Source organism: Neolamprologus multifasciatus, chromosome 5 (genome assembly GCF_963576455.1).
Source record: "Neolamprologus multifasciatus chromosome 5, fNeoMul1.2, whole genome shotgun sequence".
In the NCBI taxonomy this organism is placed as follows: domain Eukaryota; kingdom Metazoa; phylum Chordata; class Actinopteri; order Cichliformes; family Cichlidae; genus Neolamprologus; species Neolamprologus multifasciatus.
Genome location: NC_140443.1, coordinates 14,044,512 through 14,115,656, shown reverse-complemented (window position 1 = coordinate 14,115,656; position 71,145 = coordinate 14,044,512). Strand labels below are relative to the sequence as shown.

Here is a 71,145-nt window from a genome sequence, read left to right as displayed (position 1 = left end):
AGGGCTGGACTGTTCGAGGCATTTGGAACAGTTCCAGATGTTTTTGACTGCTTTTTGAATTGTATTTATATATGAATGAAATATTACATATGGGTGCTGTCTTCCTTAAGCTCCTGTTGTCTTGCAGAGGCCAAGGAGTTGCGCAGTATCTTAGCTGTCACCAGGGACTACACTCTTCTAGACAGAAACTTCAGACGTTGTGTCTGGAATCTGCTGGAGCCAGTCGCCTAGTTTGAGGGTTACAGCTCCTAATGCTGTACCACTGGGACCACTTTGGACTTCCACATCTGCTCCAGTTGTTCCTTCAACCACTTACTTCTCAGTTTTCTCATTCTCTTTCTTTCTGATATTGCTGTCAACTGGGATCTCCACATCTATCAGTACTGCTCTTGTCTGCTTCTTGTCAAACACCGACATTTGCAGTTGGTTCGCCAGCAGCTGCTTATGTCTCTGGAACTGAAACTCTCAGAGGATATTAGCTCTTGTTCTCGGCCACTTTAGGAGGTGTATGCCATCGGGACTTACAAACTTCTCATCCATAAGCAGCACAGATGTGCCAGACTCTCGGGGGAATCTTTGCACAGACAGCACTTTGGGTCCTGCCATTTTCAAGTTCTTAGTCTTAGTCTATGTGTGTCTTGTTCCAGCAGCCCACCTCATATTATGTATTTCCTGGTCCTCGACATCTGACCCAGACCTTGGTTATGGCAAAAGGGATGGTTTCAAAATTAAATTCCTTTGGCATCCAGGGATTTATTTTAATATACTTTTTTTTGAATGAGTCGCCCAGTTTTGGAGAAATGCAAGCCTACTGTAAAATATAATGGATCAACGTGGCACTTTCTGTGTGGTGCTCAATAAGCCAAGAAATGCATCTGAAAAAAAAAGATATTAGAAAATATCTTGCAGAAATGATCATGGGCTTTTTTTTTCTAAATTACACTCAGTAACTGTGGCACTGTGTCACACTGTGGAAACAAACATCCAGCTGCTTACAACGCAAGTGTATTCAAACACTCAGCTGACCTGTAATGTTAGCTGCAGGCTTCTACGTCAAACTGCAACCAAAAAAGATTTTTTGTAGTAACTGAGTCATGATTTCTGGAAAGAGACGCTGCCGATGAGTTTTTAAAATGCATTTTTTGGCACTTCCACTACTGTCAGTAGAATGCAGACTCTTTTATAGTCAATGTCTCTAAAACGGGGTGCGCCACAGTAATCTAGATGGATAAGGAGCACTAAAGGCCAGAGGAAAAATGCTCAAATTAACTCCTTTTAACTTTTCATAGAAATTTTATTCAGTGGCAGCACTTGTTTGGGGCTTAACCAACATGTAACCAAAAGCACACCATGTTCCCTAGCCTTAATCAAACTCGTTGAACTTAGGATTGGTCTGTGTCTCCTGTTATGTGTTCTGACCTTTCCTTCTTAAGGTCTCAGTATGTTTAAGTTCAGTTTTCACGGAGTACTTTGTTAAGTTGTTGAACGCGATTTTTATTTGATTCCGTGGTATTTATTGCAGGAAGCCTCACAGGCTGTACACTCAAGCAGTCGGTCCTTCAGAGCTCTTTAAACACACACACAGACACACACAGTCAGTGCAGAGTCAGGCTGACACAGCTGACGTGGCGTCCACACAGCACGTGGAGTAATGTGTGGAGGGAGGTTAAGAAAAAAAAAAGGGCTGAGAGTTTTCAGTTGAAAGGATCTAAAGGGGGAGGGCCACATTTAAACCGCTCTTTCTCACTGGCACACATTTTGAGCCCTTACACAGGCAAAAGCACTACAACCTAAAGCTCGTGTGACGACCCTGCGTTTGTATTTTTGAACTCTTATGTGAGTGACTGAATAGGTGGCTGCAGAAAGCTGATTGGCCAGCATGACAGCTGTGGTGTCAACAGCCAGCTTGTGGGATTTTCTCTTTTTCAAACCTGCCCCCATCATGTAAGCAACACCTTTTGTGCAGCATACTATGTGCTTACTATGTGCATCATAGTAAACATGGTAAGCAAAGTGCATGAATTCAACACAGTAAGTTGTGCTTTTATAAGTTTTCAACTTGGAGACAAAAATGTAACTTCTTGTGTTTTTAGCATCTCCTTTTAGGGGTCACCACAGCAGATCATCTGTCTCCATCTTTTCCTAGAATCTTCTTCTATTGATGATCCGCGTGTTTGATTCAGCAAAGACTTTACACTAGATGCTCACCTGATTCAACCCTCATCATTTTTCTGAGTTTTGGTCTGGAACTAGGAGCACACTGGCTTGTGGCCCCATGTGGGTGGATTGTTTAACATCTATAGACACCAAACAAAAAATCTCCACCACACTAGTGACCTATTATTAGTATCAAACCTGAAGATGCATTGCCACCATCTTCCTACAAGCTCCAAATTGTTTGGAGGGGCGTGTTGCGGTCCAGTCTGACCACACTCCCACATTTTTAAACATGCGTACAACAAATCAGCCTGGCTCTTCTCTTTTGGTGTGTGGTAGGTGTATAGCTTTAAATAGTCAACTAATCATTATGAGTACCTCATCTGGGTACTTGTAGCGTAGAACATGTAGCTATACTTGTTAACATGAACATGTAGGTACTCGAGTATGCAGTATGAGGCAATTCTAAATACCCTCATGGAAGTAGTCAGAGCTGCATATGGAATGTGTAGCATTTTGTTATCTCTTTCTCTTGTTTTTGTATGTCAGGCTCTGTGGTTTTAAGGAGGTATTTTAACATAGACTGATTAAGCCACATTCCCATAAATCTCACAAATTCTGCTGGAAAAAAGACAAGTAATAAATACTTGCATTAGCTTTTAAAAGTTATGAAAAATGGAGTTTCACTTCCATATTGTGTAAAATGGACAAATGATTCAAAATGAAAATATGAAATGAAGTTGCAAAGTTTTGTCGTTGCTCAGGAGGCTCATGTTCCTCACACCCACAACCAGGACTACATTTACATACCATATGCATTTATGACATCACAACATTCGGAGGTGTAAAGTGGAAGAGAAAAACAATATTCATGGTCAGAGCCTGTACATTCCTATTGGGTTAAAGTAGCAAATAAAACATAATCTGCTTCACCATACAAATCAGTGAAAGCTGCTGGATAAGGTCTAATTTGCTCATGATACCTATGCGCTGGTTGGAGTGCTTTCACAGCATGAATCTGCCCCCTGAGAAGAAGCTGCTGGAGCCACCATGTCTGCAGCTTGCACAGGACAACAGGAGCAACATGTCAGGATCAAACTGCATGACAGGAGTCTCATAATGGCTTAGTCCAACAGACAGCGTGTCAGAAGCATGAGCGAGCATAGACCATGACATTTATCCTCTGGAGACAAAGCTTGATGAAGATTAAAGCACTTCCTTTTTCTTTTTCACTACTCTCCCTAGTCAGAGTGTAGCGTACTCGATCAAACTCAGATTGCAAAAAGCAGTTTGTAACAGCTAAAAAGTTATATTATGTCACAATATGTTTTTATGAATACATAGAAATCAAACTTTTTTGTGCATGCCTACACCCATCATACTCATCACTAGATTTGAAGGTGGTAAAGCGTGATGACATCTCCAGTCTGACATTCTTAAGCCAACCTGTGGAGCTCTGACTTTAATTGGAGGGGGAAACTGCCTGTAGGTCCCATAACGTCTGTTTGACCACTGAAAAACAAGCATAAGAGGGTGATTTTAAGGTCAACTTGGAGCTTTTTTTCACCTCCTGTAACCTGATCTTATTGTGAAACACTTTGTGATTTTTATCTGTGAAATGTGCTATATAAATAAATTTTACTTACTTACTTACCTGCAAAGTGTCACTGCTGAATGGCAGGTTTTATTCCACTGCTTAAACCCTGACTAACTGCTTTGCCTCTCCCCATCTTTGTGCTAAACTGAGATAGCTACTTGCTGAAGAAGTGTCAAATTTAGGGTCATGACAGTGGCACTGGTATTCATATTTCTTGTGAAATAGTAAAATGATATTGAATGGTAGGGTCACATGGTGTGTAAGAGGGAGAAAAAAAACTACAGGCTGGTTTTCTGTGGTTGCCAGTTTGTTTGTAATTGGTAAACCATTTGTTTTTGTAGCTTGTACTATTATCATTCAGGTCCACCCACTTTCATCTGTCCTGCAGCTCTTTGTGCGTTTCTTGATCACACGAGTCCAGACTCGCCGGTTCACCTGTTCTCTGTAAAAATGTCTGAAATGTTTCAGTAGTCTTGTCATGTTACTATGATCCCAGATCCTCAAGTGTGTTTAAAAACAGAAAGAAAAAGTAAATCAATGTCAGAATTTTAATATTACATGTAAGACTATCTTAACATAAACTTGGCTTTTGCAGTGTATGGATGTTGCAGCACACACCTCTAGTTATGGCTGTGGCATATCTTTAAATTATAAGTTGTTAGTTTTTTTTGTTTTTTTTTTTATAGCTGACATTAACTGTGGGGAATTTTTAAGGCTCAAGGGTTCTTTAAAGTCATGAAACTCCTGCACAACCTCAGTTGCATTATTTCAAAGACATTTGATCTATTATTGCATTTTTTCCATCCATTTACACACGGTTTTATTGCACTAAAATATTTTCCAGTTGCTATTGGGAAAAATGTTTCCCCTCCTATGACTCTATCTGCAACAAACAAGTCCTCTTTGTTCTGTTTCAGCTTAGCAGCAACACCATTCAGCAGACCATGACGTTCTTAACTAACTACACCAGGAGTTTGTTATCTTAGCTGGCATACATTTCTCCAGACATGTCTTTGATTAAATAGTTGTATTTTTCAGTCATTCTCCAAGCTAGCACTAAAGGTTCTTCTTCATTACAGACACCAGCACACTTGCACTCTGACCCAGGTTGTTTTTTCATCGTGAAAAGAACAGCCCTTTCGTATGCTGTAGCTGGAAGATGGGCATCTGCAGCATGCCCCTTTAATCAGGCTAGCGCAGCGTGCATAAACAGTAGTAAAACTTTAGAACTTATAATTTGTACAACCACTCTTTGTTTGCATTTGTTACTCCCTAAGTAAGGTTTATGCAGAGCACCGACCAGGATCTACTCATGCAAAAAAGAATCTTATGCTGTACTCCAGGTATTGTTAGCAATACCAATGGCTAGGAAGCAACACACTGACAACCTAGCAAGACATTTTCAACCTACTGATTCTGGAATATGGTCATAAGTGGGACATCATTCCCAGCCTTAACACTCAAGATGTAGCATAAAGGTTCCCCTCTTTGGCTGTTTGCTTCACCTGGCATATTTAAATGGATTTGAGCAGAGGCAAAATAAGGTTTTCTGAACATAGACAAGACTTATGACCCTAAACTTAATAGGGTGTTGTATGTATGTAAAGTGCAGTGCTGGACGATGGGTGGCACGGTGGTCAGCACTGTTGATTCACAGTAGAAAACTATGAAACTCTGAGGCCTTCTCTGTGGGAGTCTCTATGTGTCTCTCCCTGTGGCTGTGTGGGTTTAGTTCCTCAGTCCAAAGACATGCACCTTAGGTTGCATAGCTATTCCAAATTGGCCGTGGGTACAAGTTAGATGTAGTGCATAGAATAACTAAATGTATTGGTAAATTCCAGTCCATTTCCATAAAGTCAAGTTTATTTTTGATGGAATGTTTTAGAGCAGGAACCCGCTGTTTACTTTACATGGAACTTCGTGCATTTTTTGGTGCCCATATTATCAGGTTAGGGAAGCCACAAGGTCTGCATGACTGGGTCTCACCATAAATATAAAGTAAAACACCTGGTAAGTTATTTAACCATGCATGTTATTAGATCAGAATCAGGACAGTTTAAAGGGTACAAACCCTGCTTATAAGGTTTCACATTTTCTGAAAGTTTAAAAGACCGCACCTCCCAGTGCAGCATCTTTGAGTTCAGCAGATTCTGTAGTTCTGCTGGCTTCATCATACTGTGACCTTCAGCTTTTTCATTTGAATATCCCAGTCTGTAGTCTGAGCTGTGGTGGGAACATTTTGCTGATTTGAATCACTTAATTCAGTTTAAAGCTCTGTAGCTGTTGTGTCTCATTGTAATGGATTAGCCTATACAATGTGCACAAAGGTAATTGCTCTCATACTGACTTTTTTAATAGGCTTTTAATAAGTAAATAAAGCACAGTGACTCACGGATGAAAATGGTCCTATAAGTCACCATTGAGGGAAGCTCACTGGTGATTCATTTCAGTCAGCTGAACAAAGACAAAAGACACAAATCCATCCACAAATGCACAAATGCAGTCCAGATGCAGTGGAGTGTTTTTAACAAACACATGTTTGGAAATGTAAAAAACAAATAAACCAGCGAGGATTGTGATGAGGTAATGGAGATCAGGTGTGGTGAATCACATTAACTGATTCCCCTCCTGTTTGGAGGAGGTGGGCAGACTGAGGGAATCCAGAAAGGCAGGGAATGTAGGAAAAACAGGGAGGGACCCTGATGCATTAGCATTTTAACAATTTTGGGAAGATGGTGCGTGATATAAGGTGGCGCACCAATACGGTTTCAGGTGCAATTCATAACAGAATGTTGTAATGAAAAGATGATTGTCCTAGGAGTAAAATACGTCATTTACTGAGTACTTTAGAGCTGTGCTCATCACTTTCAAGTAGCACCAACAGGAAACCTACACCCCCACCTTCAAGACAAGTGGGAATTTCATATCCCACTTGTCTTGGTGCCTGTGCTGTGAGGGAAGCTCAGTACAGCCAGGATATCATTTCCTTATTTGGTTTTTCTTACATCACCTTATCAACTCAATAAATCAACTCGTGGTCTCCCAGTGCATGCTCTTTCCCAGTGCACGTTTGCGCAGAAAATCCAAAGAGGTTTCACAGTGCAAATGAATAATACTGGATTAAAGTTGGTGAGCTTTAGACACTGTGGTCAGTAGGACTGGAAAGATAGCAAAATGTCAGCTATAAAAGTGTAGAGCTAGGGATGTCCTGTTGAATTATATTACTATTTAAGGCCTAACATGGCTTTAGAGTTGCCGTAAGACTGTATGTTGTATGCTATCAGCACACGCTTGATTTTGGACATGTTTACTGATGCCACGTTAGTATAACAAACCCAAAGTATTAACAAGAACAACTAATTAATTGTAAAGTGTTTTATCCTAATGTCATTTCATCCAAAATTATGAAATTACAAGAAAGGGCCTCAAAATCTGACTTTTTGCTGGGTTGACTGCATGGAATATTAGCTTAATATTACATTACGGCATGTAGTTGTCTGGCCTGTTTAAGCAATGTTATCCACTGTGAGTGTTAGCTAGTATGATAAAATGACTAAATTAACAACAATCAGAGAAATAGCTATTTTTTTGTGATATATGACTATAAATATAGAGTCAGAGAGCATATCTATGTTTTTGGGCTTTTCTGTTGAATGTTAGCCTCTGTATTATGTCACAGGTCAGCTGATGGCCAAAGCAGACGGGAGATGGAGGACTCAAATGAGACTGAAACCATGCAAGTTTAAAATACGCAACCAACTCTGAATGTGTGCTATCATACTGATCATGTATTACTATAGTAGAATATAATGATTGCACAAATTCATAGTCACTAATGACACTCGTCACTAGTGCTGGGAGATGCTGCAAATTTTGGTATAGCTCTGATACCAAGTAAATTAAGAACAGTATTGGCGATACCAATACTGATACTTTTAACCTAAGGGAGCTTGTGTAGAGGAGACCAGTCTGTCTTGATTTATTCTGTCATTTAAATCTGCCATAAGCTATAAAGAATTAACGTGATGATATTTTTTCATTAAAAAAAAAAAAAGATAAAAATGTATTTAACACAGTTCAGTGGGATACAGTGGGGTTAGGTTAATTGGGGATTCTAAATTGTCTGTGGATGTGAATGTGAGTGTAACTGACTGGCTGTCTCTCTGTGTTAGACCTGCCACAGACTGGCGACCTGTCATCGTGGAATTGCAAAAGAGAATGATGGACAGTGGGATACATACTGGACTTTGAGGATAGAAACAAAGTATCGATCCACTTGCGGTAGTATTGATCTGATACTGATACCAGTGTTGGTATCGATACAAGTGATATTTGGATTGATCTGCCCACCTCTACTCATCACGTTTTGTTTAACAACAACAACAACAACTAATAATAATTTCCATAATTTAAGTTGAATAATAAAAAAAACTGTAAATGCATTATGAGATAATGCATTTACAGGTGCCTACACAGGTGTGTCCAACATTTTCTGCCTTTTCTCTCTCCTAACACTTCTTAACACCACAGGATCCACAGGAGGATTTAGTGGAGGCTGAAGACTGTCTACAGTAAGACAGTATGCTGACCTTGGGTTTTTCAAGTATCACCCGCTTATTATTTGTGTTGTTTCACACAAATGTGAATGTGTGAATATTTCATGTCTAAAGTATTACTAGAGAAATGTATTTCCTTTTGAAACGCACTTATCCTCATACTAGTCCGCTTAATTATTATGCTGCCAGTTGGCATCCCTGATTGTCACCTCTGTCTCCTTCTGACCTATCAGAAAGTCTTACGTTTAAAAGTTAATTTAATTTCTCAATTACAAAATTAATCTCACACATCCTGTACATCACCTACTCTGGAGCAGGTTAGTTTTGCAGCAGAAGTTGCCCTTGTAGTGTACAGTCTACTCTGGTAAGCACCAAATCCATTTGTTAAGTGAGAAAACCCAGTGTTAAACCTGAAGTAACCCCTCTAAGCCCCTAATCCTGCTTCGAAGTACAAAACTCTGTTTTGGCCGCTTACACTAATATTTCTCAAAGAGCTGAAATGTGACCTGGAAACATCCCAGTGTGTAACAGAGGGTGTGTAACTGATTTAACAATAACAGTTTTGTCAGCAGTCTGACCACAGCCAGCCAGACATGTGCAGACTGAATCCATGCTATTTAAAGAACACTGAATGTAGAACTTCGTAATTATGATTATTATTGTTTGAAACATGTATGTTTTGGAAAAACCCGAAGTTCCTCCTCAGAATAGTTGATGGTAGACTGACTCATTAGACAGCTGTCTGTTGCCTTCAGTTCCTCCTTAACAAAAGAAAAAAATAAATAAATAAAAAAGAGGGATATTAAGAGTCAGGACTGACTCCTAATTCCTCAAGTTTATATATAAAACAGCTTGTTAGGATATCATGAAGTGAAACTCAGACAAAGCAGTCTGAGATATGTTTCACTTGGGGGTTTTTTCTCATCAGAGAATTAAGCAAACCAGCAAAAAATAATAATACTTTGGTTTTAATTAAATAACACCAGTTCTCAACAGCAGTCACCTCAAATGTGTTATATTGTAAGTTTATACCACACAATATTAGTATCAGAACCCTACTGACTACATGATCCTCTATGAGCAAAATCCTGGCAAAGGTGGGGAGAAAAAACTCCTTTTAAACAGGAAGAGATCAGCAGCATACCCAGGCTCAGACAGGGGCAGCCATCTGCTGTGACTGGTTGGAGCTTGAAAGACTATGAACAACATCCAAGTCAAGATCCAAACTACGAGAGCAGAAATAAGAGGTGCATGCAAAAAGTCTTGGGAAAATGCATGGGGTGAGACAAGGAGGGAATTGAGAAGAAGTGTTAAGGGCTTCATGGGAAGACCCTCTGCAGTCAGAGCACATATCTGATTATGGATGCGACAGTTTTGACAACAGGAACTCAAACTCAGAAAAGGAGCTGGTTTAAAAGGAGACGGGCCTGAAAACTAAAGGCTCCATCTCCCATTGTGCTTATAGAAACCAGAACTGTATGTATGGAAAATGATTTTCAGCTCAATTCTGGATTTGACAGGGAGCCACTGAGGAGCAGTTAATATAGGGGAAATGTTCACGTCTTTCTGGTTCTTGTTAGTGCTCTCTGTTTTTTGGATCTACTGAAGGTTTTCCAAGGAGAACAACAAAAAATGACAGTACTGTAGACATATGTCTGTGAAGGTTCTCAGTCATCTAGGTCATCGTAGTCAAAGGAGCTTGCAAAGAAAAGCGTCTGGATTTCTTTAAGTTACTTGAAGATGTTTCACCTCTCATCCGAGAAGCTTCTTCAGTTCTAAGGTTCTAACTTAAAGAAGTCCAGACGCTTTTCTTTGCCAGCTCCTTTGAGTACTGTAGACAGTATCATTTGTCAGTAACAACATACTAATCATTTTAACAATACATCAAAGACTAAGTCTAAGATAATTGTTTAATGTGTGAGTTAAAGGACGTATCCTGATCAACACACTGACTCCAAGGTTCCTCACAATAGTGCTGGAGGCCAGTTCAATGCCTATTAAAGTATATTTCTGAGATTTTGAGGGCAAATGCAATGACTTAATTTTGCTTTGTCTAAGTCTAAGCTTTGCTATGCCATCATCTTGAACCAAGTGTTGCAGATTAAGCACTATATTATAATAACTTCACAAACTATAGAAACAGATATAATGTTTAACTTGTCTTAAACCAAATATCCTCTTATACAACTCACAGGAGAAACACTGTTAATTCAGGACTATTATGGTGGTCAGGATATAGCACTAAAATGAAAGCACAGTACATAAATGATAGTCTAAACAATGGTACAGAAGGGATTGGTAGATATGTTGTAGAAATGAACAGCACATTTTATATTTACAGCACATTTTATAGATTGTTTGGCTCCACTGGATATTTGACTGGTGCTCTTTTAATATCACCATGTAGCATCTTTGTCCTAAGCAATGTTTAGAAAGCAGAAACCAGGAAATTATCAATTTTTTTTACATTTTATTTAACAATATCATGACATTTTCATTACTGTATAGCGGGATTGGGGGTGAGTTATCCATATGAGTCAACATGTTAACTTACACACCACTTTCCTGCACTTAATTCTTTATCAATACCTAGTTGACCAATAACCAAATTCATACAGTAGTTTATAAAAATCAACAATGTGAAAAGTGACTTGCTATAAACAGTTTGAAAAGCTATAACACTGAACATTTATTTGGTATTTACTCATGTTAAAGTAATTACTTTTTTTTAACTACCCACAGGAATGTTGGAAATCAGCATAAACGCTTGTGCTAAATGCTAAAATGTGCTAAACAACTATTTGTCAAACCACCATTTTTGGTCCAGTAACATTCATCACTGTGTGTTTTTCTCTGGATGATTTTTTTCCATAAGCTGAAAAGCCCAGAACAACCTCAGCGTGAGTCATTACAGATCAGAGGCACAGTAATGCCTGAAAAATCAAGAATAAAATGATGGTCAGCTTTTTTTTGGTGCTATTTGGTGCATGTTTGATATTTTCCTTTTCGTTGTGGGGAGAAATGAACCAGCTTCGTACGACAACCATGAGTCAATAAAGCTGTCTGTTCATCAAGGGAAGTATGGTCATTTTTAAAACTGTCTGCATCTAGCTGGCAGAGGAAATCGGTAAAGGAAGTTCATCAGTCATCCTGTCCAAAATCCCTTTGGTCCACTTTGTAGCCTGTTACCCTGTGTGATTGCTGGTGAGACTGGACAAAAATGACAGGATACCCAAAGGTCCTCCTGTCCATCTAACGTTCACACCAATTACCCATTGCAACTTTTGTTTGGCTGCGTTAGATGCATATCGTGTTTTTTTTTTATCTAGAACATTGTTTTTTATGAACACTGGCAAGAGGACTTTCCTGAACTTTCAGGAAAGGGGAAGTTTGTGTACAATAATTTTGTTTCTTATTCACTAAAACAAACAAATAGCCAGTAGAAAGTGAAAGAAAGCTAAACAATAAAACACAGAAAACCCCAACAATCAGACGACCCTCTGTTAGCAAGTACTTGGTAACAATATAATGGAAAACTCCCTTTTAACAGAAAAAAAACCTCCAGCAGAACCAACATCAGGGAGGGGCAGCCAAGACACACTGTGGGAGAGAGCCAGAGATTAATAGTAACTAATAATAATTAAATGCAAAATGGTTTCTAAACACAAGTATGTAAATAAAAAATGCATCACTGGAAGCTTCCAGCAGTCTGGACTATTGCAGCGTATGGTTCAGCTGATCCAGCCCAAACTATTTGGTTTATCAAAAAGGAAAGTTTTAAGCCTAAAGGTTCCACAGAAGAGAGGACTCAAAGATGAAGGCTCTGCGTCCTAATCTACAACTATTCATTCATATCTCATGTTGTTGAGCTAATTAGCCAAATTACAGGAGACCACATTATGACAATCCAGAGGACCACAGAAGTAAGTTCACTATGCAACACCATTGCTTTGTACTTGGAAGTTACTTTTGACATTGCAATCTTGCATCTACATTTACTGTAAACAGAAGGAAAGATTCATGCCAGATTACAGTCAAATACAGACTCACATCCTTATTGAGGATCACATCTTTTAATAGCCAGCATAAATGAGAGTAATTAACAGGGCTGGAATAATCCAGAGAATATTCCACCTTTAGTTAATAAATAATTAGGTCCAATAAGTATTTTAATGCAAAACAGCCTGCTGTCAAGAAAAATACATTTTCATGGGCTCCAGCCTGGCAGTCCTCATAGCTGATGCCACACAGGCAGTTAATGGTTCAGCCAAATAAAACAAATACCAAATATACCAAATATAACAACTAATATAACAAAAAAAAAAAAAAGGTACAGATGCTGTAAAACAGATAAAACTATAGTTTTTATTACATTTTTATTTAAAAACGTACATCTGTATGACGTTTTAGTACTTTATCTAAGTAAGTTATCTGGTTATGCATCTCACAAAAAAATAGAAGATGTTTATATTGTCCAGGTTATACAGAAAAGTAAATGCAGTTAAAACTGGCCAGTTTTACTGTGGTGCACAGTTTACAGTGATGGGCGTTGCACTGTGGTGATGTTTGGGGGTAATTTTCTGATCTTTTTAGCTTCATTTAGCACATTTAGCACATCAGCAGGTAGTTTTATTTCAGTAAACAACAATCCTGTAACAGTATGAGTGCTTTTTGCATTCTGGGAAGTTAATAGAAAGCCAAACTTAAAGCTTGTTGTGTTCTACAATGAAAGGAGGTTTTTAAATGCTCTGACTGTTGTTCAACAACATTAAATGACTGTATTTAAATTGTTAGGTGTATCCTAGACATGCTAAGAAATATTCAATTTGCAGCTCAGTTTTAGCCTTAATGTCTAGACATTTGTGAATCACCAAATCAGTGCTTTGCACTGAGGGAATTCACCACCTGCTGAAGCAAGTAGATGCGGTTTAGATTGAATGTGTAGTAACTTGGCAATTGTGTAATAAGAGATAATCCCACCTGTTATAGATTATTGGTAATTCATCAGAGTTTTCTTTTCTGTGTAACAAACTGAGCTCTTCTCTGTCCATTTTCATTCCTGGTTTCCAGACAGAACATCTGGTCCCCAGAACAACTGACTACGCCTTTCATTTTTCTACCAACAAACCACTGTGAGAGGTTTTTCCTGTGTGTGTGTGTGTGTGTGTGTGTGTGTGTGTGTGTGTGTGTGTGTGTGTGTGTGTGTGTGTGTGTGTCCCAAATCCCAAAGCTAACATCCGAAGCTAGTAGATCCCAGCTGATAGTTCAGTGGCTCGCTCTGATGGCATCATAATCCAGAGACAGGAAGTCGGTGGATGAGTATGTGGAAACACACAAACACACACAGCTGACAAAGAGAGAAAGTATGGACTTGATGTGCTTTTAAACCTCAAAGAACCACTGGTGTTCACCAGTGTTGATGGTTTTATGTCATTCAAAGCTTTATACTAAAACACAGACACAAGAAAAAAAAAAGACCCTTACAGCCCTGCTGTTGTATTTAATCTAAGAGTACAAGCTGTACCGTAGTAACAAAAATATAACCATAAGGAATTGTACCAATTTAACAGCTCTACTCCGCTTTTGGCATGTTTGGCTTTTCATAACCTACAATTACTAGCTGACCTGCACATGGGAGGACTTTGCTCTCAGGGCTTTCTGCCTGTCAGACTTAAGAGATTTTTAATAGTGCTGAATGTGTCCCTTCAAACTCAAACCAAGATATTTTTTCTGAATCAAATCAAGTAGTTTTGATGCCTAACCCTAACTGTGACGGAAAACTTTATTCTTCTAATAGCAATAAAGGTTGCTATTGATTTCACTGAAGCTTGCTGCCCAGAGATTGAATTCTGGAAACTATTGCAATTCCTTGAATATTCCTTTAATGCCATCATTGGGTCAAAATTAAAAATTATTAGCTTTTATGACCAAATACCTATTAAAATGATTAAAATCAGATGTATTTTTTAGTGTTTAGCTCAAACTAGAAGGAGATTGCATATTATGTAAGATAATACAGCACTTGAACAGTTTGTTTAGCATTTTGTAATTTGTTTTATTTCCTTGATCCCAGTAAAATGAGCTTTCCATACATTACCCAGCACAAAAAAATAATTTAAAACTACTGTCATATTCAGGTGCGCTGCACTGTGCAAATGTTGGGGAATCAAAATAAATCTTAATTAAGAAGGTTGTGCAGTCTGCATCGTATCTACCTACCTGTCACACCCCCCTTTCACAACATGAGGAAACAGCTTTACCTGGAGGTGAATCGGAGAAAGTGGTGAAGGTGTTTTGAGAAAGAAACCTGCAGCACTACGCCAAATAAAGCAGGACAAAATCTCTTTTTTTTGGTCACAGTACAATATGAGCCACACTCCACTTTTCCAGATTTACTGGAAGTGTGTTCTTGTAATAGCTTATAAAAACAGAGTGCACTACATGTACATGGAAGTGTTGAAGTATAGTGACCACAGCACACAAACTATTCCAGGAATTTTGTCCACTTTATTACTGATGCAGTCAAACTTGATAATCACAGTCTAAAGATCACAGGCAAACCTCCTTGAAGAGGGAGGAAGAAGAAAATCTAAGGGTAAGCGAGAGCAGAAGTGGGAGATGTTCTACAGTAACATTTAATCTTATCTCATTTGTTTATAAAGTCGTTCCAGTGCATGCGTCAGTTTTCTGGAAGCTGCAAGGATGGGAAATGGGAAGGCAGAAAAAAGAGAAAACTATTCCTTTTCATTCCACACAGGGTGGGAGACATAATGGTTTAATGGAAGTGAAGTAATGAGATCATTTCTAGAATAACAGCGACTGAGAACAGTTTTACTTTTTTTCTCCTTTTTTTAACAAAACAATCAGACTCTGTTTCAACCAATTTCTGTGTTTCTATTCTGTACTCCCTTGACTGTTACAAAACATTCTGTACAATTCCAGATCTGGGAAATGTTTCCTGAATCGTATGAGGTGTTTTCAATAATCCGAGGGCTAAAGGGAATGAAAATGTTACCTGGTGGGCCGGTGTGTTTGCTGTGTGGACCCAAAAGTAGACACAGGAGAGAGGTAAAGAGGGAAATGGAAACACAGCTGATACAAATGAACATGATGCCAGAGGGGAAGCAAAACTAAACACACCAAACATGGAAACACAAGACTTTCAAAATAAAGCAGGAAACACAGAGAGAAGTAAAACGGGACACACATAGGAAGGGGGAAACGGGCAACACCAAAATAATAAACAAAACAAAGCTAAACTGATTAAATAATAACTGAATAAAGACAGAGTATGACCTCCTTAACTTACTCAAAAACAGGAGAAAACGGGTGATTAAAAGAAACGGCAGCTCACCCCTACACACTCCACTTCCTCACCTGTCACCAAGTGACTGCAGCCAGCGGCTGTCACAGGCGTACTGCTTGGACGTTGGGAGAAACGCGAGAACCTCTCTCGCCGCAGCGCTCCAGCCTCCATTTAATGGGCGGGTCCTCCAGCTGGAACCAGTCACTCCTGAGCTGTATATATATATATATATATATATATATATATATATAAATATATATTTATTCTCAACTACTTGCACAACTACTTGTTGTTCCTAGAGTATTTAAAAGTAGAATGGGAGGGAGACCCTTCAGTTTTCAGGCCCCTCTTCTGTGGAACCAGCTTCCAGTTTGGATTCGGGAGACAGACACTATCTCTACTTTCAAGATTAGGCTTAAAACTTTCCTTTTTGCTAAAGCATATAGTTAGGGCTGACCCTGAATCCTCCCTTAGTTATGTTGCAATAGACGTAGGCTCCCATGATGCATTGAGTTTTTCCTTTCCAGTCACCTTTCTCACTCACTATGTGTTAATAGACCTCTCTGCATTGAATCATATCTGTTATTAATCTCTGTCTGTCTTCCACAGCATGTCTTTTATCCTGTCTTTCTTCTCTCACCCCAACCGGTCGCAGCAGATGGCCGCCCCTCCCTGATCCTGGTTCTGCCGGAGGTTTCTTCCTGTTAAAAGGGAGTTTTTCCTTCCCACTGTCGCCAAAGTGCTTGCTCATAGGGGGTCATATGATTGTTGGGTTTTTCTCTGTATCTATGAAGCGCCTTGAGGCGACTTTTGTTGTGATTTGGCACTATATAAATAAAATTGAATTGAATTGAATTGAATATCCATGCGCCAATTGCAGCAGGGCCCCGGCACAGCTGAATTAACATAACCAGATGCATTGATGGCACAAAACAAAGACATACAATGCAGGTGCGTAACATGGGCATACATGGCATGGCTCTGGTCTGGGAGCTCCTTGTCATTGTATGTGTATATGTGGGAAACTGGAAGTGGTGAAGGCAGCAGGAAAAGCCAATCAGGCATCACTGACAACAGATCATACTTTAATTAGGTATAATGAAAGGGTGAGCTGGGGTAGAAGTGGGTTGCAAAGCATCTTGCAGATGCACAGCAGCTGTAGGCAGGCTAAAGCTGCTTTCTTTCTTTCTTTGTTTCCAATACCACAATAAGGCCATGCTGCTTGAAATATCTTAATCCTGCAATGTCAAGTGTGTCATATTTTATACATGAGGTTTCTAGACCTATACATCATAATTTTCTATTAAATCCAGGGTCATGGGGGCCGGAGCTTTTTCCAGCAACTACAGTGTGAGAGACGGGGTACATTATGGTTCAGGCTTTACAGGGTTAAAGTTAGATTTTTTTCTTTTTCTCATCTTTGCTGCTTAATCCCACAGACAGAAAACTAGCAGAAAAGGTTTCAATTTTTAATCAGTTCCAGCCCCTAAAGTTTGAGCGCACCACACATCTGGCATTTCCAAAGCCACAAAATACCCTAAACACACGCAAACTCTGTCTGACCTTTTGTCTCTGTGTGTGAAGATGAGCAAAAGTTGATAATGATAATTTAAGGTTATCGTAAAATGTGTCTGTGTGCTTGTGCGAGTGTGTGAGTGTGCGAGCGGTTTACAGCATGTGAATTCACAGCCACAGAAGGGTGTGTGCTGAAGGGTGGGACACCGTATGAGGTACTGCGAGCGTAGGTGTTTAATTAGGAAGATTTGTTGTAATCTGTTCTCAGACTTCACAAATAATAAATCACACATGAGCAAGAAAGACGAGTTGGGTAAGAGTTAGTTTGTTCCCTCAGTGGAAATGCTGTTATAGCACTTACTGCCAGCAAGTGGAGACCTCAAGTGACTTCATCCACACTGAAAAACTATGTGAAAAAGTGCACAGATGAACACAAAAGTTTCTACAGTGTCATAACAGCTTATTTGGCCTGTTTAATTTCAGTATTGGGACATAAATGAGTTTGCAGGAAACTCATAACATTACCCAACACATTAGAGTGTATGAAAATTTCACTCTTTCCTCATGAGATCCAGACAGATGTAGGATATATGCCAGATCTGTCATTTCAACTCAAATTGCAGATGAGATGCAGATGAGGAGTTGCAGCGTGAAAACGGCCGAGCTCAACCCTTCAACTGCACTGAAAAAAACAATATTACCATGCACACATGGTAATTTTTTTGTTTGTTTGGTTTTTGGGGGAAAATTGCAAAAATAAACAGCTACATCACATATTTTATATATTATACACGGCGCATCTGTAACCGGTAGGTCGCCGGTTCGATCCCCGGGCTCTCTGTCCTGGTCGTTGTGTCCGTGGGCAAGACACTTTACCCTACCGCCTACTGGTGTTGGCCAGAGGGGCCGATGGCGCGATATGGCAGCCTCGCTTCTGTCAGTCTGCCCCAGGGCAGCTGTGGCTACAACTGTAGCTTGCCTCCACCAGTGTGTGAATGTGAGAGTGAATGAATAGTGGAATTGTAAAGCGCTTAGGGTTCCTTGAAAAGCGCTATATAAATCCAATCCAATCCATTATTATATTTTAAGAGGTCATGTGATTGGCTTAGATTATCTCTGAGCTGGCAGGATTATTCTGAAAGTTACTGACAAAGTGATTCAGAGCCACATGGATGCAGGACTTTTTGACTTTACTGATGAAAGTGTATATTTTGTGTTGTATCTTCAAAATACATAAAAATGTTTTTACTCATTACATACTGGGGCGGGGGCAAATTAAACAACCTGCCAAAGGATCATTCTCCAAAAGTCTGAATCTTTGCTGTAGGGACGGAGCCCACTTTTTCAAAGATATTCCCTCATTTGGTGTTTTGATGATGCTGGTCTGGATGCTTAAATAGGACACGCCTACTTGGACAATTTAGTAATCCCTTGTGTCTGGTGGATCGGGCTTTTGAATTCATGGAAGAGACCACTCCTGCCAGGATAGAAATGTTTCATCATAGGATAGAGGGGATTATTTTATGAAGAGTTCAGATGCCTTAAAGTAAATCACAGATGCATTGGGCCATCACAGTGTTAAAGCACAACAAAAAGTGACCAAAGGTTAGTCTTTTCAATAAAAAAAATTATGACTGTGGGTCATCTGACAACATCTGACCAGTGGTAAATAACCTGGCACTTAAATATCTCCTTTTTACTAAAAATCTCATTCAGAGAATTACACACAGATTCATACAATGCTGTTATCTGTACTTAAGAACTTGGATCCAGCATTCACACACACAAGCTGTGTCCCATTTCAGGGTCTGCACGCTTGAAGTACGCGCACTAGGCGTACTACGTACGGTGCGTACTATAAGTACCAGAAGTGCGGAAGTGAGAGGCTTGTGAAATGGGACGGTATATGCTTCGTCGCGCTGTTCAGGTTGCCTAGCAACCATGATACTAACCGCGAGACACGTTACATACAGCTTTGTTTGACAGAAATGAAGGAGAAAAATGTTTTGTTGGTCATTCAGTTTTTGTCATGACATCACTTTGATTAGTTGAGTATCTGAGGCTGAGACCACAGGACTGTAAAACATGATTCAAGGGCTTCATTTCTGTACTGAACAGTCATTTAAGACTAGCTAGTAAATAATAATTAGTTAATGTTGTTCATGAGACTAAAGTCATCTCACTATGGTAATGTAAATATCATATGGCCAATATTATAGTATTGTCAGATTATTATCTATCTATCTATCTATGACTGACTTTAATTATCCATAAAATCATCAGATTCTCTGTAAGATTAAGGTCGACTATATATATATTTAGAAGTAGAGGCTTTAAAACCAAGTTAATGCTGAAAGTACAAACATCACTAATGTCACACAACTTTGCCGGCATGTGGCCAACAGCAATGTTTTAATGTTCTTCGTTATTAAACATTCGCACATGAATAAGTGACGTCATATTCAGTACTTACTTTTGACAGTTCACTTTTCGGCCGCTCCCTTCTTGCGGCAAAATTATCCACACCCACCGCCGCGCTATGAATTGTGGGATATATGGGACCACGAAGCGTGCACCGGACCACGCTTGATATTTGGGGAAATCGACGGCGCATTTGGAGTATGCATTTCAAGTACACTTCGAATTGGGACAGCCGTCGTCGCGTGGCGGTGACGTAACCGCACTTAAAATGCGTACTTCAAGCGTGCAGACCCTGAAATGGGACACAGCCACAGAGACACTTAGGGAAACTCGAGATTCTAGTATCTAGTATCTTGCCCAAGGACACATGGACAGGAGGAGCTGGGGATCAATCCACCAACCTTCAAATTAGCAGACAACCTGCTCTACTATCTGACCCACAGCCAAAACCTGCAAATCACCCACTATAAAAACACCCTGAACCCCAGGCCAGCCATAAACTCAACCTAACATAATACATCAAAACCTGAAAACAATCCCTTATCTTGATTTTACATCCACGGTGCCACCAGCTGTAAGTGTTCTTAAGCTGCTGATATTTCGCAACTGCACCAGGAGCTGTAGTCAAACCTGACCTCTGAACCCTCTTCAGAAACCAGTCTGACCTGACAGCAGCAGTGTTAAAAGGTTGTGCTCATTTCAAGCATTTTTTTACACCAGTGTAGGACTTTCCACGCCCAAAAGTCTGAGAGGATCCACTTGGGCATAATGTGATGTAAATTTAACCATCAGGGCAAATGTTTCATTAATTTATTCTGACACATGCAGATACTACATTACAAGGGCACCAATAACACATGCGCAGTCCAGGCAGACATCAGTGAAACAAACAGCTACTTTTCAGTATAATCCAGGGAGCAGAGATCAGGACAATTCAGCCTGAAAACAAACAACAATGCCTTAAACCTAAGACCTTTCAGGTGTCACATCGTACCTCAATTTAAACCCAAAGATGGCCTCAGGTTGATGTCTCGACCGCCCAAGACAGAAAGCAGGTAAGCTAGAATAGTAAATATTGTAAGATAACATCCTCCATCCATTCTCTTCTGATTATCTGATTCACAGTCGGGGGGGACCCTATTGTTCTAAGTATACAGCTCTCGGCTGTCTGGATCAAGTTGGCCCTACTATTAAACACATAATACTTCAAACTGTTAAGCACTAAGCAAGTCTTTTAAGGCTGTAGTGTTGTATTTGTCATAGAAAACTTGAAAAAAATTATTTTAAAAACTCTGCAATTTAAAATAAGATCATCAGTTCATTAAAAACAGTTGAGTTAATTAAGAAACTGCTTTAAATGTTCACAGATCTTCACCAAAAACACAATCATGGGTAGAAATCTCTTACAACCACAACTGGATGGGAAATGACCCCACATAAAGTCACGACCCAACAGCTGAGGCAGGGCTTTATGAACCTGAATATGCATTTTTGTTTCCTCTGGGGCTCATTAGGTACATGTGACTGAGTTCACATCACTCACAGAGCACTATGACCCAGACGCAGTTATATTTCCAGTATCCAACTACTGTCTGTGGACTGTAACACTGAACTGCTCAGCCTTGCGTGGCTCTGACACACTCACACACACACACAGGAAGTTACTCAAGCAAGCTGTAATTTCATTCAGATGCTCCATCGCTGTGTGTGTGTGTGTGTGTGTGTGTGTGTGTGTGTGTGTGGACAGTTGAAACAAGCGGACTGGTTGAAGTATATAGTCGCCATCTAGTGGCTGATGTAACTACTGCCGATTAAGAAATAAGAAGGAATGTATTTAATTCTTTATTATGTAAAGATGGAAAAATAATAATTCAGCAGGACAATTAAAGTCACTAGCTTCTCTTTGAATCAGTAACCTCCCTTTATCCCAGCTCTGCTATGATAAAGGGAAGCCAAATATAAGATGCTCAAATCTCAGGAGTAGTAATTTAGTGTTTTAGCACTGTGTGACTTGAGCATCTTCCAGGCTTTTGCCTTACTTTGGGGTCAAAATGTTATAATTAAGAAAAAAAATGTAAAAAACAAAAACAAAAACCAAATAAAACAAAACAAATCAATGTATAAAGGCCATATGTTAATCTCTTGGACATAAAAAAATAAATAAGGAGGTCAAGCAAAGCCTACCCACCAAAAGTTTAGGCTTCAGCTCTAAGGACTCGGTTTCAGATATTTAGTTCTGCTCATCTCCCTGTATGATGTCTTTGACAGCCAATCAGTTGAAAGCCAGATTAAAGGGAGAGGGAGGTAAAACAACTTGTTTCAGAGGACAATCTGAGAAAATGCACCACAGATGGTATGAAAGATGGATGTAGCTCCATCACCTACTGGTTTCAGAGGTTCTGGTTTGAATCCTTTGAAATTTTTTGCATGCCCAATCTCTGAGTCCTTGCAGCCCGTCATGGGGCTAATGCAGGGATTCAGAGATTTCCAATTGGACATGCAAACAGTTTGATGCGACAAATCATTAGCCATTGAGTGTTTCATAGCACAGATAATCCTCCATTTTTTAAACATAGTATGACAGAAATTTATATAACAGGCTTAATTTCTCATTCGGGATGAGTTCAAATGAGTGACTGAGCCCATAAACAAACAGAGGTCAAGATAAGATCCACTTTCCCATAGACTTCTATAAGACAGGAAGTCTTTTTGGAACCACAGCTATCACCATCAGGTGGCTTTCAGATAGGATGCAAGTTTTAGACACTTCTGCACTGGTTTAATTTTTCGGACATGGAAGCTGTGTCCATGTTTGTCTTTAGGATCTCCACACAAGAACACCAAGGCATAAGATAAATAAGGATTGTTTTGAACTGTTGACCATGTAAAGCTAATCTAGAGTCCAAGAACCAAACCATGGAGCTGGAAATAAGTATAATAGCGCCCTTTGAAAGATCCAAATTCTGCTTCTGCTTCTGGTTTGATTTGATTAATTGTACAGATGGTACTAAGATTACATTACAATATTAAAACCAGCACAGTGATGCAGTGTTGGCACCGTCCCCTCTGTCTAGGCTTTCCGGCGTCCTCCCACAGTCCACGCATGTTAGATCTAAATTGGCTGTGGATGTGGGGGTGTGTAGTATAGGGAGTACCCTGCCTCTAGCATCAACTCTATCCCTCCATTCCCTTCCGTTGGATAAGAGGTTAGGAAAACGGATGGATGGATGGATGGAATAAAAAAAAACAAAAAAACAACAACAACAACCCACACACAGTGGAAGCTGGTGTATTCAACATTTATTATCTGTCATTTTAAAAACTGTTTGAGGACAATCAAAATATAAATACATTTCTCTCTGTCACTCTCCCTCTCTCTCACATACACACACAAACACACACTCAAACACACACGACCCCTGCCCCTGATTATGATGTTAAAAGGTGCAACAAAACAACCATCAACAACTGAGAACAACCGGGATCTTTCAAAATCAACCGGATTTCAGAAGCTTTTACACACAGAGAGATCCTTAGAGTATACAGTCATAACAAGCAGGACCCACCACACTGACATGAGCTTCAGTCACAGATTCACACCATGTTTTGCCGTCCTCCTAAGACCATCATGACTCAATACATGGAACAGTTAAAACAGAAGGTGGGTATAACTTGAACCATATTTGAGAACAACTTTAAACTTGGACAGTTTGATGAGATTTGATCAAGTAAGAACTGTGAAGAAGTTATTTGCATAAACAAACATCAATACTGGGAGGAAATCTGGTAATGACTTTGCAACTGACTTTTTTTGGCCAACACTGCATTGACAGATAACTGAACTTTGAGTTCAGAGGTCCAGTGAGACTTTGAGGGTTTCCAGCTTTCCTTGAACACAGCAGGAGGGAGAGCTTCTGATTCCCAGTTCCAAGCTGCAGAATCTAAAGCTAAAGATACCCAACGCTGGACTGAAAGTTGGTCTTCCCCCAAAATTATGAAATGAACCAAAACCTCAGTTCAACTCAAGTCTCAAAAAAGCTCACAGCATGTTCTTGAAATTGTTCACCATTGATGTAAGCCGAGCCTGAAAAGATCGTTTCCAAACCAACAATTTCAAACCCAGATTTCTGTTCAGTCTGATGATCTTCAGAATAAACAACGGGGCGAAGTTCAAACTGGCAGAAACATCTGGACACCACATGGTGACTCAACACGTGAGTCAGGAACACAGTCAGACTCAACCTGACATTTACACGCTCTCTTCTTGTGGTTTGAAGCTGCCTGCTGACCCCTCTCATTTAATGCCTGAAGCTTTTGGATGAGAATAACACTTGGGTCACGGGGATGAGGAGGAATATCGTCATCTGAAGCTACTGGCTGCACCAAATTTTTAACATCCGCATTTCACAAACAATAATTTAACCGCAGTCTAAGTGAGCAGATTTATTTTTAGTTACCCCGTTGTATGAGAGAAATAGACAAACCTCAACAAATCAACCGCTTCCCTCGGTATTCTAATTCAAGAATATCTTTTTTTGTGTTCAAAATGTTGAACTGTTGGATTCAGCTCCTCTCCTGAGGCAGTGATCAGTGCATCAGCTCATCCCGAAAACAAAAAAATGATGTTAAAATCATGGGAAAGATTTCATTTCGAAGTCACATTATGGGAAGAGTCAGCGGTCATTTTGGCCTCCAAGGAGGCAACTTCCTCTATAACCGTAAATGAATTACAACAATTTTCTGTTGACAGTCACTATAAAATGTCATGTGACCAAATCTCACTGTTCAGGTTTAGGGGGGAAAGAAAATTGAATGACTAAAACGGTCAAGGGGATGCTGAGGAGAGGAGGATACGTAGAGTGCAGTCTGGAAGATGTGTCATTAGAACCACACACCACCAGTCAGCTATTGTGATTCATCTTTGTATTTTCTTTCCAACCCAGTGAGATGTCATAGCGTCGAGTTCTTACACTAACCTCAGACCAGTAATCCTCAGACTCAGATGATGTCCCTATGTGTGTAAACCTGATGAAAGTCGGTGCAAGGAAACGGTGCAATTTAACAAATATTCCAGCAGTAAATCCGAGGGAGTTTTATTCAATCCCCATTAGTTTTTCCTCCTCGGGTATCAGGTGGGCAGAGAGTCAACATCTGTTTTTTAGCCGCCATATGTAGAATTTTTAAATTAATGACTCCTTCAACTTCCAGTAATAGTTTTGAGGCATTAAATGTTATAACTGTTAGCAAGAAAGTAACAATTTTAATCACGTCTTTGAATTCATTTATTGTTTAGCAATTCAAATAGTTCTAATGCTGTGCTGAAAGAGGGGTGATTATCTGAGACAGCTGCCTCTGATGGTGGAATAATGATGGAGGACACCGACATGAGGCTATTTTAAGTCAACTCAAAAAAGCAGATTGAAAAATCAGACGTCTTTACATAGTGTCTTTAAATTATGTGGGAATATTTGTAGTGCTCTGATTTTATCATTTCGTTTTTTCCCAGCTACACACAGATTGAGGGCTGGGCTACACAGCTTTCATTTATACAACACTGAAACATTTCTGTCATCTATTTAGCACGCCTGTGTTTTACTCCACTCAGGTCTTGCTTGGTTTATAACATGGCCAGGGTATTTATAAGAGCTCTGATGAAGACCTGCAGGCCACATCGCCAGAATAAATTGGTGAAAATGACATTTTTCATCTTTTCACCGGACATTTTGTTTATGCGCTGTATTTGAACTTTTAGACATTCAACACAGGAACAACACTGAAACTAATATACTGGGAAAGTGCATCTCAGGAATCAACTAGGTGTTAGCGTGAGTCTATTTTTTTGGAGGGACAGAGGGGTTAATTACATTTTAGCAATATTTAAACACTAAATTCATCTTCTCACTTGTACAGAAACAGACATAAAGGGAACATGTGATGAGAATTTGCAAGTCAGGCTAAATTTAATATTTTTCTTGTCAATAAATCCCTTTTGAAAAGACCAAAAGCAACAAATGTCTGACTATCTAAATATGAAATACTAAAAAAACAACAACTTCCCAGTTACTTCTTAAAATAGCTGGTTAGTTAGCGTCATTCATTTGATTTACAACTGTTATTCAAAACAGCCATGGTTGGTTTAGCTCTTTTTGTGGAACTTGCTGAGAGTAAGAAAGATAAAATAAGACAAACATAACCAAAATAATGAGTTTGTAATCTCAAAAAGTTTGATAAATCAAGACCACAAACTGTATTTTCCATGATTGTGACTTTTAAGGCCTACTGGGGCTTCAATTTTATAAAATGTCATCAGTGAGTCCAGGTTACATGAAGTGAATAAGTGATAGATGGCCTGCCTTTCTCATTCCTCTAGACACTGGGATCAACCATGATTCTCTAACAATCATTCGGTGTAGTGATCTTACAGTGGACCGGTGCGCAGGTCCTTTTCCCCCCCGGAGGCTGGGTGTGCATCTGCTGCTGTGCTTGTAATCAATCACAGAAAAATCAATCTCTGATTCTGTCTCTGTCCTGTGTGGAGAGGAAAATTTAAAAGCGCGCAAGTTCCTCTCCAGACTTTTTCAAGAACAAAAAGAGAGGCAGAGAAATTGAAAACCTGGACGATTTAAAACTTCTGTCTCTCTCTGCATTACTCTCCCTCGACCTGAGAGAAGACAGAGAGATGGAGAGCTGTGCTCCCGTTTTCAAACTTCTCCCTCCACCTTTCTGGCTCTGTCATTGTCTTGGTCTGTGTTGCACCGTGGAGGCCACTGGGGAGCGCTGTTAGGATGTCTTCCCCAGCTCTATCTTCTTCTGGATGGCACGAGCTGAATGGTAGATGAGCGAGTCGATCAGACCGGCCACTGCACAGGTCAGGAGGCAGGATAAACACAGAGACACAGTTTGATTACATTTTTTAATAATATATACATATTTTATTGCACAGGTAATAACACAAAGCATATGTAAATAGCACCACTGACCTGTAAATACTCCTCCAATAATGGCACAAACTCCTGTTAGGAAGTGTGTAAAGGACCTGAACAGGGAGAGAGAAATTATTTGGTATTGAGATTTGGCAAAAAATACATAATGATACCCTTCATTTTATTACCAAATATCATTTTAAACACTTTCCTCCCACGAATAAAGATTATTTGCCTTTTCTTTTTTTTTTAAATATCTGATGTTCAGACTACAAAACCAGTTTTTTGGACTACATTTCCTCATGAAATGCACTTAATGACCTCCACTAGACACAATGTACAGTTACACTGTGTATATTGTAAACTCTCCTGTCTCCCTCCTGTCATCCCCAACCAACTCAGCAGACGGCTGCCCCTTCCCGAGTCTAGTTATGAAGGAGGTTTCTTCCAGTGAAAAGGGAGTTTTTTGTTCAATATTTACTCGCTTGGCGAGTAAATATTTAAGGTATGTCCCAATTCATAGGCTGCATCCTTCGGAGGCTGCATTTGAAGGCCGATTATGTCACAGCCAGGCTACGAAGGCTGTCCCAATTCAAAGGCTGCTCCAAATGTGGCCGACAAATGCATCCTTCATTTACCCGAATTTGAAGGATAGTTTGGGTGTATCCTTCATGGCCCAACCTATCCCAGATTTCATAGCGCGGCTTAGCCATTTCCAGTTTCCAACAATGGCGGCAGCGACTTAATTCTTTCTGGGTCACAAAATAAACTTTTAACATATTTTCAGGTGAGACTGTAGCTGTGTAAACTTCGAATATCTGCTCGGTTTATCAAGACATTGCATACTTGCAAAAGTGCTCTGACACTTTCGTAGCCATCTTTTACCCACCAGCCTGATGGTTAATCGGAAGGTCGAGGCGAGAATACTGGACTCCTGGCACATTGTTTTCAGACCCCGTGGTCTTTCGCTACTCAGGTTAAACATGATACACAAGTATCTTAGATAACAAAAGTGTTATTTTTTGGCATTTTTCAGTGTTTTATTTGATTAAAGTTTTCACACAGCTGAATAAACGTCAAACAGAAAACTGATTAAACAGAAGTGTGAGACGGTCGAGAATTTACTCCAGTGTCGTGTTCTATATTAGCGTGCAAGGAGCAGACGGCTGAGTTTATTAACCTCCACCAAGACAGCTGGTGACGCAAATCTGAAGGCTAGACCGTCCCCATTTCACAGCCTCGCACTTACGGCCTTCCCGCTCTTTGAAGGACCCAGCCCATGTAGACTGTGAAAGCCGGGTCCTTCGAAGGATGCGGCCTATGAAGGTAGCTTGAGTCTTATAGATGACCTATCTACTAAATCAAACAGGTTTACTGCATTGGCAGAGTCACAATGTAAAAACGTATCGTGTTTGAAAAACGGTCAGCAATAATGAAAGCTACTGTTACAACTTGCCTGTGTTTCTCTGTGAATTTAACCATCATGGGTGACAGTTCATATAAAACGAAGACGCCTGGCAGCCCCTGGTCTCCTATTAGCCCGTTGGCCACTTTCTCGTGCCTGGTAACTGAGAACTGGTTTGTTTTTACCACCTGGTGAAAAAAGGGAAAACCAAAACACAACAAAAACCCGAGTAATCCAGGCTGTAATTATGTGCTTGTTTGTTTTTTAATTAAATAACTTCTTAAAATCGCATATTATGGTTTTTGGTGCATTTGAAGAGTAAACATGAAGAAACAGTTCGACTAACCTCGCCGTCAGTTTTCACGTAGATGGTAGGAACAATTTTCACAAAATACTGGTACATCATTGATGCTGTGAGGAGGAAAGTTTTTACCATTAAAATATGAAAGCAGCCACATTAAAAAACATAATAAAAAAATCTAGACTTCAAACCCAACCACAGCTCTATTCTATTGTCTCAGATATTAAAACAAGTGTTCATGACATGTTTTATATTTAGGACTATTTTTAAATTCAGTTTACAACACAGTACAATCTGAAAACACATCAAACCCTAAAAGAGGAGTCACACACACACACAGTGAAGCTTACAAAGCTGGATCACAGCATGTCAAATAACTTCAAATGAATGCATAGAACTAGTTGTTTGAAGATTCCTTATCCAGACAATATTTTTATATTTCAGCTTTGTGCCACTTCTCATCTATACCTCAGGAAATGAGACCCTTTCTGCTGGCTACTAAGATTGATTTCTGGATCACAGGCACTAAGGACAGGGAAGACCAGGAACCGCAAATCCATTATTATATCCCAAAGAACCAAAATGTTTTTTGATTAGGAAAGCTTTTTGTCAGAATCTTGAAAATTACAGGAGGGGGTTCTGTACTCAAAACATATGATTTAAATTTGGATTAAATCTACATCACAGGTTTTAAAAAACTGACCTCAAAACAAAGGAGTAACAGTGATGTGTTAAAGAACACAATAGTGTGAATGCATTCACACAATTAGCTGCTTAATGGAAATAAATGGGAAAATTGTATTAAATGTTGTAATAAAACACAACCACAGGATGGCGCTGTTTGCTACCCCCCTCCACGTTACCGTAGCTCTTTATGACCTTCCTCTATCTTTTTCTTCTTCCTCTATCCGGTTATGGAAGTCTGCTTGAAAGGCATTTAAAAGCTCACGAGAAACCTGAAGTTTCAAATCTAAAAAACCCCCTCCGTTTTAAACACACAATTAAAGGTAAGCGTGACTTCGGACTCATTCTTTTTAGAAATCACACAGGCTGTCGGTGGGACCAGGCCTCGTCTATCTGTCAAGGCCACAGGTGACGTTAGCATGCTAGGCTAACACAACAAACCACACGGAGAGAAAAATGTGAATTTGACAGGTTTCGTCAAAGGAGACCACACTTTCCTTTGTTATCTTTGCTTACATAAGCGCCCTTAAACGGCAAACGTTAACACGCATGGGCAAGCTAACGTTAGCCTAGCATCCCAGCTAGGGAACAGAGTAAGTCTTCGACCTGATTTGTATTAATGCGAGTCAACGCAACCGATTAAAATGTCTTTAAGCTGTAGTGGTTTTAACTTGAGTGACTTAAATTACAGATTAATCTCGGGTATGTTTTTATAATATTACTGGCAACGATGCACAAGTGTATCCAAAAAGTCAGTAAACATACAGAAATGCGCACAGCTGGAAATGATGACTACTAATTGCTGATGGTAACTGCAGAGTACTGGAACGCGTGTACAACTGGGATCACTGGGTTAACTCGGTGACCTTAAGGCAAAGAAACCCAAAACACTTTGTACATAATTGTTATACTTGAATACATTCATTCCAAAAAACTCAACAAGGTTCTTGCCGCACTTTGAGCTGTAATGACGACCCTGCAGTGATCTGAGATTGTTTACAAGCTTCAACCTGAACATTTACCCCTGACAGCTGCTCACCTACATCCTTGCAGCTATTCTTAGATTTACATTAATGCAGTTTGCACTACTTATACAATCTCAATCTTTACTCTTTTTTTAACACCATTTTTAGTTATTTTTGTTATCATTCTTGCATAAATACAATCTGTTATTATACACTGTACTATTTTTATTTGTTATCTTGCTCTTCTAGCACTAGTTTTCTTTCTATTTTGACATAAATCGGAGGCATTGAAGCCTCTGACACGTGAATTCATAAGTAAAGTTCAAAGCCCTGGTTGTGCCAGTTAAAGAATAATATTCTTCAGAAGAGTACAACCCGACACATGTAATTTTCTAATATGGGGATAATATTGTTGGCTGATATTGCCAAGAAGATTACGTTTACTGACAGCGCTGGCTGAGATTTATTTCATGATGTTTACATTTTTATGGCTAACATGAGGAAAAACATCTTGAACAGTTCATGCATTTGGGTACTGAAGTGCTTTTTCTCCTGGCAAAAAGGGGGAATGAATAGCTTTATCAGACAAATCATTTGAATACTAGAATCAGCCCTGAGTTTCAGAAATGGTAAATCATAAGTTGCAATCTAGAACTTGCATTGGTTAATCTAATCAAATGGTCAACAAAAATGATATGCTATCAGTTTTAGTAATTGTAGTGCATTTACTTATATGGCTTTGTAATCTGGAGTGTTTCTGTTGGCACTGTTTTTGCAGATAAAAGAGCTAATATTGATGAAATTAGCAGATATTATAATCTCACAGGTCATCATTTGTAGACCTACCACAAGCCACTTTTCACAGAGTGAATTAAGGATTCCAGAGGGTCTGTTTTACAATTTTTGAATAAGAGCAAATACATAAGATGATAATTTATCCAGCTGGTCTTTAACCTCTTTTTTTGTTGCAATCCTCTGTAGATGCCGGTGGCTGTAGGTCCATATGGCCAGACCCAGCCAAGTTGCTTTGATCGGGTCAAAATGGGCTTCATGATGGGTTTTGCAGTAGGAATGGCTGCTGGTGCCATGTTTGGTACTTTCTCCTGTCTCAGGTAGGTTTGAATTTGGTGTGGGAACAAACTGTTTATATAAGATGTAACAGTATTGTGCTGCTCTAAGTGGTAAATACAGACAGTGTGTTTTGTGCATCAAGATGTTTTGCTACAATAATTGAAAACAATCTTATTAAAAATGTGTTTTATGCTCACATATGGAATTTTTAAATTTGGTGTAAATGTTGCTTGCTTCAACTAGATGAAGAAATGAAAGCTTTAACATGTATCAATCTCAAGGCTAAATATGGAGTGTCTCACTCTAGGTCACGTGAATAAAAAGTAAGACTGTTATTTCTCTCTCCAGGATCGGCATGCGTGGCCGGGAACTCATGGGAGGAGTAGGAAAGACCATGATGCAGAGTGGAGGGACGTTTGGCACTTTTATGGCCATTGGTATGGGTATTCGCTGCTGAAGACAAGAGGAAAGACCTATATACAAATATTCAACCATGGGACTCTTCAACTACTTCCAGTCACAGCTTTCTGTCCATTCAGTGCTGCCATGTTCTCAGCCAACAGTCTAGTTTTGTCAATAAAAGTTCAAATTCATGAAATGGTTTTCAGGGGGCATGTGATTTACTTTTTGATGCCTTTAAAAAAACAATTGGTAACACAGGTAATTATATTTAGTTCAGTGACACAACAGGGAAATACTTTTTCTTATCAATGCTGGTTTCTTTTGGTTACCAGCCAACCTTCTATTTTAAACATGACCTGAAACCTGGAAGTTCACAAATGGCACATCTCTAACCACAGTTAAGAGTTTGGTGTTGTTGATCAATTTGTCACTGAACAGTTGTTTGACAGGTTAGTCCAACTTGGAAACATTAATCCGAGAAGTAAACCCTGAATCGTTTGAGAGCAAGTTCCAGGCTGCTCCTGCTTTGACGTCAGCAGCACTATTGATATTAAAAACAAAAACTTGTATCACTCACCAAGTGGTGCTGTGACATCAGTCCCATCCAGGGGGTTAATAAGACCGGGGTAATCTTTACCAAACGACAGGTGTTTTATCAGATGGGTCATGTTTATCTGCAGAAAGAGAGATTACAAGTTAGCAGATCTCAGAAATTTCTCTAACTAGCAATAAGCATAAATTTTCACTGCTGAAACAACCAGATAGCTTGGACTGTTACATACTTGCAGTATGTATTATGAGAAAAGATCAAGAAAATATGTTACTTACATTGTCCAAGCCAAAACTCTGCAGGTCGTGTACTGCAAAAGAAACAAAACCATTTTAAATCACTTACTAAAAAGTAAAAAAAAAATGCAAATACAGGCCATGTGTAGTAAATAAAATGTGTTCAAATCAGCTTGTGTGATTGAGTAGTGCCCCTTTGTTCAGCTGTTTGACTCAATTTGTGGATGAATCTGTGGCTCCCTGGCACAAAAGTTCATTCCAGAGTTGGTAGATATCCGTCAAATACTGGAGTATCTAAAATTGGATAAATTTAGGGCACTTTTATGGTAAGGAGGTTGGATTTAGAGGGACTGACAAGCAGCAAGTTCTACAATGGCTCCACAGACAAACTCGTCACCTTTTTGGAAGAACTACAATCACACAAACAAGTGACAGCTGCACAGTGCAGAAGCTGATCAGGGCAAACTTAGTGTAGCCAAAGGTTTGAGTTCACCACATGCTTAGCAGTAATGTATTACCCCTGTATTGTAATTATTACTTGTATGTGCAGTAATAAAGGTACTGGTTTAGTAAATTTTATGACAAAAGAAAGTAATACCTCTTCTAATTCAGAAAAGCATATTTAAAATACCTTTTTTTTTCTTATACAAGCTGTAAGCCTGGTCCAGTATAATAGGTGCCATTATGTATTTGATCAATTTGAAATTTTACTTCTCATACACAGTCAGGGGACCAAAACAGCACAGAGACCAGAAATGTTAGGTCCACAGATGCTTGCCATCATTATACACAATGTAACTTGGAGCTTCGATCATCAAGCAAAGAAGAGGAGCAGTATACAGAAGTCAAGTTATGTTGAACCTACACAATCTTTCCATTTTCAAACTTTAAAGATGATGCTGACTTAAAGGGAGCCGATTCTGCTTTATTCCTGCTCCATGTGTTTTTTTTCTTTGACTCTACTGCAGTAGTTTTGCATGATTTACAGTCAAAAATAATTCATCTTATACTGAGTGCAACTCCTCAGTTCGCCTTCTCTCTGAAGTTTTCCCTTCCTGCTCCCTGTAAGCCTACTTTGTTGTGCTCACAACTAAAGTAAAAGGACTATATTAGGGACATCCCCCGCTTCTAAACACAAAGCCAGTAGGGGGGAAAAAGGTGAAACTGAGTGTTTAGAAGGTGGATCTTTTGTCTCACACCATTACTTGTGTGCTGACCTCATTATTTTAAAGTTCAGCCATGTTTAATAAGAGCGTCCACCAGTGGAGCAGTATATACTGTCACACACACACACTCACACGTATGTGTGTGTGTATGACAGCCAATCAGAAAAGGCATAATAGGTCCCCTTAGAAGTAACAAAAGGCTTTACACAAATGCAGCAGGACTCCCCAACACCCATCAGCAACACTCCCCTTGAAATCCAACACTTGTGTTTTTAGCTTCAGCTTTTTTATCACTTTGCCTAATTATAGTAAGTACACTGCTCAAAAAATTAAAGGAACACTTCTTTAATCAGAGAACATCATCGAGTCAGTAAAACTCCAGTTTTAGCTGCTTTGGTTTTAATGAAATTAACAACAGGCGCACTAGAGGGGCAACAATGAAACAACATCCAAGACAAGAATGGTTTTACAGGTGGAGGACACTAGCATTTTCCCCATCTTTTTCATTTCTGACAGTTTTTTGTTATATTAGTGTTGCATTTAGCTAGAGTCAGCATCACTGCTGGCAGCATGAGGCGCTACCTGGACCCTACAGAGGTTGCACAGGTACTCCCAACTCCTCCAGGATGGCTCATTAATACATGCCACTGCCAGAAGACTGTCTCCCAACACAGCCTCAAGAGCATGAAGGGGATTCCTGGAGACAAGCAGTTACTCTGGGAGACCTGGACAGGACTATAGAAGATCCTTAACTCATCAGCAGAACCAGTGTCGGCTCCTTTGTGATGAAGCAGGATGATGACAGCCAGAGCTAAAAAAAAATGACCTCCAGCATGGCACTGGTCTGAATGTCTCTAGCCAGGCAATCTAAAACAGGCTACCTGGCACCGTGGAGCCTGACTTGCATTTGCCATAAAATACCATAATTGGCAAACCCATCACAGGTGGCCTGTGCTTTTCACAGATGAGAGCAAGTACACGCTAAGCACACGTGGCAAATATGGAAAGGGCCCAGAAAAGCCGCACAGAGCTCTACAGGTTAGGTTATACCTAAGGACCCTGACTGTCCTTAGGTATGACCCATTGTCAGACCTCATGCTGATGTGTTGGTTCCTGGGTTTGATTTTGGAAAAATGGTTGAGCCTTTTTCACTTTTGTTTTTCAGGGTGTCTTTAGCTAATGTGTTTTCCCCACATTTTTTTGAGCAGTGTTCTTCATTATGTGCAACTATTTATTGTAACAATAACCAGGCTAATAAACTGCATTAAAGCTGTTCTTCAAAAGAATAAAAAAAATAAAATCTGCAAAAAAGGATGGACTTACTTTCCACAGCGTGCACTACAGAAAAAAGAGAAAAGAGTCACAATAGTAATGCAGGTAGACAGCAAACCATGTTACATTAATGTGGTTGGGCGTGTCAGTAGGGGCTGCACAACTTTGACAAACTGAGTTTTTATGCTCAATATTTTTAGAGTTATTGTATTAAGAAACTAATAACTTAACTCGGGCAATGAAAACAAGCTCTTTGTGTTTGTGATTTGGCTGTTTAGGAGTATTAAAAGCTTAACTCCATTATACATTTTGATTTTTAAGCTTGAGATTTACAGCACAGAAAAATATCCAGGTGAGGAGGATTATATTTGTCAGCTCTAAAAGGTTTGAGCCCCTTGTGATTTAGAAAACAGTTTGTATCCTGTCGGAGTAATTGTGCAGTCCCAGACACACACAGTACAGAGGGTTTAAGGTCAGTCCAGGCTGGAGATGATTTGGGACCAGAGTAAGGATGAAGCTGGTTTATTTCAGTCACAGCCTCGCTTACAGTCCTCAAGTGATTCTTGTCTCTTGTTTCTTCTGATAAGCATTTAAATATTACACCGTTGAGTTTCAGTCATGATCTCACATTAGCAACTTAAGAACAAAGGTCAGTGTTTTATGTTCCAGATTGGAAACTAAAATCAACAGTGGAAAGTGCAGTAAAACGTCAGCTTCCTTCACTGTTTTACCAGCCAGGTTTTTACTAAAACACATTATTCTTTATACTTTTAAATTTGGTATTCAGACAGTTTTAGAGTCAGATCAGAAGTAGTTTTGTGGCAGATTTGCCAAATAAAAATAAATGTTTTTAGCATGTGGTAGCTGGCTACTGTTAATTTCCTGCTCTGGTACTCCATGAGGTCTAAGTCATCAATGAGAATAAGAAATGCCCTAACCCACTGTCATTGTGTCTTAGCTGAAGATGTTTCATTTTAATTTGAAACAGAACATTTTTAAAAGTCCAACTTCCACATCCTGATAGTACACATAAGCAATTTTACTAAATGAACCAGTCAAAGCATAAATCGTAACAAGTGTCTTAGACCTCATGGGGTGACTGTACATATGAGGGAAACATTTAGCAGGCAGACAAAAAAATAACTTCCAGTCACAATAATGAGCAAAATGCATACACAATGATGGCGAACACAACAGAAACACAAGGAAGAAATGAATAAAAGGAATAAAAACGTAGACAAACACTATGTGAGAGGTAAAATGATGAGAAAATTGTACTGTGGCCGAAATAAATCTGCTACAAACAGTTCAGAACAGATTTGTTAGCTCCAGAAAAAATCTTTGGTTTATCTACAAACTCAAAGTTCAGCTATTTTCTAAAGAGAAACCTCTGAGTACAGAATATGACACCCATCATGAAACACTGCAGTCAGCTTTGTAAAACCTGATGTGGGTTCAGTCAAACTCCCAGGCAGTGCATGAAAAACAACACGAATGACATGTAGTGTCACTTGTACCTCTTTCCATTAATTGCAAAGCATGAATAACAGAATGTATTGTTTTCTGCCTGTGAAATCATAAAACCTTTTCAAAATAAATGACTTAAGATTTCAGTACTTAATGGATTTCAGATAATATAACACACTGACCATTGCCTTTTTCAAAAAAAAAAAATAGCCTAAATTTACATTTTGTATCCGCTGACCGGTGAGTCCGTGTCTCAGATCCTGTATTGGTAGACAAGATCAGCTGACTGCACTGTAGCAATCCCAGCTACTGTATGTCAAAATCTTCATCACTGAGCTAAAATGAGTATTCTCAACAAAGCAGTCTGAATAGTGACAAATTGCTGTCATATTTATTTCACAAGTAATAAATGCTAAAGCCAAAATAATTTATATTTATTCTTATTATTTTACATTTTTACATCAAAATGTAAAATAATAAGCTAGCTTATTGTGCATGATTTTCTGCAGCTGTTTTTAATGAACATATTTAGATGTGTGGCTCAATGTGGACATTTGATTGATGGATGGCTGGATAAATGAATAAATACAGACAGAGACTGATGAACATACATACCCATCAAAGGTTTATAAACACCCTTATGATAGCATCGTAAACTTGTCTGCTAGTCACTCCAAATTTATTTGGAAAAATATAGTCACAGTGATTCTTTCTGTTTAATTTAGGTGTCGTTCAAACAGCGCGGTGATGAAATCCAGGTGAAACACTCCAGACTACAGTGTTCGGTCTCAGATCACTGCTGAATTGTCTGTGATAAAATATGGTGGGTGTCTTTGCCTATAGAAACATCAATTCATCAAAAAGCTTCTTATTTAGAAACTTGATGCATATCTTAGATGCCAACAGTTATATAGATTCTGGCTTTTTAAAGGTATTTTGGGCTTCTGACTATAATTTCTTACAAAGCTCTGCCAATTAGTAAAATAAAAATAAACTAAGGGTGTTAAAATCCTTTGGTTAGGTGTGTCTGTGAGCTGAATGGAGTGGCAGCTTACCGTGGACATGAGACTGCTGGAAACTTTTTCCTGGAGCGAAGTGGAAATTTCCTGCCACCTAAAGCATAAAAAACCCCACCACAAAACATAAGACATATGTATACATAGATATATCCATTTATTAAATTCACTTTGATAAAAATGTCAAGTGATAGCATTGCAAAGGAGTTTTTGTTTAAACCGCAGTTACATTTATAACATATTATTCCTATTAAACTCTTTCTTGCAAAAACGCTACATTAATTGTTTTTTTTAATATTATCTTGTTATATTTTAACTTTGCTCAAAGATCATCCCAGATCATCTTCCACACAGTGGTCCCAATAACAGGGCACAACATTGCTGCATTAGGCAAATAAGGCCAGCTTATGACTGAAACTGGTGCTCAAGGAAATGGCGAATTAAAAGCCACAGACAAATAAGAGTGACATTTACTTATGTAAGTCTATAAATAACTTTCAAAACAGTTTATTCATAGGCTGGAAATTCTGGATCTTGCAATACAAGAACCAGCTACGTCAACATAAAGTTACACAGTTGTGTATCATTCTGAGACTTTCTGAGTTGTGTCGTCCCAGGTATGACATACTACTGATGACTACTCATCTCAGTAGTATTCTCGTTCTGAACACTGGATGTCCTCCCGAGAGATAACAAGCCTGCTGATCTTTGCCAGCCCTGCCATGTTATTAAGGATGACATGTAAGACTTCATACCTTGTTGACTTCCAGGAAGCCGTAAACCTGACAGCCTTCATTCTTCTGCTCCTGCATCTTCTGAGTGAAACCCTCTCTTTTACATTGCTCGATGGTGTCTGCACTCTTGAACGCCCAGCCTCGCCGCCGGTACGCTTCGCGCACATCATCACAGGTGTTGCAGCATCTGGACACACACACCAAGAACAACCAAGGCGAGTTAACACAGGGTCATACTGCAAACAGAGTAAACAGAGACAGAAAGAGCAGCCTGTGTTTGTGTCTTACTTGAGATCTTCAGTTTCAGCTCCATAGCAGCTCTCGCATCTGTCTGGGTCCAGCGTGCTGGGATCAAACACTTCGCCATCATCAGCCTTACCGAGCTCTGAACAATACAACACAAAATAATCATGATGATTAGCAGCCAAACAACATCCCTACTTCAGCAGATAACTTTGAGGAAGATAAACCCTTACAAATTACATAGTTGTGTGGTTTTTTTTTTTATATATGTCAGTAAGGAGACCCAATATCCTGTCAGTAATGCAAATATGACAATATTATAAAAAATATAAGAAATGCTCTTTTTCTACAGATTCTTGTCATCTTCATATATTTGTATTTTGAGGTTAATAATGAGACCACATAAGCAAAGTTACAGATGAAACTGACAAATATTTCCAATTTTCTATAGATACTGCAACAATATTGTTAGTCAATTTTTTGACCATGATCATCCTCAAGTTGAAATCTGATATCAGAACAGACCTGAGCAGCATCTAAGCAAAACAAAAGGTTCAACTGCTCCCATATTACAAGAGCCACAAACAGCTTTTAAGTAGCGGTGCCTCCTGCATTCACAGTATTGTTGACTGAGGTCTTCTATAGAAGAAATACATATGAGCTTATACATCAAAGAACTGTAAGTCACAGATCTTACGTGTGTATCAGTGATGCACGTTGATCACTGGAATGTTTTTATGTTTGAGAAGCAAAAAAAATAAGCAGGAAAAGAGTTCGCTGACTCATCGTCTGTTTTAAAACTATGCCCAGAGACATATGCAATGCAGAGGCTCTGCAACAAGAAAACAAGCAAACAAACAAAGGAAAAAACTGAACAAAAACAAACAAAAAAACCATCACATTATTTGTTAATCCACTGCGCTGCCAAATCAAATATGCACACCTCCACACACTGACCAATCTGCTGAGCAGTATCAGTACCTTAATGGTGAGCGTAACATCAGCTTTTACCGTGCTTTTCTGCCTCCTGGGTGACAGGTTTGAGCTCTTTATCCAACCGCTGTTTGAACAGATTGTGTTCAACGTCCAGCTGCTGCTCACCAGCCACGTCCATTGCATCTATACTAAGATCTGCCAAGAGAAAAAGCAGATGTAGGTCTTCATCATTAACATATGTTATGATTAGCATGCTAACTTCATCAGTCTGGAGCTTTTTGAGAAAAGAGAACTTACAGGCACACGGCATGTGAGGGAAAATAATATCGATGTTGATTTTGAGTTTGTCTCCCCGTGACGTGTCGACGTACAGCTCAGGATGGACCTGCCGGGCACAGGTGATTGTTAACTTAGTCATCCACGTAAAACAGAAACACCAGTTAAAACAAACGTATTTAATCAGTCAGGGAATAATTTATTTCTGATGCTTTTTATTTTTTTAAACACCAAAGAAACAGAAAGTTAGTCTTCATTTCTGCACTAAACACAGTAGAGTTTCTGAGAAAACCCTGGAAAAAAATTGTTTTTGTTTGTCCTTCACACTTATGTGTGTGTAGACTTTTAGTCTATTTCACTGTTTACATGTGCACACTAGTGATGTGACGTTCTGTATCGAGGCTTCGAAGCTTGTGTCGAGTAATTTAGGGGCCGTTTCCGCGATGCGCGTATCGAGGCTTGATTCATTTATGGGAGGAGCTGAAAATGATGACGTCCGAAGCCTCGCTGCCCGGCTGTACCACGTGACTGGTTCATGAAGTGGTTCGAACTTTGCCGCGAGCTATGACAGCGATATAAACCTCTCAGACTTCATTCAAAATGTGGGTGTTTGATGGAGTGTTGCGGTTAGTGAGAGTTTGGAGACAGTTTGGAGGTTTATGAGAGTGAGGAGAGAAAGTCAGGAGAGAATGGAGCCAGCTAAGAAGAGGAGGATGTCCTCCCCTGTGTGGGAACATTTTGATTTTATTCCTCCCAACAAGGTATGTAAATTTCTACAGAAGATGTATTTTCATAATACTGATGGTGCAATACAATTTATGTTAAGCTGTCTTTACTTTTGTACAAGGTGAAGTGTTTGCTATGTGCCAGGGAGCTGGGATATAACAACAACACCTCATCCATGCTTAGGCACTACAGAGCTTTGCATGAGAATAAGGGGAACACCGATTGTGGAGCAAGACCAGGTGAGCCATCAAATGCCATGATAATATAGCATGCTGTAATGTTACTAAATGATATAACAATATTATACAACTGTAATAAGTTACGTGTGTGATTTTATATTTTTGCTTTGTCTTTATTGTCTTTCCTCAGGAGAACAATCTCAAATAGATGAAGACCTGGTTAGCATGGTGATTGAGGACTCCCAGCCATTTAGCATTGTGGAGGACAAAGGATTTAAAAGATTTGTTAAATCATTCAATCCTAGCTATGTTCTTCCCACTAAAAAGGCCATAAAAGCAGTGAAAATGTAGTTTTTAGAGAATAAAATGTGAACAGGCAGGACTGAGGCTTCAGTCTGTAGCTGTCCATACCTCAACGTTACAAAAGCACAACCACTGTCCACACCCCAACCACACCTCACCTCACAGTAAATGATCATTTCCATTTTAAGCTTTTCCAAATAATCATTTTCCATACTGCCAGTATAAATATACACAGTATGCTGCCATCACTACAATATACATGTTTTACACACTCCTTTTGTTTTTGACATTTACAGGCTGTGTGCAAAAGGCCACACTCTTCAAATTCATGCCAACTAATATTTTTACGTCCAGTAGGTGTCCTACTAGAGCAAATGAAGCTTCAAGAAGCTTTGCACTGGGGTGAACCAATTGGATGAAAAGCTTCAGTGCTTCATGAAGCTTCATCTGCCCATCACTAGTGCACACCCATCAGAGCAGTCTAACAGGTATTTCAGGCCACCTTTATCACCACAGTCTGTACCTTTAATCATCGGTAGAAAAAATTAACACAATCAGGATCTTGGAAACCACGTCATCAGTGTCAGTTAACTGGTATCAGAGGAAACCAAATTTATGATTATGGTTCTTTGCAGATAATAAATATAGATTCATTCATAATGGAAATTTAATTGGAAATTTACTTTATCAAGGAGAAATAAACTGAGACACTGCACTAAGTCCCAGTATGAGACTTAAGTTGCCTGCTGTAACCAAAAGTATTCATTTGGTATCATATATGAGAACAAGAACAAAAATAATCATCATATTTAGAGACAAGGCAGTAAATATTTTCTTACATTTTACTGAAAAGATTTAGCTCTAGTTCTAGAATATTATCTAGAATTTGCACATTCAAAAATAGCTGTGAAATTTCTATTAGTGAATTTTCTGACATGTTTGATTAGACCACTGGCCTGCACATGTAGAAGCTCAGAAACAAGTGTAAAAAAAACAGATTTGGACCTAAAACCTGTTATTTTTTACTTTGTGTGCCAGGTGTTGGGTTTAATTTCACAGGGTGGAGGATGACACCATCTAAAGAGGACATCAAAATAAAGTGGATAAACTCACCTCTTTAGTCAGATAGTATTGCAACTCAGAGACAAACAGGATTAGCATGATGACACCACTGATTATAGTCACTGCAGAGACACAGAGGAAGTATGCATTTTAACACCACACAATATCACATTTCTGTATAATGAGAAAACTCAGAACTATAACCAAGTAATTACATGAAAGGAATATCTGTACAACAATAACATGGAAAAGAAGCAGCATTATTATTACTTGTACCTTCTTTCCAAAAGTAATCCAATATTCATATATCACCTAATTCTCGCATATACAGACTGCATATATACATACATAATATGGCACTAATAAGTTCATAAACTAGCCTACACCACAGTCAGCTCAGCTAGAATAGATCAAAGATCTTCTGCTGAATAACTACATCTTAGTCTAGATATTTTTGACACCATTACATTTAATATTTACAGAATACATTTAATATACATAATGTACTCAATTGTGCAGCATGGTTGTACAGTGATTAGCACTGCTGCTTCACAGCAGTGTCAAGGCGATATTGAAATTTGGTCTTGTCCTTTGGCATCACTGAATGATACTCTGGGTCAACAGTTAGACGGAACTGATGCTCCCAAATGCTCTTTTTTCAAGGATCATGTTCTAACTAAATTCCCCTAAATCTAAGCAAGTAGTTTCCAGTCCCTAAATCTGAACAGCAAAAGCAAAAACTGTTTGAAAATTAAATGAATTAGCAATTGAGGAAAAACGATGAAAGTGATAAACACAAAGGTCCAAATGTGAGGCGAACCTCTGTCTACTGTGATTCTTATGTTTGACACCCCTGGTTTAGATGATACAAATACATCCCTCTTCTTCTTCCATATTCACAAAACAATGTGTTTTGACAGTCATTTAACAGTCACTAGTTTAAAAGAAAATCCCAAGATTATAAATAACAATAGCCCTGTTGGAAGATCAAAAAGACTAAAAAGTCTACTATACCTCACATTATTTATAAATCATCCTCTACACAATTTTAGTTCCTACCAAACTGCACAATACTTACTGTTGTAGTTCACACATCATGATAACAAGCCTGTCTCTAAGCAAATGTCTGCATACGGCGCTGTAATAGATATGTTGTATATAACCTTTCTAATGATGCTTGTCCCATCTCTTATGTTATTGTCATCATAGTATAATTAATTTAGTTCAAGCCTTTTCACATCTCTTTCTACCTCTTGAATTCCCTCTCTCGAATTAATAAAGTTTTACTCTATAAAAACGACAGGAGAATGATTACAAACTAGTCATCCGTCTTGTAAAAATATGCAAAATCCACAACAAGTCCTTCACAAAAATCCCGTGACACAAACTCCTCAAAATGTGTGATTTTAAACCGGTTTCTCTGCATTTGCACCCACACTTTATGCTCAACTGTTCCTGAGCTAGCTGCATCGCTACTCTGTTATCGGAAATGTAAATATTACAGACATCTATTCTGCTTGATTTCAGGCTTCCCTTGAGTTGCCACAGGCATGCTACGACTGTAACTTTATTCATGTGTACTGTATTTGAGCACTGATAGGAGAAATGAAGCAAATAGCTTTGTTGTTAGCCGCTGCAGCTAGCAGGCTGTATGTATGGATGGCTGCTGCTCTGTGACAAATTAAAGCCTCTCACCAGTCGCCCCTCCCCACGTCTTCACTCGGAAATCCTCCAGAGTTTTAGGATAAGCGTCAAACTGCTTCAGTTTATTTAACGTGTCCATTTTCTAAACCTCCAATCACCCGCTACAAAAAATGTTACCGACAGATTCCTTCAGACACACACACCAGCCCTCAACTTTCACTTCCGGGACACGCGAGGGGCAAGCTTGAGCCAATCAGCGTCGGCCGCGTATTTTTTTTCTTCCTCCCTGTGCTCCTTGTTTTCTTTATTCAAAGGTCTACCTGTGGACACGCTGGTTTACATACAGTTGCATACATTTTACAACAATAATCACCTTTGTGGTGATTATCAGTAGTTACATTTAAGGCTATTGACAATCAACAACTGCATTATAAGTAACACCAGTAATAAATAAATAAATAAGAAAGAAATATTAACGATTCATTAATACAGAAGATATCAAGAAATTCATTATTTATTTGACTGTGGCCAATTATTTGTAATTTTTTATGCTTTGATGCTTTTTGGATATTTCCCACATATGTTGATACTTATTCATACTTGTTTCAGCTGATGTATCAAATGTCAGGCACCAGAAGGAGCTTGTATGTTTTTGCAGTTCCTGTCTGGGTTCAGGCACAGCACTGTGGTTTCAAGTTACTCAGTGGCTCTAATTTGGCTTAAGGCATAAAAATGCTGTCTCACTTTGTTAGCCCAGTGATGGACTGGTGGATGGTGACATGTCCAGGTTGTATGCTCTTAAATGCTTGTCCCACCGCAACCCTGAATGGGTTGAAAAAAACTGAGAAAGAGCCTAAATTATTAATCGTATCTCCAGACTCCCCAGAACCAAATCCAGTGATGCATCTTTTGAGGTGGAACAAGCTTAATCCATACATCCTGCAACCCAGAGAACCCAAAAGATCAGTGCCCACATCGTAACATCAGATACAACACTCCAGATGTACTGGGTGAGAGCTATTTTGGCTGAATGAGAGAGGCCCAGCTTCACTGTTACGCAGTCTTTCACCACTAATAAGGTGGCAAACCTGCCCAAGTCGCATAGTTAACTGTCCCTGTGAGACACAGTAGGGATGGGAAAGAGACATATTAATAGTAGGTGTTGCAAAAGCTTTTAGTAAGGAGTATTTTGAGCTCTCAGTAAGACTTAAAGGACAAAATATAAATGCTGGCCCATTGCTGCAAATATGCTAAAGTAAAGATACACGGTGCAAAAAACAAACAAACACAAGATTCAATAGCCTAATCGTTTTTAATCAAAATGTGCATTGCTAATAAAATAGAGACCTATGTACACAGTGAGACACAATAAGATTATACAGAGACAGCATTACACAGACCAATCTACAGCAGATCTCACTAAACATTTTTACTTCCAAATCTCCAGAATGTCAAACATTATATTTTATCAGTATGTTCAACTTGAGGAATTTATTTTCAGTGCCAAAAAAAACAATTACCTGTATTTGTACCACTAACTGAGATAAAACAGTGCGAAACAACTCTAACATTAAATTGTCTCCATTTTTTTTTCACTGTCGTGTTTTTGAACAGAAGAAAGACAAAAGACAGAACCTGAAAGAAACTGATGATGTGTGGAGCAGTAGAACAATAAATCCTGCATAAGAGCAGGAACAGAAAAAGTCCTTAGTCAGCCTTCTTTTTCTGCCTCAACCTGAGAGAGGAGCTCTCTGTCACCTCGCCTGCCCAACCTGATCTTCAGATGACCAATGACCTCGTGCCCGACCCCAAGGTCAGCCACAGCTGTCTGAACCAGCTGCAGTCGGGTTTCTCTGAGCGAACGCCTCAGTTTGGCGCGTCGATTTTGAAACCAGATCTGAGAGAGAGAGAGAGAGAGAGAGAGAGAGAGAGAGAGAGAGAGAAAGAGAGAGAGAGAGAAACTGGGTTATTCTAAGTTTCTTATATATACACACATTATTATATGCACTAAGTCTGATACCCTAAACACAAAGCCCCAGCCTTAAAAAAGTAACTACATGACACAGAAACTTATTTTGCAACAGTTAAGATAGTTCTGCTTGGTACTGTTTATTAAAACACTTTTCAACAGTGCAGACATGTTATTTCTCATTTTCATAGTTCTGATAGTCTGGGTAAAAATTCAGTTCAGTTGGTTTAGTTGCCGCTCCTCCCTGAGCCTGGTTCTGCTGGAAGTTTCTTCCTGTTTAAAGGGAGTTTTTCCTTCCCACTGTTGCCAAAGCACTTCCTCATAGGGGATCATATGATTGTTGGGGTTTTCTGTTTTCTTTGTAGTATTGTAGGGTCTTTACCTTACAATATAACGCTCGTTGAGGCAACTGTTGTTGTGATCTGGTTCTATATAAATAAAACTGAGCTCAATTGAATCAAATTATTTATCAACTCCAACTCTAACATGGCAGATGGCACAGGACTATGTGAAACTTAAGCACACACATCCAGATCTGTTTTCTAACATGTAGTGTTTAAACCTCACAGCTGACCTGTAAGACCTGCAAACAGTTTGATGGATGAAATCTAAGGAGTTTCAGAGGAAAAGCACAATCACTGGGTCCTGAAATTAAATGTAGTAGGAGCAAGGGCAGGGAATGACAAACGTTAAGCGGTAATACATTTAGTTTTTCAATATTCTGTATGAAGCTACCTGTATTCTGTCCTCATCCAAGTCGAGTCTCTCTGCCAGCTGCTCCCTCAGCTGAATACCAGGATAACAATTCACCTGAAACACTGTCTCCAGTATATTCACCTGGGAGGATGCACATAATGATATTAACCCAGAAAAAAAAACTGTATTTCCTCCTATAATAGATGGATGTCATGATCACTGTATCATAATTGAACAGAATTATTGAAGAACTGGCTGATAAACTGATTACCTGGTTGGTGGTAAAGGCAGTGCGTGGTCTGCGTCCGATATACCAGTTTGATGTCGGCTGGGAGTTTAGCTGCTGCTGTTGTTCTCTGTTCTCGCTCTCCACATTATTTTCTGGTTTAATGGAAAAAAATAAAAGAGCATTTCACATTAATGCGGCAATTATAATCAAACGCAACATTTAGGCAGCATTAAGCCAAATTCTAAAAGTAACACTGGAAGTAAGAGTTACTTTTCACATTGATGAATCTTACAAATGCAAACTATGAAATATATAATTTAAGAAAAATTATGTAGATAAATGTTTAATTTACTTTGGCTTGATTTATAGTTTTGTGTTATGAGCCAGAGAAAGCTTAGTTTAGTGGGTTACTTCCAGTTTGTTGCCACTGCTCAACTGTAAAATAAAAATGAAACATGGTATGAGGGACAACAAGAAAGGAACAAGCAGGAGAACAAAGACAGACATGAAAGAGGAGAAAATAATGCATGTTCTTCAAAAGCAATGGATTTATTTAAACAGACTAATAAACTCAGTTTGATTCCTGTTACAGCAATGGGACATAAGGAATCGCCCCCAGTCAGGTTTTAAAAAAATACTGAAAGTGTCAGACTAAAACACTCAAGGTTTAGTATCAACTGGAGGATGTTATGTTACAAAAATTACAGACTGAGCAGTTTTATAATGACACAAACATGAATCAATGTTGTGATTCAGTTTAATCTAATTGCAATTTTTTCTACAAAAAAACAGACAAAAATGAACCTTTAAACCTAAACTTTAATATTACATATGATAACTGGTTTAGTTTAGATTTTTTTGTTTTTAAATGCTTTGGAAATCATGTCATATTACAGACCAGAGGTTAGCACTTCATCAGTAACGAACAGACTACCCATTACTAACTCTTCAGACCTTTTGTTCCTTACCTGCCCAGGGTCGGTGGAGTTTCAGGCAGTTTCCGGGTCTTTCCAAACCCAGAATCCGATCAATTGAAAATGCCAGACTGCTTTCAACTGTCACAGATGCCATAATGATTACTCTGACTTATAAACAACCCTGAAAGCCGAGGGCTCCCAGCCTGCAAACACCAATCTTATGTCGTTGTAAAGAAAGAACAAATCCAAAAATCAAGCAGTAGTTGATCGCACTGTGGTCCTTTAGCTCTGTGGTCTAAAATAAACTGAAGAGGCCAGTGCCTGTTTTAGTCTGAGGTGCATGAAGCAGCAGGACAACAAACTGATGACTGCTGGTTTAAATGGGAATGGGGGTTTACAATGGTCACCAATTAGAACTAAGAAGTCTTTTTTTCCATGTGAATAAGATTCCCTGAGGTTCCACATAGGAGCTAATCTCAGCTAATTGTGTCTGTGTGACCTAAAGACAGCATAAATATTTAACTCCAGTCAAATACAAGACGGCAAAAGTATTTGCAAAATTCACAGGAAACAAAAACAGCTCATCTGACAGCATTTGTGCCAATGTGTAAGTTTCTCTCCCAGATGATAAACTGTATGAGTGTATGTGTGAGATTAGGTTGGGAAGTCTTTTTTTGAAAACTGCCACCATGAAACAAATACAAAGCAACACTGACTCCTTTTCTTCTAAATTAGCAAAGTAGAAAATCAGTTTAGTTTTCACAGTAAAAAAAACCCTACATCCTTCTGTTACAAGACTGAGGCAGAAGTTAAACTAATAATAATGATAATGATAATAATGATCCAGTGAGATCCACTAATGCTATTAGCCTAATCTGTTTGTGTTGTGATGCAGATGAAGCTCGTAGTGTCTGAATGCAGTCTGAATCAGCAGGCAGGAAACCCTTTTCAGAAACAGCTTAGCTCCTAATGAAGGCCTAGGGCAGCTTTAAATCAACAGCACACTTGTTTATTTATCCATGAATGAAAGGTGGGACGGATGTGACTACATGCAGAGAGAAAAGCCACTTAAACTAAACCTCAGTGTGACTGTGGCGGTAGAGTTGAAGCAATATTTCAACATTACTTATTACAAGGCCGGGGACAAAAGAAGAACACCTTCCTTGGCTTTGTCCAAATTTAAAAATAATGAGAAACAGAAATGTAAAAACAGCAGTAACAGCTTCTCGTTTTCTCTGTAAATGGTTTTCAGAAACATTTCCAGCATTGTTTAAAATGGAAAGGTACAAACACTGCCAACTCCCAAATGGCATTTAAGACCCCGTGTGAAATCAGTCTCAGATTTCGTCTGTTTGCACTCTGCGACATGTGGGGATTCAGCAACACACAACAGACACAGGGAGCTTTAAATAAAGGGAATAATAATGATCTGTCTGATTTAAAGCATCAACACTTCCTCAAACACCAGCATGAGGTTGAAGACGGACACACAAGGGCCAAAATCAAACTGCACAACCATCAAACTCTGGAAACAAACACAGCCAACATATAAGCACCACAATTTTTAAACAACAATTTCAGCATGTTATCTTTAAAGCACTAAAAAAAAGAACGAGTAAGGATATTTCTGTCTCAACATAATAAGGAAAATAAGGACACACATAGCTTGTCATTCAGGAGGATGATAGGCTATGTGTGTTGTAAATCTGCCACTTTCAAAGGTATGAATACAGTATACATGCTAAAATCCTAACATTGTGTGTGAGGACACATAGATACATACCAACAATTTGAGGACATGACTGACACAGTGTGTACTCTAAGTTTTTTTGTGCATCTGTAAATGCTATTGTTGCTGTGCTGTGTTTAAAATTTAACATAATAAGTGTTTTCTTTGTCAGTCATTTTTGTTACAAATTACATATTTTTCAACTAAATTTGACCAATAAAAACTGATTTTGGTGCCTTTAATGATGCAAACCTGATGTCAAACCCAAATGCTACACATAATTTTGTCTTTACACTCTATACAGGCCAGCCTTTCTCACTTTATCTCCGCTAGTTCCTTCTGCAGAGCAGCATATCAAAAATCCCTTGCACATTCCAACATGTTCACTAGAAAACGAGGGAGTGACAAATAGTTTATGCCGAGCAGGAAGAAGGGTGAGTTACAATAAGTGAAAAGATTCCTCTCTTAAATAAAGACTTTGGAATTCATTTAAATTGGCTTTGGAATTTTACTCCTGCTGAAACAAATGACTGAGACAACCTTAAAATACAATCAAAATAATCAAAATAAAAAAAATTACATAGCAGTAAACTGGTTACCTTATCTTGTCTTGTCTTATCTTATCGTTAATAACAGGGTGGAAGTCTATTTTTGTCATGTGTGGAAGAGAAAGCATATTTTGTTTTGTTAATATTAATTCCTTATTTTAGCTCTGAATATATGACAGTTCCTAACCCTGTGACGCTAAATGTGTTGTATTATTATTCATTCACTCTGCATCATCAATGTGAAAAACTACTGTTTACAGTCACACACATGCAGCTTTTTCTGGTGAGGAATACATTATACAGAAATGCCAGATATAGCAAAAATTATATTTAATATTGATATTTACAGAGTTAAAGCTCCGCCCCTTATGTAACACACCTGAGATATTCCAGTAACAGCTCGTCGTTTTTCCGCATCTTGCTTTCCACCCCCATCCCCTCCCGCCCAGCACACACACTCAAGTGACTCAAAACTTTATTTAGCTCAGGCAGATCACATCAAATCAAATCAAATCAAATCACTTTTATTGTCACATCACATGTGCAGGTACACTGGTACAGTACATGCGAGTGAAATTCTTGTGTGCGAGCTTCACAAGCAACAGAGTTGTGCAAAAATACAATAACATAAAACAAGCAAAATATAAGAATGGCTAAATCTGAGACTAATAAACATATGTACAATATATAATAGTATATGCATTACTGGATGTGTATACTAAATATGTTTTTCTACGTGTGTGTGTGTATACATATTTTACAAATTAAATAGAGTAAGCAATAAAATATATAAAATATACAGAGGTTTGTAGTTCAATATTGTGCAAAACAGTGGCATTAATGTACAGTATGTAGTGCATAATGTTGAAGTTCCAGTAGTGGAGGTGAGGTGTCTATGAAGTGTTCATCAGCAGCATCTACTGTGAGAGAGCAGGAGGAGGTTCCATAATTCTGGCACTTCAACCTGCTACAACACCGTATGCTGAAGTTTGCTGTAAGTTTTACTGAAGGCATGATCCAAAGGTAAAGTGAGGATAAAGTTGTGACTGACTACATTCCTTCTATGCTTTCAGATTCACCCAGAGAGAAATGTCTTTCAGATCAAATGATGATCTCTCCTGTCCTGTCTGCCGTGATATATTTAGAGATCCTGTTGTCCTCTCATGCAGCCACAGCTTCTGCAAAGCCTGCCTGAGGAACTGATGGACAGAGAAACGAATACAGGAGTGTCCAGTTTGTAAAAGAACATCATCAAGGAGTGACCCAACTTGCAACTTAGTATTGAAAAAACTGTGTGATTCAGTGTTACAGAGGGGACAGAGGAGAACTTCTGCAGTGTCTGAGACCCTCTGCAGTCTCCACGGTGAGAATCTCAATCTCTTCTGTGTGGACCATCAGCGGCCAGTATGTGTCGTCTGTCTGCATTCAGATGAGCACTCCAGACACACATTCAAACCAATTAATGAAGTTGCATCAGTTAACAGAGCTCACCTCCAAAAATCCCTGAAACCCTTAAAAGACAAACTGCAACTTTTTAAACAAGTTAAAGAAAACTGTGAGAAAACGGCAGAGCATATCAAGGTCCAGGCCCAAAACACAGAGAGGCAGATCAAGGAGCAGTTTCAGAGGCTGTGCCAGTTTCTACAAGAAGAAGAAGAAAACAGAATTGCTCTTCTGAAGAAGGAAGAGCAGCAGAAGAGTCAGGAGATTACAGAGAAGATTAAGGCTCTGAGCAGAGAGATAGACAGTCTTTCAGACATAATCAGTGCCACAGAGAATGAGCTGAGAGCTGGAGACGTCTCATTCCTGCAGAACTACAAGATCGCAACAATAAGAGCTCAACTGCGCCCCCTGATGGATGACCCACCGCTAGTTCCAGGAGCTCTGATACACCTGGGCAACCTGGCCTTCAACATCTGTAACAACATGAAGAAACTGTTTTCCTACTCACCTGTGATTCTGGATCCCAACGCAGCAAATCCAGAACTCGTTCTGTCTGAAGATCTGACCAGTGTGAGACGTGAAAGTGAACAGAAGCTCCCTGACAACCCTGAGAGGTTTGATAACTGTTGCATTGTTCTGGCTTCTGAGGGCTTTAACTCAGGGACTTACAGCTGGGACGTTGAGGTTGGAGAAAGCGAGGACTGGTTTGTGGGTGTTGCTGCAGAGTCCGTTCAGAGAAAGGGAAAGCGCCCGTCCTGTTTATGGAGAATAGGATGCTTTAATGGTAATTACATAGCACAGTGCTTATCGGATCCCTCGTTGGCTCTTACACTGAAAACAAAGCCCAGAAAGGTCAGAGTTCACCTGGACTGGTACAGGGGAATACTGTCGTTCTTTGACCTAGATACAAACACAAACATACACACCTTCACACACACTTTCACAGAGAAGCTGTTTCCATATTTTAACACTGTAAATGTGTATCCACTGAAGATAATACCCAGGAAAATAGCACTAAAGCCCTGGTCAGACAGTATTAGTGTAGGAGTCTAAATCCATTCTTTTTAAAGTAATTAAAGGATTTCTGTTAGTTTCATATTCAATGTTTGATGTGATCAGTATAAAGGGTTAGCATTTTTAAATTGGTCAGATTTCATAACTCATTAGTTTAAGCAATATTTAAGATTCATATGCAAATTATATATTTTTTGGCACTTAAAGGTGGGATAATTATTTAGTATAATTAATTTATGCATCCTATGTGTGCTTATTATTGGATGCTATTTCTATATAAGGTTTAATATGGACATGTACTGAGAAAGGGGAAAAAAGGCACTTATTGCATTTTTAAGATTTTTGTAAGGGTTTAATATGAAACGTATCACAACCATGACGTTTGGAAATATCTTGGTATAAAGTAAAGGGCCTCAGTGAAGTTTATCAGTCTCCTGGATCTGTGGATTCCATTGAGGGGGGAACTTGGGAGTATCACGCTAAGGATTCATTCATTAGGATTTACAATTAGTGTTGACTGAAAACCTTTTGTAGCCATTCCAGCTGACATTCAAATACATTAAATTACAGGTTCTACACCAGCATCACTACATAGCTGTGGGAAACACGTACCTGAATGTATGGATTTAATCATAGTATAATGTGCAAATTGAATGTATGTGCAAATGATGCCATTCAAAGTATTGGAAGACGTATTTAAATATCTAAAAATTTCACTTAGAAATAAATTAATCAAGTGCAATAGAATATATTTAAAAAATATATTGTAATTTTTCCTTTTAAGTTCCTTTCTAATCATGTCTTATATCTACATACTTTGCACATTATTTGAAAAATCTATTTTCCTTTAACATGGCTAATGTGTCTGAAAACAAAACTTCAGGAGATGTGTTGAAGTGCTTGGAAAAAAAGTTTAAGTCTTAAATGTTACTTGACATCAATACAATATTGTTTGTTTCACAATTTATTTCAAACAACAAAGAAATCTGAAGGTGCTGCTGAAGATTCGCAGCAGTGTCATCCATGTAGAAAGAAAAATGTAAACGGTTTATGTGACTCTGATTTTATTTTTCTGTAGTTTAATGAAATACAGAGTTGAAGACGTTTCTCTCTGGAGGTCAGAAGTCGGGTGATTGTTTAATGAATATGTGACAAAGTTTAGAAGCAGAACTTCACAGGCAGCATTTGAATGTGTGAATTTTGCTGCGGTCTGAAATAAAACACATGCCCACAGAAAGGTTCCTTTAAGATAATTTATTTTGTACAATAAAACTGAAGTCTAGAGCATGCTTTGTGGAGAAGACGGTGGAAGAATGACTTCTCACACACCCTGATGTTTCACTTCTCACCACTTGCATTGCTATTGAGTATCTTACAAAGATGGACAGTCAATCAACTTAGCAGTCAATTGTGACAAAGAGACTGATACGAGATGTCAAAACAGGAACTGCTACCAGTAGTTAACTCGTTGCCGATCAAACAAACTTTGCAGCAGGTGCGTTCAAAAACACCACAAATCTGAAACAAACATGAACCACAATATGCAGGATACTTAAAAACAAAACAAAAAAAACTTTCAAAATATTTGTTCTACCATGCCACCAGCTTAGTAAAAAAAAAAAAAATCTGTAAGAATAAACATAGTACATCCACTCCAAGTTCTGTTCCCCCTCTCAGAAAGGCATGTTTGTGTTTGTCAGTAATTATGTGGCTAAGATCATCACATGGTGAGCATTGTGGGGTCATTGAACGCAGCCCTCTCCGCTTTCGGCCCAGATTGGGGTGTGTGAGAGGTGTTTTGTTCCATTTACTTAGGAGGCCTGTAGGCGATCTTCCTGCTCTTCAGCACAGACCACCTGTGTCTCTTCATGTAGTAGAGCAGAGGCACAATGATAGCTGAGCCCATCAGCAGCTGATAGGAGAAAGAGAACACAAACATTAACCAATGCCAAGATCCATGCTTAGACATGTTTTCTATGTTTTAAATATTCTTGAGACGACAGGAAAGTCACATAAGAAGTCGTACAGTTTAGTGCATGACATAAAAACTTTTATTGCATTTTATACCCACGACGTGTTTCCTGTAAAATATCTTACACAGTTGCATGTGTTGATTTAATTAAACATATCTAAATTTGGAGTATCACTCAATTAAGAATGGGTGTCATTTTAAGTGCTGGGAAAGACAAAAAATAGGCACTCTAGTTGGTGAGAGGTGTACCTTCAGTCCCATGCGTTTGCGTTGGTCATGCTCGGGCTCAGCAGCCCACCTTAAGAAAGTACACACATCCTTAGCAACCTGACTCATGGTGGCAGGGGTTCCTATAAGAAACCAAGAGAACAGAAACATCAACAACACTTTTCGTTCGTTCGTTCGTTCATTCCAACCCCCCCCCCCCCCCTCCAAACTGTCATGCTTCATTTATCAATGTAATAACAAATTACATTGCAATAAAGTTATTGAAACCATTTATGTGCAGCAAAAGAGTTGATTTAACCAATTTAGCGCACTAGAAACACTTAAAATATGCTACTCAACGCAGCAAATGGATTCACTCAGGCCTCACTCTGAATGCCACAAGTCACAAAGAGGCGTCTTTCTGTCACATCCTCTCAGAATGGTGAACAGATTTTGATCTATAAACGCCAGTGTTTAAAAAAAGTAAACCTGCGGAACGAGTGGGCAATATTTTCTGCCAGAAAAGGATACATTGAGCAAAGAGCTGCACGTGTTTTTGAAATCAAAGAATTTCAGAAGACTTCAGACAAAAAAAAGCCAATTAAATGCTTATTACTGTCTATTTGGTGAATTCCCACATTCATTTCCATCCACCATTATATTTTATGACGATTTTATTTTTTAAATTCGCCTGAGACAATATGATCACTACTGAGCAATCCACCCTGCACTCTTAGTTTCAAACTTGAGTCATAGCTAACCAGATAGCATGGCCCTTGCAGTCTCCTATGCCCCTACCAGGAAGCTCATTAGGCGCCTGCAGTGAGACCCAAAAACACAAGTGTATGTATATTAAAAGGTAACAGGAAAGGCATGTTTTGCATGTCTTCGTTTTTTGGTTCACTCCAACAAACTGAAACTCTTTCTAAAGAGGGGAAAAAAAACAAAACAGAAAATAGTGCTCCCATTTCTGTAGCTGGAGAGAAGATTATCCAAACATGCACTTCTTACCATCATCATACTCCAGAATTTCATTGTAGATCGGTGGGGCCATGCCAATAGCCTGCCCAGGGAAGTAGGGGTTGTAGTAAAGTCCCTCTCTCACTGTCACTCCTGCAGGAGGGTCGCAGTAACCCGTCAGCAGGCTGAACACATAGTCTTCTCCTCCGTGTCTGCAGGGAGCAGAAGGGTGAAACGAGTTAATGCTAAGGATACTTCAGATTTTGCACCTTTCAGAGTAAACACAGGTTTTCAGGACTTACCTGGCGTTCACAATGTAGCTAAGGTCTGGAGGCAGGGCGCCATTGTTGGCGACCCTGGCTGCCTCTGGGTTGGGGTAGGGCTTTGGGAAATAGTCTGACAGCTTTCCTGGCCGGGTGAACATCTCGCCACTCTCATCAGGACCATCAACTACCTCAACCTAAACACAAATCATGAGAAGAGATAGGTCACCACCTACGGGCAGAACTTACTTCTAAAGATAAAAACAATGAGACAATTTTTTAAAAAAAAGATTCGGTCTGACTAAAATACCATTATGTGATTAAATTAGAATATTGGCAGAATCAAGACTAATCACAGGATCACATCTCCCCACATATAGACTCACCTCTTCTGCGATGGTCTTCACCTCGTCCTCTGTGTGCGACACTCCCACGAGGTTTCTGAAAGCCAGGTATTCCATACTGTGGCAAGCTGAGCACACCTGCTTATACACCTGGTAACCACGGCGAATACTGTGGGAGGCAGAGCGAAAGATATGAAACATAACGAGTTATTTTATAAGAGCTGTCTGAAACTGCCAAAACAGACTTTCAATGAAAAATTCAGTCTGTATAAAGAAAACAAACGTAAATAAAGTGAAATTCTCTGCAAACTCAAGTCTTCAAAGCCAGCTAATTTTTTTAGTGGCAATTTTACATTCAGTACCTTTCATCACTCGAAGGATGTTTACAAACACTTGAACAGTCTGTATACACTCAACTCACCTAGCATGGTCCAGAGAGGACAGAGGTCCAGCGTGACTCCAGGGGTACTGAGGGGGATGAAGCTCCAACTCGGATGCTTTAACCGACTGGTGCAATATCAGTGCAAGCCCGGCTCCACCGGCTGTGACCACACCCAGCGTTGTCAGGGCAACCTTCTTCCCCCTTGGCAGGCTGGCGAAGGACATGTTGGCCTGTGAATGGAAATAAGCACAAAAAGTTACTTTAAGAAACTCATCCAAAAAGGGAAATCTACAGACGACTATCCATTAGATTCAGTTACTTTAAATTATATTAGAGCTATAATGTACTTTGCTTGGGCATGGCGCCCAAGTCTACCGGGCTACTGGATATCCAAGTACATTTGACAATTTAGTTTTTGGTCCGAGTACATAATTATTTTTCAAGTTTACAGTTTCCCAGTGAGCCTAAGGTCTTCCTGCTTTGTGTTGACCTTTTGGCTGGTATTCTTCAACATCACACAGCTCTCTCTGTGGACTACAAGAATAATTCTTGTTCTGCTCTGAAGAATTGCTATGAGCTGAAGGCCAAGGCTGAGCAAAACCTGCTGCAGGTAGAGAAGTTTGTGTACAAGGTTTAATTGTCTGTGAAGGTTCTCAGTCATCCAGGTCATCGTAGTCAAAGGAGCTTGCAAAGAAAAGCGTCTGGACTTCTTTAAATTACTTGATGACGTTTCACTTCTCATCCGAGAAGCTTCTTCAGTTCTAAGGTCAAATGGTGGAGAGTCCCAGATATAAACCTAGTGGGAGTATCCCCCCACAGAGGGACAAAAGGACCCCCTGATGATTCTCTAATCGCCTGAGCCAAGGTGTGAAACTGGGTGTGGGTCCCAATCAGCCAGAGTTTTGCGTGAGTTCATTGTGAAACCTGGCCCCACCTTATCATGCGAATTCCTGAGGTCAGATGGCCCAGGATGTGAGTGGGTGTTAAGGCGTCTGGGAAGGGATCTCAAAACTGGATTATAGATGGCAGAGAGTTGGTGTCGTAAACCACCGCCTCTGTTCAAAGATGATCGCTCACAGTGGACATAGATGGCTTCTTTCACTCCTCTTTCAAACCATCTGTCCTCTCTGTCCAAAATGTGAACATTGGCATCCTCGAAAGAGTGTCCTTTATCCTTAAGATGCAGATGGACAGCTGAATCTTGTCCTGTGGAGGTGGCTCTTCTGTGTTGTGCCATGCGCTTGTGAAGTGGCTGTTTGGTCTCTCCAATGTAGAGGTCTGGGCATTCCTCACTGCACTGTACAGCATACACCACATTGTTAAGTCTGTGTTTTGGCGTTTTGTCTTTCGGGTGAACCAGTTTTTGTCTGACCGTGTTGCTGGGTCTGAAATGCACCGGGATGTCATGCTTGGAGAAAACCCTCCTTTAGTTTAGTTTAGTTAATTGAGTGGCCCTTTTTTTATAATCCAGTCTGGTCGTCCTTATGAAACTGCCCTTCACAGCTGATTTTGTAACCAGGTGTTAATGGCAGCATTCGATAACAGCATCCTCACATCAGCAAAACAAACATAACACACCAACCTCCATCTCTGACATAAAATAATGCTTGGCAACATTAATTTAGGGTACTTTATTTCAGTTAAGGAAGAAAATCAATATAGCAGTTAATAGCCTAATGATTGGCATGCATGTCATTTACTAACAGGAATGCCCCCATTTAGCCATTTCTCGCTATGCTCTTCTCCAGCTCTACTGGGATACTCCCTCTGATTAAGCATTAGTAAATAAGCAAATAGAGTTTGGGAACCACATCTTGCAGTCTGAAGATTATATCCCCAATAATCAAAACAAAATGATCTCAAAGAAACTAAAGCTGAAAAACGTCTCCTTGTCCCTGAACCAGGTCACAAGCTCAGTTGGGGCCAAATGACAAGTATGTTCAGCTTCTTAGGTATTTTCAGTTATATCCATCGTCTGAAACGCGCATCAGTGAATTGTAGACAGGGCACAGATATTTAGCTTGGCGATTGAAATTGAGGACGGTTTTTATTCACCGGAAGTCCTTTCAGTCCTTGAGATGCTAACTCTTTAGCAAGCTGTTTAGCTCAGCGACTTCAGCGGGTGTCGTTACTGACAGAAGTCAACAATCGCGACCTACGCCAGCTGAGTTTAAATATGCACAAATACAGTGGCCAAACAATTCACATTAATCTTCATGCATCGCTGGCCAACGTATATTTTAACCACGTTGCACGTTTGCCGGGTGCTGGACACGACATCATGGTTTAGCTCACCGGCTAGCTTCATAAACACATTGAGGAGAACCTGCTTTAAACTGTCTGTGGCATTTAATTTTGGAGATACTGATGCCGTATCCCTATCAAGAGGTTATGAGTGATAAAACATTTAAGAAATTAAAGCTACAGTTGTTGGCCAAATCCTAAAAAGTGTGGGAACACGAGTGACCTTGTCTCACCCCGCTGTCCGCACCAAGCTAACCTTAGCCAAGACACTTCACAGCACCGGTTTTCTATTAAATCGTGTCCTAAACACGTTCACGTGTGATAAATACTACTACACTACCTTGGAGGCCCTGAGAGTTTTCGGGGTGCTGAGGAGAGCCCTCCCGTTCCCCGATAGCACCACCGCTCGTAGCGCCGCCATCTTCTTTGCGGTTCTCGCTCTGCTCTGGAAGGAGTTGAGGCAGATAAACAGCTTGTTCCGGTCTGAAACTTCAAAATAAAGACGGCCAGTGTGACGCGCTTCCTCCTTCGGCCTCAGCTGTCAAAATAACATTGCTGAGACCCTGCCCTCCATATCCACAATGTATGAAAAAACAAGGGAATTACTGAATACTGACTATGTTCAAATTACTCTAGATTTATTTTGAGTTTTGCATTATTTGTATGCAGTTGGTTTATTTAAGTAACCACTTTCTGACACCTTGAACTGCTAGTTTGCCATAAACTGTGGCATACAATATTTCAGAGGTCAGTAAAAGCAAGACAGAATACATGTAAATGAGCGAGAGAGAGAGATGTAATAATGAAGCTGCAAGGAACAGAGGTAGAAGAGTTTAAATACCCAGACAACCACTCACACCTACAGACAGTTTAGAATCAACAGTTAAACTAATATGCATGTCATTGTACTGTGGGATGAAGCCAGACTGCCTGGAGAGAAAACCCACCCAGACACATAGAACATCCCATCTGGACAGCGAATTCAAACCTAGGACCTTTTTCCAGTGAAGTAATGGTGCTAACCACCAGTAGCGGTTTTAGATACGGGCGACACGGGCAGTTGCCCGGGGCGGCATCGTGGTGGGGGGCGGCATCACGGGCATCGGTAAAAAAAAAAAAAAATTGCTTGTACTCATGCTGCCCCGACATCATGCGAGCCCATATTGGGAATGGCATAGGCACCGATCGATTTTCTATCGCCCATGGGAGTAAGGGCGCCCTCCGTTTGCGAGGTGCGCCTGCTGCTTGCGGCACAGGGAGGAGAGGGCGGGGCGACGGGGGATTCTCTGGCTGGCTGGAGCAGCAAAAATTACCAACTCTCAAAATAAAACAAAAATAAAAACAAACAACAAACACGAAAACACCAGACATCATGATACAGACTTATAATTTGCACCGATGTTTTTTCGAAATTCTATACACGAAAAGTGAGCGCGAGAGCCCTCGGTGCGCCTGCTTGCTGCTGAAGTCAAAGTAAACTTTATTGTCATCTCCGCTACATACAGTACAGTATATAGAGAGACGAGACGACGAGGCTCCAGTTACAGCAGTGCAAGAAAACAAACAATAAATATTTAAGAGTAAAAAAAATAAATATACACTTTAGGACTCGGGGTAAAGGGATCAATAACAATTTAAAATGTATATTTTGTATTTTGTTTATTTAAAGTCTCACACACAACCCGTTTTTAAAATTTTAAAAAAGAGAAAAGAAGAGGAGTGTAGCGACTTCCACAGTCGCTAGAGGCCGGGGATGGAGCCTGCCTATTTGCCTCTAGCGACTGTCAACTTTATGCAGTAATGTCAGAGGTGGAATTGCTTGCTTGTTTATTAAAGTGCTTGAAAAGTTTACAGAGCAATGTGATCGGCTCGCGATTCAAACTCTTAAAACATCACAGGCTCTAATTCAACAAGGGGAAACTCGTTGTGCTGCGGTCAACAAAAACTATGCTACCCAGCCCTCCTCTCTGTCAAAATCAAACCAGTGAATGACAGACTGACAACGCCCTCTTAAAGTCACCGCTAGCACCCACGTGACTCCCGTTACACCTCACCATACACTGAAAAAAAGGCCATGTTGGATTTACTTGATTCAATAGTGGACATTTGTTGCACACAAATGTTTTGCTTTGGCAGAAACTTAAACAACTGAGTTAAATCAACACAACTTTTTCATATTCAATAAACCTGTGCATTTTGTGTTCCTAAAATGCGATTGAAACATGTTCAGATGAAGTAAGTTGAGCTCTTGGAATATTTTAATCCTTCACAATTTTGTCATTTTATTTCAACACTATTCAATAACTTTTACCCCAATACTACTTGGTCACTTAAATACTACATGTTGTCTTCATATTACATAATGTTCAACAAAGTCTAGATCCTGGTTACCATAAAGATTGAATGGATTTACAATGACTACCATCCTCCGGGTTGCAGGAGAGCTGGGAAATAACCCTGAAGTGATAGGTTACGAGGCAGGGTACACCCTGGACAGCTCACCAGTCTTTCACATAGAAGCAAACAACCACATGCACTTACATTCACAGGTAATTTAGAATCACCAGTTAACCCTAACTCTAATAACTGCATGACTTTTAACTGTGGGAGGAAACCAGAATACCCAGAGAGAAGCCACTGCAAACTAGCCAGAATGTGGATTTGAACCCAGCACCTTCTTACTGTGAAGCAACAGCACTAACCACCATGCCAACAATCTAGGAAACACAGGAAAGCTATGATTTCCTGTATTTGATGCAGAATTTTTTTGTTTTTGTCCTTGAAAGGTTAATCCACAATAAATAGCAATAGCATGCACGTGGTGTGTGTGTGGTTCTCTGCCTCTTATAACTCCACTGATTTTCCTGCAGTTTGAAATCTTGTGCGATCTTGTGAATTTCATGAGTTCAGCAACTAACCACTCTTACTAGATTGTATCATTTCATCTCAACAGGAACAAATTAAGTTTTTGAATTCTATGCAAATCCTACATGATTTAATTACGTTCATAGAAACATGAAATTATTGTGTTCAAATTACAAGGTAGACTTTTTTAATGTAACAACCACCCAATTTACTTTTTTTGGTATACCAAAAAAAGTAGAAGTGGCTGCTCGACTTGACTGAGATGGATGCCTTCCTGAAACCACGATCCAAAGAGTGCGAGACTGAAATCCCGTGCAGTGTCGCGGGATTTAACATTGCTATATTATTGACTTACTTCACTTGAACATGATATGAACAATTTAATCTACCCTCTCTGCATATCATGTAGTTTCTACACTATATAGTTACACTTAACTTTAAAGCATGAGGCAATTGTGTTAAATACACGCAAGATGCTTATGTAAATCCAAGAGCTGGCCAATCCCTTTTTTTCAGTGTAGCAACCAAACAAATAAAAACCCAGTGATCCTTAAAATTCAATACATTTAATTATGGCTCCTACAAGGAGGAACGAGCAAAAGACACAGGTAAGCAGATGTGTCATTGGATAATGGCAGGTCATGTATCCTAAAACATTAAGAATCAGGATACTTTCTTAATCCCTAAGGAAATTATGTGGGTTACAGTTCCTCCAAGAAGAAATGGTAAAAATAGTAACAGTAACAGACTAAACTCCAAACAATATATACAGTAATATAATATTAATTAGCCAGTGTCAATTGTTGATTTGTCCTGTTCTCATTGTATGTCGAAGTATGATGTCTGTTTAGTAGCTGTTTGCATACTATGCATACTCTCTCCCTCTTCATGTGTGTGTGTGTGTGTGTGTGTGTGTGGGGGGGGGGGGGGGGGGGCGGGGCGCCAGAGGGGGTGTTCGCCCAGGGCGCCTAACAGGCTAGGACCGCCACTGCTAACCACCACACCATCCTAGTACTATAAAATACATTATATAATATAAATGTACATATTTTCATAATTTAAGATATAAGAAAGAAGTTATACAACTTCATGCTTATTTATTTATTTTAAAATCAATACATCTGCAAGTGGAGAATATGGGCCTATTGCAGTGGCAATAAGTAGCGTATTGCGTATTTATTTTCTTCATACTGTCTCTTATTATGAAGGTAGATACAAAAGTACACCGGATGTATAAGATGCTAGCTAACTTGACATAAATCTTACACAACTAATTTACACAACATTTTTTTTTTTGGGTGGGGGGAGGGGGGGGTGTTAAGTAACGTTTATTTGTAACATTCCGTCATTAATAACATAAAAATAGTATTTACAGATTTTTCCCTTACAGCTGCTTTCCGACCAGATTTCTAGCAATGAATGAAATGTAAAGTTGTTTTTTTTAAGAAAATGTGAAAATAGCCCCACCTAGTGGCTGCTACAGGACTTTTCAGACAGTTTGACCTAAATTGCAAAGGCTGATGTCACACTTCTATCTGCTGCTATTTTACAGTTTTTTCTGATTGCTTAAGCACATTTTTTGTAACTATTGGCTATTTTTGCAAAACTCTACACACAAATAAGAAAACCTGTCACCCAATTATCAAAACATTGTAGTTCTCTTGCAAAAGCGAACACAGCTAGATTAACTCTTCACACCTTCGTAAAAATGGTGTTTTCGTATCAAACAGTACACACAAGCCATCATCTACTAAGCACACAATGCGCCAACTGCACACTGATGGTATGAATACAAAACACATCTGGCTTTTGCTTTCTCTGTGTACAGATGTCAATTGAACATTCTGCCTCTGCCCCCAACATCTGGACGTCTAGCAATTCTGTAAAGTAACAATTTCAGTATTTTTGCATGTATGGTACTGTTGTGTTTCTCATTAGAGTATGGCAGTGCTACAAAGTACTTACCGATTCTCATTTCGAAATGTCCTAATGATGCTTGCCACAGTGTAGCAGCTCAGTTTAGGCTGAACCCGTTGGCCAGCTTCCCTCAGGGTCATCCCATGGTTGATGACATGGTCCACTATTGTAGCCCTGATGTCATCAGTTATTCTGTTTCTTACTCTTCTTACCCTTCCTCTTTCCCCTCCTCGTCCTCTTCTTGCTCCTCTTTGTCCTCTTCCTCTAACTTCCTCTAACCCTCTTGCTTCTTCACCTCCACGTCCTCTTCCTCCAACTTCTTCACCTCCACGTCCTCTCCCTCGGCCTCCTCTGATTCTCACTCTTCTCACTCTTACTGCTCCTTCCATTGTACTCCACATAGACAGCTTACCTGTGGCCTGTTTATAGTGCTTAGGCTGATTGCAAAGTGGACTAATTATCTAAAACAGTTTTCACATCTGAAAGTGTGCCAGACAGTTGGCAAAATAGTGTTAATGATAGCCATACATGTGTATAATTTTGCTAGGAGTGTGTTGGAAATTTGGTAATTGAGTGTAAGCAGTGAGTTGTGCCTACAGTTTTGCAAAGTGTGTGTTACAAAATTGCAAACTGAGTGCAAAGCAGTGTTTGTGCTTTTAGTTTTGCAAACTCAGTGAGTGGTTTTGCTATAAGTGTTAATAGTTTTAGGAATTGTGCTATAAGAATCACAGTTAGGGTTTAAGCATTCAGAAAAAACTGTAAACTTTTTTCCCTGTAGGCTGACCTATGACACTGTGAACGACTGAAATGATGGTAATGCGATTACAAATACACTTTTTAAAATCATTATTTGAGAGTGGATTTTAAAAATATCTTTAATCTACTTTTACAGAGGCAGACAGTGAAAACACATTATAATGTAGCCGCCCAGAAACACAAGATTTAATGACGAGGTGACAGAGCATCTAAAATCATCTAATTTAAATGGGTGTCAATGCCAGAAAACTGAGACCTGCTGTATTTTCACATAGCTGTAGGTCACATCTCATGTACACTATAATTTGGAATGACACATGTTGATGTGTGCTTCTTTTCTGCTTTGTTTTTATTTTTTTTTAATTTAATCTTTTTTTTTTTCATTTTTGAAGTTGGAATTTGTAACCCCTGTCTGGTTATAACCTGGCCAGGGTGTACCTTGGGATAGGGATAGGCTCCAGCGTCCCCGCTACCCTTATAAGGATAAGCAGAATAGAATGGATGGATAATTTGATTTGTGTGCTGAAAGCTAATAAATTGTGAGGGTTTTGTGGTGAAATTTAAGGCTTTTACTTTTTAAATCAAATAAATAAAGTCAATAAAGTAATACGTTATTAATTAAACTAAGATCTTTCAAAGCTACAGTCCTTTAATAACAAGAGCTTTCTTTGTACCTCCTAAACCGTTTCTACATGAAGTCATATTCATAATGAAAAGATGTTTCTTTTTCTTTTTTTCATGTACTCACTTTATTTATCAAAGTGGCAATAGTGAAGCTTCATTTTAACTTTAGGGTCTCCATCCTTTGCCCTTTATACATATTTTTAAGGGATTAAAAAAAAAAAATCAACAATATGAACAGAAGGAATGATTACAGAGAGCAAATTTTCTCACATTGTAGGTGTTGCACCTGCAAATTCCAGAAGGTGGAAGCAGAGTTACAAAAAATAGAATTCACGTAATAAGTTCATAGTAAAAACAAATAAATAAATATGAGCAAAAAATACAATTAAAGATTAAAAACAGTAGATTTAAATACAGCTATAATAGATTTATGGGACTTGTTTTTAATTGTGAACACAGAAACAGGAAAATTATCTGCAAGCATGAAGCTATAAAAACCCAAATATAAACAAAACCATTCAATAAAACCTGAAATATACTATGACCCCCAACATATTTTGAAACAAGTATAAACCGGAGAAAAATTAAAAACAATTGTATTGTGTGTAATAATAGGTGTTATTACAACATGAATGAATCTTGTGTCTCCAGTATAGACATGAGACATTTTTCCGAAACACAGATGAAGAAAGCAGATCTTATCTAAATAATAAAACAACAAACATCCAGCTTGAAATATTAAGATACATAAAACATCTAACTTGTTTAAAAGAAGTGAAGTTCATTGTAAGCTTAACTGCAGATGGATGTTTGCTGTTTAACAGCAGGCAGGTAATAAAGTATTAATCAGCCCCAGAAGTCACTGTCTCTGCTGGTGATTGTTGCTTGAAAGAAAAACTTTTCCATTTCAATTCAGTAATTTTTTTTGGTTTACTTCTGTTGCACAGGTACCATTTTGCATTTTTGGGGGAGACTGGCCTGCAAGGCTGTATTTCTCATACCGTGAAAGCTCACCAGAGATTCTTTTTCCTGTTCCAATTAATATATATATATATATATATATATATATTTTTTTTTTCAGTAACATCTGCAGTTGTTATCTGGCAAAAACTTGAATGTAAATCTTGCTTCTTCTTCCGGTTGCGCCCTTTAGGGATCGTCACAGCAGTTCATCTGGGTCCACCTCACCCTATCCCTAGCACCCTCTTCTGTCCCACCAACCCTCTGCATGTCCACCTTCACTACATCCACAAACCAAAATATATATTTTTTGCCTTTTAACTGGCTTTTTTCTGATAGATACAGCAAAGGTCGAAAGGAAAGTGGAGGGAAGACATGCAGCAAAGGGGCACGGATCGGACTTGACCCCGGGCCACCCGCTTTCAGCCATGCGGCATATGGGCACAACAACAAGAAGCCATTGATTGTTAATTGGTTAAATGCATTTCATGTCACCCAGAGGGCAGTTGTGTAGATTTAGGGGATAGGGTCTAGAGCAGTTTGGTTATGAAAACAATGTCTGTGAGTGATGTCTGTTTATGGCTTAAGGCCTAGACTGAATTGTTTACTGTGCTTCACACAGCCTGATAAGGAGCAGCGGTACAGAGTGAAAATGATGAATTAACGGTGTGAGCCTTATTTCGGAGTGCCACATTTTTGTGATTGAGATTTAATTGAAGGAGGAACACACTGAAAAAAAAAGAAAAAAGAAATAAAAAAAAGGGGGCCAGCCATCCCACGTGTATTTAACACAATTGCCTCAGGCTTTAAAGATCTGTACAAAATTCAACAGGATATCATAGCTTCCCTGTATTTCCTACATTGTTGGCATGCTGGTGAGTGCTGTTGCTCCACAGTAAGAAGGTCCTGGGTGCAAGTCCACAGTCTGGTTAGTGTGCAGTGGTTTCTCTCTGGGTATTCTGGTTTCCTGCCACAGTGAAAAGTCATGCAGCTGTTAGAGCTAGGTTAATTGATGATTCTAAATTATCCGTGAATGTAAGTGTAAATGGTTGTTTGTTTCTAGGTGATAGACTGGTGACCTGTCCGGGGTGCACCCTGCCTCATAACCTATCACTTCAGGGTTATTTCCCAGCCCTCCTGCAATCAGGATAAAGATAGGAGGATGGTAGTTGTTGTAGACCCATTCAATTTTTATGGCAACCAGAATCTAGACTTTGTTGAACCGTATGCAATATGAAGACAACATGTAGTATTTAAGGGACCAAGTAGAATTTGGATAAAAGTTATTGAATAGTGTTGAAATAAAATGACAGAAGTGTGAAGGATTAAAATATTCCAGGAGCTCATCTTACTCCATCTGAACATGTTTTAATCGTGTTTTATGAACACAAAATGCACAGGTTTACTGAATATGAAAAGGTTGTGTTGATTTAACTCAGTTGTTTAAGTTTTTACCAAAGCAAAACATTTGTGTGCAACTAGTGTCCACTATTGAATCAAATAAGTCCAACATGTTTTTGTCAGTGCAAAAAGAAGTTACAGTACCAGTATTCCTACACAATATTGTCCTGGGACGGAGAAAAACTTTCTTGTGAAGTTTTGGTTGATTTTGGGTTTTCCTTAACACTAGGTTGATTTTATCAGTGAGGTTTGGATTGTTTTCTTTCTCTAAGAGAGAGAGAAAGGTGGTTTTATGCATGGACATGTTTCTAACGGGCCCCAGTATTTGTTATTATATGAGTATTTTATTGGTTACGTTTGTTTTTGCTTTTGTTACAGTGCACTGAAATAAGAACATCTGAGAGGAGTGATCCACTGGTGGTGATATTTTGGTATTTTGTGAGTTCCTGATTTAATAAATCAGCTCTTTAATCCAGGCCTGAGAGATTGAACTTTAAAGCGCTATAAAACATTCTTACTGAAAACAGTCGCAAAGTATTTTTCTCCATGATTATAATGGGCTCTGGAGAAATTCACTTATAAGGGACATTGATCACATGAGAAGTCCTGAGCCTAAAAGGATTGCAGCGAGTCAATCCAGTCCAAAAAACAAGGAACTGTTTTCCTTTAAAATGATAACATCATCTTGCTGGTGATGGAGCCTCGAATAGGTTGCGTGTGAGACTCCATTATCAGCAATATCTGGTATGAATGTGTGTGGATGTATGCATGTGACTGGATTGTGATGGACTGACGACTAAAAGTTTTAACTGACTTGATACTGAGACAAAAACGGTATCAACTTTAGGATTAGTAAATGCCCACAAACAATTCACCCAGCCTGTAAAAAAAGGGTGGATGTTTTGTCTTGCTTTGTTTTGTTTTTGCAGGAGCAGAAGGATGACAGAGACTAAAGGGGGAGGCTGTAGCTTCACATGAGTGTGAACTGCAGACTTAACCCTTTGGTTGCTAATTTTGAGTTACTGATGTTTGCATCAAGAAAATTGTGTTTTATTAGCTGTGTTTCGATTAATGTATCACATTATATTGTTGGGAATGTTAAATGCTAAAGTGAAGAAAAGCTTTGATTTCACTCATGACTGAACATGTTATTATTAACCATAGCAGGCCACTGTAAAGAGTCAATTAACATATAGAGGAAAAAAAAGCAAAAAAAGCAAAAAAGACTTCTATTAATATCTATGAATAACAGGGGAATGATAGACTTGTCACATTCAAAATAGAGATATGTAATGACAAACACTGGTCCATGTCATTTAGGTTCTCCATTGAAATAGTCAATAATTTAGAAAAGTAAGATAGAACCGACAGGGGCATGTGCTGAGATGTGGTGCTGCACAAGAACAAGAGCAAAATAAAGAAAAAATATTGTGTTTAGCTTTGATAAATTAAAATTAAAATGTACCATTACACTCAGAGGATCAATGTGAAATTCAATATATGCTAATTTTGTATGAAGTATATGACTGATAACTGTTCTGTCCTGAGCTTTTGTTTTTACAGCACCCACTTGACCACACCAACAGTTTCTCGCCACCAAAAGGGGGTGTTTTACTGTTATTGTAGCATCAGAATTATTGTTACATCAGAATCATATAACAAGCATTGCATTGAACATTTATTGAAGCTATTGACATTACATTAACATTTGTATTACAGTGATTGTTATAACCTCATGTTAATCTTCTATTTACAGGTGTCAAAAGTAGTCAACAAGTTTATGTTGAAGTGAAGTTCATATTAATACAGGTTTTGTTTGTAGACAATTGTGAAGACGCAGGCTCTGGGCGGAGCCAGGAGTTGAACAGATCTAACATGACAATTAAATTGATTTCATTCCATAAGACAGGATAACAAGACTGGAGCAACAACACTGGATAGGAGAAAGTCTGATACTTTCTAAGATATGAGGTCACTAACCTTTTCTTTTAATTTTCTAGCTTCATTGAATTGACACATGTTAGAATTAGAAATGGCTAATTTGTTTTTGATGTCTTTTATTAGAATGAGTGGTTTTAATCATTTTCATACATACCTTGCAAATGTGCTTATAATGAGTTGGCACTCGGTCTTTTGAAGGTCATAAGCTTCGTTCGGCAATAGTCCGGACTGATAAAGTGTAGGAAATGCCAGTGCAGCGGGCTAAATGCAAACACGCTTACACACACATACATTATAATTAGGATAAGTCCTTGGGACATTCTGAATGTTCTAAACCAATTCTGAACCACCAAAAGATCAGTAGATAACAACATTAGATTGTTAGAGCTAGGAAGAGAGGTGTTTTGGTTTTCTGTCTCTTACAGAGAAAGGAACAGACACCAGACGAGGTCACAGATATACGAGGATCCTTCGCAGCAGAGACAGACATGGTGACTGCTGAAACATCAACTGGGTTCAAGTGTCATGGCATTTTGGGCTCCAGCTAGTCACCTCAAAAGGATGGATCCCATAAACACAGCAATAACCATGAAGGGGTTGGTGGAAATCCAGGAACACCAGACCAACGACGTTCGAGAGGCTCTTGGTCATAAGGGGGACACGTTCCTGTTCCTTTTCCTGGGGAACACAGCTGTGACCCCAGAATACACAGATCATTGTTTGAAATCGGGGCAGAATAATCCCCTGATCTGTGCAACGACTGAAGGGTAGTCTAACCCCTGATGTTGAAGAAAGAAGAGCAGAGGATCACCCGACTGGAAGACACTGGTGCCTACAGCAATAAAATAAAGGTTAAAAGCTCCTCGGACAGAGGTTCTAGTCTGAGTACGTTTGGAGGGTATAAGGTAGCACCGAAATAAAGCTGTGGGAGAACTGGGGAGTGATGGGAGTATCATCTGTACCTACTATTGTTGTTGTAATAAAAGTTTTTCTTGCATCTGAACTGTGCAAACACAGAGGTCATCTCACATATGGTTCACCCAACAGGGGGACAAAGGGCCTCAGGAGTAAGAAGAAATGAAGCCGGCAACACTGGATTGCAGGGTGTAAGTGAGCTCTTTAAGTCTAAAGAGCTCATCAGGGGGAATTGTCGGATTATAATATTATTTTATGCCATGTTAGACCCCTAATTAAAGATTGTGAATTATTATGTAGTTTTAGTTTGCATTATTCTCCTGAATTAGAAGAAGGTGATAACTATTACATTTGGTAAACTGATTTGCATTACATTAGACTGCTGATTTATTGTGAATGAATGAGATTGTTTTATGATGCATTATACTGCTGAGTTATAAGAAATACTGTTTGCAGAAAGTCATCGCCTTATTTGTCTGGTTAGAAGAGAACAGAGCATACTGCCCCATCTCATCAGGAGCAGATAAACAGGGAGCCAAGGTCGTAGCTTAGGCGCTGTGTGAAAGAAAGAATGTGAATGTTTAGGCTTTTATGATTAGGGGTGGGGGCCACTAGAGGCTATAAGAGTTTGATCAAGGCTCCACCATTTTGAGATCTGATGCTGTCTGCTGTATGGTGTCCATCTCCCACGCGTGTATTCATTAAATCATCGTTTGACTTGACCCGGCCGGACCAGTGTTGTTATTTTGGTTTTTCCTCTTGTATCCATCCCCAATATTTGAATCCGTAACAGCACCTGCTCATCCGATTGAGCTAAACCAGCGCCCGGCAACTCAATATTTAACATCCTTTGTCGAATACATGCACTATTCCTTCTCTGCACATGTGCAAGCCATCTCAACCCTGTCTCTCTAATCTAGTCAACAAACCTTCTCTCCTGAGCTGTTCCTCTGATGTAATCATTTCTGAACTTGCTCATTCTGATCACAGTGAAAATCTCTGCATCTTCATCTCTGCCACCTCCAGCTCCACCTCCTGTCATTATTGCAGGTCTCACTACCATCTTGTAATTCTTCCCTTTCACTCTTGCTGCTGTCCTTTAATTTTGTCCTTTATTGTGGCTCAAGAGTTGGGAGTTTGCCTTGTAATCGGAAGGTTGCCGGTTCGAGCTCCGGCTTGGACAGTCTCGGTCGTTGTGTCCTTGGGCAAGACACTTCACCCATTGCCTACTGGTGGTAGTCAGAGGGCCCGGTGGCGCCAGTGTCTGGCAGCCTCGTCAGTCAGTGCGCCCCAGGGTGGCTGTGGCTACAATGTAGCTTGCCGTCACCAGTGTGTGAATGGGTGGATCACTGGTTGTGTAAAGCGCTTTGGCGTCCTTAGGGACTAGTAAAAGCGCTATACAAATACAGGCCATTTACCATGGTAAATGGACTGATTTTGTATAGCGCTTTTCTACTTTCGTGAAGCACTTAAAGCATTTTGTACAACATGCCTCATTAACCCATTCATACGATCACTTTCTTATGCTTAAGTGTTTTTCTATCTGATATTCACACACATTCATACTCCGATGGAGGCATTGGAAAGCAACTTGGGGTTAGTATCTTGACCAAGGACATATGGCGTGCAGACTGGGGCAGCCAGGGCTCAAACCACCAACGTTCCAATGAGTAGATGACCTGCTCTACCTCCTGAACACCAATCACCCCTCACAGTTGTCTTCACCTAATCCACAC

The 71,145-nt window shown here is 39.3% G+C and overlaps 6 protein-coding genes across 7 annotated transcripts; 3 read left to right on the top strand and 3 right to left on the bottom strand.

Moving 5' to 3' along the window:
• Positions 1-22,837: 22,837 nt before the first annotated feature.
• ergic3 (ERGIC and golgi 3) lies at positions 22,838-43,356 on the bottom strand. Of its 2 annotated transcripts, XM_085159944.1 has the most exons (14): positions 43,165-43,356; positions 41,521-41,591; positions 39,221-39,308; positions 38,999-39,118; positions 38,033-38,129; positions 37,766-37,931; positions 37,050-37,107; positions 34,579-34,593; positions 32,132-32,163; positions 31,881-31,977; positions 28,227-28,291; positions 27,932-28,068; positions 26,533-26,588; positions 22,838-26,412 (listed from the first exon to the last, which is right to left on the bottom strand). In XM_085159944.1, exons 1-14 carry the CDS (start codon positions 43,250-43,252, stop codon positions 26,333-26,335), a joined length of 1,170 nt encoding a protein of 389 aa, XP_085016070.1. In that variant the 5' UTR covers positions 43,253-43,356; the 3' UTR covers positions 22,838-26,332. The 2 variants fall into 2 exon arrangements, with proteins under 2 accessions (XP_085016070.1, XP_085016071.1); XM_085159945.1 differs by lacking the exon at positions 34,579-34,593.
• romo1 (reactive oxygen species modulator 1) lies at positions 29,031-31,549 on the top strand. Its single transcript, XM_085159948.1, has 3 exons — positions 29,031-29,188; positions 30,812-30,942; positions 31,250-31,549. Exons 2-3 carry the CDS (start codon positions 30,812-30,814, stop codon positions 31,356-31,358), a joined length of 240 nt encoding a protein of 79 aa, XP_085016074.1. The 5' UTR covers positions 29,031-29,188; the 3' UTR covers positions 31,359-31,549.
• LOC146518191 (uncharacterized) lies at positions 39,604-40,876 on the top strand. Its single transcript, XM_085159947.1, has 3 exons — positions 39,604-39,960; positions 40,047-40,164; positions 40,295-40,876. Exons 1-3 carry the CDS (start codon positions 39,859-39,861, stop codon positions 40,453-40,455), a joined length of 381 nt encoding a protein of 126 aa, XP_085016073.1. The 5' UTR covers positions 39,604-39,858; the 3' UTR covers positions 40,456-40,876.
• A 548-nt stretch (positions 43,357-43,904) lies between the features above and the next one.
• On the bottom strand, positions 43,905-48,936 carry hesx1 (HESX homeobox 1). Its single transcript, XM_085159243.1, has 3 exons — positions 46,962-48,936; positions 45,818-45,976; positions 43,905-45,010 (listed from the first exon to the last, which is right to left on the bottom strand). The coding sequence occupies exons 1-3, from the start codon at positions 47,076-47,078 to the stop codon at positions 44,825-44,827; spliced, it is 462 nt and encodes a 153-aa protein (XP_085015369.1). The 5' UTR covers positions 47,079-48,936; the 3' UTR covers positions 43,905-44,824.
• A 646-nt stretch (positions 48,937-49,582) lies between these two features.
• LOC146518188 (zinc-binding protein A33-like) lies at positions 49,583-52,390 on the top strand. Its single transcript, XM_085160470.1, has one exon. The coding sequence runs from the start codon at positions 51,056-51,058 to the stop codon at positions 51,695-51,697; it is 642 nt and encodes a 213-aa protein (XP_085016596.1). The 5' UTR covers positions 49,583-51,055; the 3' UTR covers positions 51,698-52,390.
• A 507-nt stretch (positions 52,391-52,897) lies between these two features.
• Positions 52,898-58,528, bottom strand: cyc1 (cytochrome c-1). The gene is made up of 7 exons (XM_085160467.1): positions 58,371-58,528; positions 55,826-56,016; positions 55,447-55,573; positions 55,100-55,257; positions 54,849-55,009; positions 53,880-53,980; positions 52,898-53,570 (listed from the first exon to the last, which is right to left on the bottom strand). The coding sequence occupies exons 1-7, from the start codon at positions 58,449-58,451 to the stop codon at positions 53,466-53,468; spliced, it is 924 nt and encodes a 307-aa protein (XP_085016593.1). The 5' UTR covers positions 58,452-58,528; the 3' UTR covers positions 52,898-53,465.
• Positions 58,529-71,145: the final 12,617 nt, after the last annotated feature.

Excerpts from the sequence above, each read along its gene's own strand:
- romo1 (XM_085159948.1), top strand. The coding sequence starts at position 30,812 with ATGCCGGTGGCTGTAGGTCCATATGGCCAGACCCAGCCAAGTTGCTTT. Across the intron at positions 30,943-31,249 it reads GGTACTTTCTCCTGTCTCAG|GATCGGCATGCGTGGCCGGG; the intron begins GTAGGTTTGAAT and ends TTCTCTCTCCAG.
- LOC146518191 (XM_085159947.1), top strand. The coding sequence starts at position 39,859 with ATGAGAGTGAGGAGAGAAAGTCAGGAGAGAATGGAGCCAGCTAAGAAG. Across the intron at positions 39,961-40,046 it reads ATTTTATTCCTCCCAACAAG|GTGAAGTGTTTGCTATGTGC; the intron begins GTATGTAAATTT and ends CTTTTGTACAAG. Across the intron at positions 40,165-40,294 it reads CGATTGTGGAGCAAGACCAG|GAGAACAATCTCAAATAGAT; the intron begins GTGAGCCATCAA and ends GTCTTTCCTCAG.
- ergic3 (XM_085159944.1), bottom strand. The coding sequence starts at position 43,252 with ATGGACACGTTAAATAAACTGAAGCAGTTTGACGCTTATCCTAAAACT. Across the intron at positions 39,119-39,220 it reads CCCTCACATGCCGTGTGCCT|ATCTTAGTATAGATGCAATG; the intron begins GTAAGTTCTCTT and ends TTCTCTTGGCAG. Across the intron at positions 26,589-27,931 it reads AAATTCACAGAGAAACACAG|GTCCTTTACACACTTCCTAA; the intron begins GCAAGTTGTAAC and ends CTCCCTGTTCAG.
- hesx1 (XM_085159243.1), bottom strand. The coding sequence starts at position 47,078 with ATGGCATCTGTGACAGTTGAAAGCAGTCTGGCATTTTCAATTGATCGG. Across the intron at positions 45,977-46,961 it reads GGGCAGGTAAGGAACAAAAG|ATAGGAGGAAATACAGTTTT; the intron begins GTCTGAAGAGTT and ends CATCCATCTATT. Across the intron at positions 45,011-45,817 it reads TGGATGAGGACAGAATACAG|ATCTGGTTTCAAAATCGACG; the intron begins GTAGCTTCATAC and ends TCTCTCTCTCAG.
- LOC146518188 (XM_085160470.1), top strand. The coding sequence starts at position 51,056 with ATGGATGACCCACCGCTAGTTCCAGGAGCTCTGATACACCTGGGCAAC.
- cyc1 (XM_085160467.1), bottom strand. The coding sequence starts at position 58,451 with ATGGCGGCGCTACGAGCGGTGGTGCTATCGGGGAACGGGAGGGCTCTC. Across the intron at positions 55,574-55,825 it reads TCCTCTCTGGACCATGCTAG|TATTCGCCGTGGTTACCAGG; the intron begins GTGAGTTGAGTG and ends TGCCTCCCACAG. Across the intron at positions 53,981-54,848 it reads AATTCTGGAGTATGATGATG|GAACCCCTGCCACCATGAGT; the intron begins GTAAGAAGTGCA and ends GGTTTCTTATAG.